At 48.4% G+C, this 71,233-nt stretch overlaps 1 protein-coding gene across 1 annotated transcript; it reads left to right on the top strand.

The window, feature by feature from the left end:
• Positions 1-39,848: 39,848 nt before the first annotated feature.
• Positions 39,849-69,615, top strand: CCND2 (cyclin D2). Its single transcript, XM_046011535.1, has 5 exons — positions 39,849-40,328; positions 42,133-42,348; positions 45,175-45,334; positions 54,567-54,715; positions 64,181-69,615. The coding sequence occupies exons 1-5, from the start codon at positions 40,134-40,136 to the stop codon at positions 64,328-64,330; spliced, it is 870 nt and encodes a 289-aa protein (XP_045867491.1). The 5' UTR covers positions 39,849-40,133; the 3' UTR covers positions 64,331-69,615.
• Positions 69,616-71,233: the final 1,618 nt, after the last annotated feature.

The following is a 71,233-nucleotide window of genomic DNA, read 5'->3' as shown; positions in this document are numbered from 1 at the left end:
TCCTTAGGAGGTACGGGAAGCTGACAAAGACCCTGCACTGCTGAGGCTCATTTTCTAGGGCCCTGCCTCTTAAGGTGTTGTCCATGGACCCCCAGCATCAGCATTTCCCGGGAACTGTATTAGAGATGCAGAATCTCAGACCCTACCCTGGATGCACTCCATCAGAACCTGCATTTTTTTTTAAAGATTTATTTATTTATTTATTTATTTGACAGAGAGGGGGAGAGAGAGAGATCACAAGTAGACAGAGAGGCAGGCAGAGAGAGAGGAAGAAGCAGGCTCCCCGCGGAGCAGAGAGCCCAATGTGCGGCTCGATCCCAGGACCCTGAGATCATGACCTGAACCAAAGGCAGAGGCTTAACCCACTGAGCCACTCAGGTGCCCCAGAACCTGCATTTTAATAAGAGCCATACTGGATGGCTCAGTACATTAAGTGTCTGACTCTTGATTTTAGCTCAGGCATGATCTCAGCGTTGTGTTACGGAGCCCTCCTGAAGATTCTCTCTCCTCTCTCTCCCTCCTCCAAAAAAACAGATGAATGGTAAGAGCCATAGCTAGTTTGTGCACACATTTCAGGTTTGGGAGGAATGCCCTAGTGTCGGGGATGAAGGTGCTGATCCACTACCCTGGTTACTTAGTTAACAAGGGCCATGGGGTCTGATGAGCCTATAGCTGAGCCCTGTGTCTTCCACTTGTTAGTGACATAATCTTGGGCAAGTTACTTAATCAAAGTTTAGTTCCTCCTATGGTAGTAATAATGGTACTTACCTTCCAGGTTTGTTGGGATTAGCGAATGAGACAATCATTGTCAAGTCCTCACCACAGTGCCTGCTGTATTGTTTGTGCTCAACAGATGTTAACTCATATTAATCTTACTATTTGCTGTGACTTTTCCCAGAGTCGATCCCTTTAACTTCCCTAAACCAACCCCAGTGGAGGGATACCAAATACAAGGTGTGCATCTCATGACTTTATTCTCCAGTGTCCAAAGCACTCTTTCTCCCAGAGCCCAGACTTGCCTGTGAGTCTGTTTTACACAAGGTTCTGTGTAGCTCTTACTATTTAATTGAAGTAGGTATGCAAGATAAAAACTATCTGCCATCTCTCATTGACTTGGGCATTTGCCTTGACCAAACCTCCATTTTATTCTCAACTGTACTGGTATTCTTATTAGTGACTGGTATGGAGACAAGGAAAAGGGGGACAAGACAAGAAAGTGTCCAGCCTGGAAGACTATGAGAATGATGGGGTCATTGCAGAGGGGTCAGGAGAAGGAGTAGCTCTGAGGAAGGTGCTCAACTAGAGGCACGTCAAATTGGAGGTCTTTAAAACATCTAAATGGAAATATCAGAAGATATGAAGTTGCAGGACTGGATTTAGGAGAAACTTCTGGGTGGGACACAAAGGTCTCGTCACACCTGTGGCAGATACTGTTGATTACCTAACAGTCATTTCCCCCTTCTTCTTAGGTAACTGTGCCCCCCATATATTCACGTGTAGAGTGGTCAATGTTCCAGAGGAGATTAGACCCTAGCCCAGCCTCAGACCCCAGCACTATGGGGGAATCTTGATTAACCCCATAGTCACAGATAATTCCATCCCCTACCAGTACTTAAATTTGGGGATGTAATACAGTTCTGGACAATAACATATGTCTGCAAAGAGCATTCTACACATTTTTAAGATTCATCTCTTTAAAAAAAAATGAAAAGAGAATCTTCCTTTTGTCTGCTTCTAGATATGGCTTGATGAGGTAGACTGCCTGAAACTGCTGCAGCCCCTCTGAGACCATGAGGGGACAAGGCCGAAGGCAAAACCCCACATGCTAGGGATGGCAGAGCAGAAAGATGGAAAGAAATGGTCTGTGATGATATCATCAATCTACCAAATTATCCTACCCCAGAAATGACTTCAGGACTCCTTGCTACATGATAATAAATGTTCTCCTTATTAAAGCCCGTGGAGTCAAGGTCTCTGTTGCTTGCCAGCAAAAGAATTTCAGCCAATACACAACGTCCGCAGAGAAATACCTACATTACAGGAGTGACCATTAAAGTCATTAGAGTGTTCATAAAACTCAACAGAGTGTGCAGGGAGGAAGAAAGCAATGGGGGGGAGACCATGGGTACGGTGAGCGAAGGAAAGGCAAGAGCAAAGGAGACACAGAAAGAGAACTATCGGGGCAGGAGGATGATTAGAACACACTATGTCATGCAAGCGAACAGAATGAGAGGTTCTAGAAAAAATACAGGGAGTGGTGCAGAAGCCAGTGGGGAGGGAGAGAAGATAATTATTTGTTGGCCGACTGACTACCCGTAGGTTTGATGGCTTTTTCAATAGCTCTGCTCCCCCTCACCAGTTACTTCATGGTGGCAGGGATGACCCCAGTGGCCAGGACTTGGGAATCTTTGGCTCTTTGGGTGAGAAAGAAGCATCCCTCTGCAGATATGAAAGCCACATGCCCAGGGCTTCCAGGACAGTGGGGTTTACAGAATGCTGCCCATTGTCCGACCAGGAGTCCTGACACCTGGTCCTGACCCTATCTTCTGTAGACAGCACATGAAACACAGAGTTTTGTTTATCAATTGTAACTTGAGGGAAGTCACTTTGTTACATTTTGTTACCAGTATAGGGAACAGCTCCAGCTTCCTGGTACTCTCCTCCCTCCTTCTTCCTTCCTCATTGCTCCTTTAGTATACTCCGCGCTTCCTGCCTTTGATCAGCGGGTTCCCTCTGCCATGAACATCCTTCCTCCTCATCCCATCTCAACTTGTTAAAGTCTCTTCCTGTCCTTGAAGATTACACCTCCTCCATGAAGCCCTCCCCACTCCCCAGGCGGAAATCCTCCCTGACACTTAAGAGATCCCATTCCAATTGGCTTGAACCTGTTTCCCTAAGTACCAAGGGGAGAAGGAGTAGTACTGGGGGGTCATAAGTGGTTTCCTGGGGGACAAGGAAGACACAGAAAGAAATTCACCTATACAAATAATGCAAGGTCTGCACAAAATGTATCCCATGTGTGCAGAGGATGGGCACAGAGGATATAGAGAAGTGACCAGATCTTTTCCTCCCCCCTACGAAATAGCCCTTCCTCTCTTCCCTCCTCAGATGACCTCTGGGGCAGAATAACTTTGGCAAAGCTGTCTGGGTAAGTCCACAGTGATCGGCTGGGAGCAGCACTCCCAGGTCAGCCTGTGCACTGCTGGCCTTCCCCACCATTGGAGGGTAAGTGGTCTCATAGGCCCCCAGATAAAGGTCCACTTCCTTTTGGGCCAGCCTCGCTCTGTGGGCCTCCCCTCTGCTTGGCCCCACTCCACCTCTGCAGTCTTTTCTCCTGGGCTCCAAGCCCAATGTCAAGCCACTCTCTCTTTATCTCTCTCCTTCTTTATCTGGCATTGTTTCTTTCTCTGTCTGCCCATCTCTCGCAGACACTGTCCTTGTCCTTCCTCGCCCCTCTTCCTCACTCCCTAGTCCTCCTAATTGAAATAAAGATCCTCCAAAGAAAACAGATAGGCTTCTTGCGTACAGAGACATTGATCCAGGGACTACTAGGAAACAGATCCAAAGGTGGTGATGCTTGGTGTGTCTGGTACCTGATGGCAGAGAAACTTACACATGTTATTCAGACTCGATTGGACCTTGGAGTAAAATCATGGACTGTGGGGGTGCCGGGGTGGTTCAGTTAGTTAGACATCCAACTCTTGATGTTGGCTCAGGTCGTGATCTCAGGATCCCGGGACTGAGCTCAGCATCAGCTCCATGATCAGTGGGGAATCTGCTTGAGATTTTCTCTCTCCTTCTCCCTCTGTTCCTCCCCTGCTCATTCTCTCTCTCTCTCTCTCTCTCTCTCTCAACCTCTCAGATAAATAAGTCAATCTTTAAAAAAATCATGCATCAGGGTCCAGAAAGCCTAAATTAGAAATGCAGCCTGACCCCTTGCTACTGTTTCAATTGGCAAGCCTCAACTTGTTGGATTATATGCCCCTATCGGTTTTAAAACATATACATTTTTATTCCTCAATATATGCACATCTAATGATTTTGAAATTGTAAGTGAAATAAAATTATCAATTGTGGCCAAGACTGCCAGCTGCCTCCTATTATCCCTTTTCCTTTCTTCTACAGGATTAAACACACGGCCATCCGAAATGAAGACGACACTTCCCATTGCTGGAGCGGCTAGGGGTAGACATCTGGATCAAATTCTGGCCAATGGGATTTCAGGGGAAGCCATGTATAAATTCTGGAACCTGCCCCTTGCCCTCACCTCCCCCCATGCTGCCCTCTAGAGTGTGGGCTTGGTAGTAAGTCCTTCTTGGACTCCAAGGAGTAGGATAAGATGGAGCAATGGTGATGGGACAGGACAGAAGGAGCCTGGGTCTCTGGAAATCCTGATAGAGAAGAGACTTCACCCCAGAGGGGGGTCACTGGGCTCCAGATGCTTTTCTGTAGTTGAGTCCCACCATCCTGCAGCTGAACCCATGTTTTAACTATGTTGGACCTTCATGGAAACATTGTGTACATCATAAAACATATGGAAAATATGGACTATTTTACATTTTATTTTTAAAATAAATTTTGTATTTGAGAAAAAGTTTAGATTTATAGAAAACATGTAAAGATAGTTCAGAGAGTTCACATATACCCCCCTATTGCAATACCCCTAACCCTATCCAGTTTCCCCTATTATTGTCTTAATTTAGTATGGTAGATTTGTCCCAATTAACGAAACTATGCTGATATATTATTACTGAAAATCCCCGCCTTACAATGGGATTTTTTTAAAAATAAATAGGAGTTTCCCATCTTCTTCCCAAACCTATGTATCTCCCACACCCCCCATTTATGTGTACCCCAGGAGGACACCGTTGCCCTAGTTGATGGGGGTGTCCTTGCTAGTCACGTAGCACAAATGAGACATGGAGAGACAATGCCAGGGGAAGGGAGGCCTAAGAGGGTGAGTACTAAGGAGGTTTGGAGAAATGGAGTGATTGGCATCACCGAGGATTGGTCCAGAAGACTTCTTGGAAGTCGGGTTTTGCTGGGAGATATGGGGATGGACACAAGGGTCTGTGACCTTGGGACACCAAGGTGGTGACTAGCCCTTGTCCCAAGGGCTTCCCCAAGAAGGGGAAGGAGCAAAGGCGAGAAGGAAGTAGCAGGAAGGTAGAATCTGGTTTATATTAGGAATGTGGCCTGGGAAGCAGCGAACAGGGAGACTGAGGCAGGGAAGCTGGGTGGTACACTGCAGCCCTGCGTCTTGGGTACTTTCCTTATTACAGAGCCTGTCTGTAGTCTTTGAGCCCAAGGCACTGCCTGTTCTGCTGGGGTCTGTGTGTCCTGGCTCCTCATTAAAGCAGTGGGATTTTCCTTGACCCTTGGGAGTCCATGTATCTGGAAGGTGGCCATCATCTTCGAGAAAAATCACAGCAAGACTCCCCTTTCCAGGCCGAGCCAGGGGATAGGAGCTGTAGGGGGAATCCAGGCCTTTTCTGGCATGTGTGTGGAATGCTTCCACTGTACACTACACAGCCCTTTCTGACAGCTTCTGTTCAAATTCTGACTCCCAGCAAGGAACAAGAGCCAGGTGCTTGGCGGCTGTGTGGGAAAATAACAATTTTATTAATAAATTAATAAAATAAAAATTTTATTTTTAATCCAGGACTTTATTGGATTAAAGGAGTTCAGAAAGCTGGGTGCCTGGGGTCACCTGCATTTTCTCTCATACAGAGAGAAGAGAGCCCAGGGTGTGGTACCCGGTGGCCCAGCAACCTGACCGTCATCTAAGTCTGGTTTGTAGAAACCGATGTACAGAACAAGGGGTCACAGACAGCCATGGGAGGAAGGAACATCAGGACACTTATAACAGTATATTGAAACAATCTGTCTAAAACTGGGAGCATCCTGGCAGATGGGGACTAGGTCTTGCCCAGTGCCTGGCATGCAGTATGTGCTCAATACATGCGTGTTGAACGAATTCTCCATCTCAACATACTTACCTTCGTAGTGGTGAAGCCATAGGAAGCCTGGGTATCCTGACTAGGAGCGTTTGGTCCTGCTTTTCTTTTCACTACCCTGAACTGAGTTGTTCCTGAATCTCGGTCTTGACTTAGTTGAAATTCAGGGTACCTTTTGGTTCTGCCAGCCATCCTATTCTTCCACTCCCAGTATATCCATGCCTGCCCCCAGCTAGGCTCTTTAGGGCATGGGGTCAATGAAGACAGTTGTAGCCACAAGGTCATTGCTCTCCTGGGCTAGGTGGCTTTAACCAGGCTGAGCTCCTGGCTCTATACCATCTTCTTGTAGATCAGAAGGTGCAAACAAGTGCAGACAGTTTTGTTCAAACCCATGACACTCGTGGGTCCACAGAGCCCAGAGAATAAAATTCAAAATCTATTTGGTGAAACTAGGACCCTCCGTATTTTGGCTAGAGCCCCCTGCATCTCCAACAAAATTTTCACCCTTTCACTTGGACCCTACCTCTAATCACCCACTCCCCTAAACACCTGTGTCTGGGTCCAATGTAAGAGGTGCCATTCCTTACACACATTTCCTGTTCCCAAGCCTTTGCTCAGATACTTCTATGCCTGGGAGTGCCATTCCCCAACCCTCTTTACCAAAATCCTCCTGTCCTCTAAATTCCGAATCAAATTCTCTTCTGAGCTTTCCTGATTCCTCTGACCATCTGTTGGAAGGATGTGAAAATCCCCCATCCTCTATGTTCCAAGAGCCGCATTTACTCCCTTTAATACTATTAGTTTTACATCTGTGTCTGGTGAGAGACTATGAGCTATGGGGAACATGCATGCTTGCCCCTTAGTTTTCTGTCTCTCTCATCCTCATCTCTGGCACTGAACCCAGAAAAGACTCCTGGAACATCCTTCACTGAGGGGTAGGGGAGTGGTCAGTAGCGTTTTCTCTGTGTTAGAAAAGTGGAGCTTTCTTCTTTGTCTACAGTCTGCATCAGAACACCCCAAATGGACTGTCCTTCCCGTAAGCTAGGTGAAGCCAGTACTGGGCGAGGAGGTGGTATTGGGTCTTGGGAGCCATGAAATTAAGCAGGGATCACGTGAGTTAGCCTGTCCAATGGCAGGAGCATCTAGCCTCAGGAGGAGTCTGGGCTGGGAGAAACTGGCTGGCCCAGTCCTTGGGAAAGGTCACCCAGCTCCCCCAAATGGGCAAGAAGACTGAGTTATGGAATCCCAGGAGGCTCGGTAGACCTAAAAGAGGAGAGGGAGCAAGTCCAGACATGGCCGTGAACCCACTCAGGCCCTCTTTCTGCTCCCCCCTCCTCCCATAACCCATGGCTCTGCCTTCCCTGGCCGGAGGGAGAAAAGACAGAGGCAGGAGTGAGAGCGGGAGAGACCATGGGCATGCACATGTTCCCTTCTCAGAAACTTCTTTGGCACCCTCGTAAAGATGGGCTCCAAATATACCACCCCAAATTTTATTTTTAATCCAGGACCACACATACAAAATTAGTACTCTTTGTAAACCATCTCCACTTGGTGCAAATGAGCAACTTGTTAAACTCACATTTAAAACTACTTCCTCTATGGAAGGATCGCCCGCAGCAGGCACGAGGATTCATGTTGCCTCAACCATCATATTAGGCGGTGTTCAGGGACGAAGTCCATGGTCACCCTCTCCCACCGGTCTACCTTTCCCCCCTCAGAAGGAGCTGTGCCCAGAGCCTCAGCAGGAATGGTTCCCCTTGGCAGCCTTTTTTCCAGCAACCCCCCCGGGGCCACCCCATCCCCCATTCCCCATGCGTCTTTTCCCTCCAAGTGCCGCTGGGATCCTTGGATGGAAGGCGCTTGGCAGCTCCATGGTTTTCCCAGGAAGCGGCTACTCCCCTAGACTCCGAGTACTGGTAACCTTCGCCCCGACGCAGCCATGGTTGGGCTTGGAACCAAAATCATTACATTCATCTCCTTCTTACTCTCCAAAGGGGGTGGGGTGGGCTGGCTTCTGGGAAGTGACCAGACTCCCCACCACCCTGTGCAAGAAAACAGCTTAGGACTGAGCTCTCCATGCATCCTTGAGAAGGGTCCACTCCCCTGCCCGGGGAACACACAGGAAACACACAGGCTTTTCCTCTCTCACTGTCGGATTACCCACCACTTCAGGATCAAAGTCATGGATTATCCACATTGTGGGCCAGATCATGCAAACGCAGAAAGAACCTCAAACCAGTTCCGTTTGGCTTTGGAGAACTTGATGATTTCTTTTTTTTTTTTCCCTTCCCTGCAGCTGACTTTCCTGACCCTACTGAATGATAAAATCCACGCAGTCCCTGGACAGGGATGGAGGGAAGCGGATTCCTGATGAGATCTGGCCACAGACAAGTCTCAAAACAGACAGTTACGTCTGAAAGGCTATCCTCTGAGAGGTTCTTAAAAAGTCACAGGAATTGCAGAGGGTCTAAGTGCTGCCTGTATCTTTTTAATATTTCCTTGGGTTTGAAAACAAAACCAGAATCCCAAGGTATCAATGGGGAAAGGGGGACGATGAGACCATTAAATCCAGCCCCCACTCTGCAGATGGAGAACCCAGAACCCACATGGTAGGTAGGCTCTCGCTTAACATGACACCCCACCTCTTCAGCACAATTCTGAGTCCTATTCCCTTTTACCCAGAAACCTCCCTGCCTTCCCAGCTCCCTTCACACAACAGCTCCTCAACACAGAGATTTCTGCCAATTGCTATTTTATGCACCTGCCGGGTGTGTCCTTTTTGCATGTGTCATTATGTACATTTTAATGACTTATTTCCCCTATGAACCTGTAAGCGAGAAACAAAATGAGTCCTATGGGTTTCTTGTTGTAAACTCCGTGCTAATGACTCATTACCTAACGACTTCTCACTAAGTGCCTCCTGGCAGCCATCTAGGTCTTGTCCGGCAACTACCCAGAGTTCAGGTGCCGCCTCTGCTACTTGCCACCTATGTGATCTTGGGCAAATGACTTCTCTGCCCTCTAGAAGTGGTACCAAAGGAGGGCTTTAGTCCATGAAAACTGTGATAGCCGCCCTCTCCCCAAACACACTATGTGTAAAGAAAAAATAATGCATAGTGCAACCCAGCTTCCAAACAAATCCCCTGGCACCCCACCCCCAGCCTAATCATAACCTCCCTCCTTCTCAATCTGCCCATCTGGAAAAGGGGGAAAATAAAAACTTAGCGAGTTATAGGAGTGTTAAGTCAGATAGTCGATGTAAAGGGCTGAGCATTTTGAAAAACTGTTCAGTTCCTGTTAGCCTCGGCATGGGGACTAGGGGTGAGGGGAACAAAGACAGATTAAACCTGGTCCCACCCTGAAGTGTCCACAGGTCCCGACAGGAGGCAGACTGGCCGTTCAGTGGCAACTGGGTGATAGGATAGACTGATAGTAGGATAAAAAGACAGGATGACAAGGATGAAAAACAGGATGAAAAGACGTTAAGCAGACCAAGGAATGACTTTTGGGGGTCTGGGAAGATTTCACAAAGGTTGAAATGTTTGAGCAAGAATCTGGAGCATGAGGAGGAGTTTCCTGGACAGACATGTGAGTACACACTAACCAGAGAGAACACCCGTAGAAAGAAACCCAGAAGCTTTACATGTCACTCCTCCAAGGTCCAGGAATAAGTAAGCAAGGAATTGAAAAGAGGTGGCAATGAGGCAGCAGAGAGAGAGAGAGAGAGAGAGAGCGAGCGCGAGCGCATGGCCGGGAGGAAAGGGCACCAGCTTGGGAGTCGGTAAGAGTGGATTCTGATCACCAATGGCATGGACAAGTTCCTTTATCTCTCCAAGCCTCAGTTTGCCCCTCTATAAACAAGGTGGGATTACAGAACGACTACTACCAATAATGAACACTTGTGACTTAGTGGACTGCATGTACGTGGGAGCCTGAGGCAGGTCTCACAGGTTCCACCAGCCTGGGCCTCATCTGCAAGGTGGTGGGGTGTCAGGCTGGGGGAATGTCGGTCTCAGAAGAACCAAGAGGATGGAGGTGGCAGCCGTGGAGAGAGGCACCCTTCAGGCCGCTGCAGTGTCCCAGAAAAGCAGGGGTCCTGAGGTTCGAGGGGTTGGGAGGCAGTCCTGGCAGTTTGGGAAAACCTTAATGAGGGGAAAGGCACAGAAGAGAAATTGGGAGTGAAGTCTTTACCAACTAAAATTGTACATTTTGGGGTATAGATTAAAAGAAAAAAAGTGAAAGATGCATGGTGTCCTATATATGATACCATATCCTATATCTTGTCATTTTACTAATATTAGCCTAATTATTCCTCCTATTTTTACTGAACTGTTCTTCGGGGGTGCGGGGAGAGGAACCTGGGCCATCATCCTTTCCAAGATGAAAAAGCTAAGGCCCCAGAGAGGCAAAGTCACTGTCCCAAGACCAGCATTGGGGATGGGGGTGAAAAAAATACGGGGGCTCCTTGGGTCAGTGACCCCAGTGACATCGTTTCACCTGCCATGTGTAGAAGTAACTGTATGTTTTCATGTTTTAAACAATTATGTGCTGTCGAAGTGGGTCTTAAAATGCCGCATCTTGCAGAAGGGAACGTGGAGTCTCTCCCGAGAGGCCAGCTCAGTCAGGGGTCAGGCCGTAAAAACGGATCCCGGGTGTCGTGAAGGACAACACTGTACCACAGTGCACCGAATGACAGCAGTTACATCTCGGACAAACTTCTCTGCCGATTCCATGTCCCTGGCCATGCCCCGTGAGCCATCCTGCTCAGCGAGGTGGCCAGGCCGGAGGGAGAATGGAGACAGAGCGAGCAGGCACATGTGCCCACGGGAGCAAACAAGAAAGTTGTCTCCATTTGGGTGTCCTCCTGAGTGTGGAACTGTGTGTGTATCTGTGTGTGTGTGTGTGTGTGTGTGTGTGAAGTGGGGGATGGAATGTGTGTTGGCAAAGGGGAGTCGGAGTCAGGGGGGTAGGAGAGAGGGGTCTTCATACACCAAGAGCAGCAGGTGAGCCCATGGTCCTTCACATGATTCTAGCCAAGAGAGATGCCTCCTTCAGTGGAGGAAAAGCCAGACAGGGACTGCCAGGCTGGACCCAATCCTCCTTCTGGTTTCTATGGGCAGTGTGCTCCGTATGCCCTGCCTGCTGGCCCCAGACCCCTCCAGCTTCCCACACACAGGCTCTCTGAGCCTCACCCTGCCCCCACTCCAAGCCCCAGCGCCTTGCCTACGCTGTGAGCAGGCAGTGGTAGGCCTAGCACGGGCTGGCAGGAGAAGGGCTCCCCACTCCCTCCAGCTGTCACGCCACTCTTGCCCACCATTTGGCAGAGTACAGCCTCCACCCCCGTCCCAGTCTGGTCCAGCAGGCGCAGCTTAAGTTTCCAAAGAAACTCTGACTTTCCTGGGGTTTGGAGCAGGCTGGGCAAGGAGGGAGGGAGGAGGGTGGTTCGGTCAGCCTCAGTTCCAACTCTTGCTGGCTTCTGGAGCTGTCTCCTCCCGCGGCTCCCAGCAGGGCACGGCCACTACAGAGGCTTGGCAAATTCTGGAAGAAGGGGTGGAGTGGCCCATCGTGGGTTCCTATGTCTCTGCTCCCTGACATGCAAAATAACAACCATCACTTATATGTCACTTTGAACCTTTCGAAGAACATCCCAAATTTTATTTTGCTTGAGCTTCAAGGTTTCCCAACTAGGATAATTCAGATTAACCCCTTTTGGCCAAAGAAGAAACAGAGACCGGAGAGAGTAAAATGACCAGTTCAAGGTTCCATTGCTCGTTAGCTTTCTTGGAACCTGTGGAACCTTCCCCATGCCCCACTACCCTCTTCCCCACCCTCGCCCCGCACACCTTCTCTAGGTGGCACAGCGCACTCCCTGGGGTGGTTGTAAAAATGACTTTGCTCATTTCATAACTTCCTCCTGCATGAAAGAGCCTGGAGGGTCCCATTTAAGGGGCACGTGGGGAAGTGGAGGGAAAGCAGTTCACTCCTGGGCATCCTCACCACATCTAGGCTCTGGGAACTCGCCCCCCAACTCACGTCTCCCTACAAAAATGAGGCTCCTCCCAAGCTTGCTGGAGACACGTGATTTGTGATGAACTTTGTGTCCCAGGCAAGTCTTTTTTCTTTATCAACATGAACATTTCAGAAGGAACTATGCTTTGCCTGGGTTTTTCCATAAGGGTACTGGGAAGCTTCAAAGTATACAGGAAATTAGAAAAGACTGGGAGGCATGAGGGCAGAAAAGGAAAAGATATGTACCAAGTATGGCTAGAGCTGGAGGTTTCTGGGCTTTGCCCCATCAGTGCCCTCCTCCTGGCAGCTTCTTGTGTGGACTTATTGATTTGACCCTACTCTAGCTTGGGAAGAGAATGCCTCTAAAAGCAACCCATGACTACTCATTCCTGAATCCACAAGACCAAAACCGTGGAGTCTATGCCCCTGCCTCTGTGCCGGCCCATCCCTAAACCCCCCCAACTGATGAGTCTGAACATAGTCTTAGAGACTGCCAGAGAAGGACTGCCTTGATGATCTATGCCTGGGTGTAGGCTCAGGTGGCTTTGATGTTCTTCTTTGGTCTAGCCTAAATCCTTCTGGCTGCATTTTGAAAAGACCTCTTCGGATCTCTGTGGAGAAGAGCAGGCACCGGGCCAACAGGCAGGAAATGAAATCATGATGCTGGTCATTTCCCTCTTTTCTTTCCTCTCTTCTCCCCCCTCCTCCTCCCCATCACCCTGCTGCCCCCACCCTTGGGACTGCTTGTCAGATATTTTCACGGTGATGAGCAATGGCTGTATATATAGTGCCTTTATGTGCTGTCGATTTTTGCCATGAGCCTTCAGGCTTCTCCTTGCAGCCCTGACAAGGGAAATCCCATAATGAAGGATTTCACGGAGCTCCGCGGGCTGGGAGAGGCTTTTCTTTCCATCTGTCATTTTACTTCAAGCCTTGACCTTTCTGTTCCCATGTAAAGCAGTACCAGGAAGAAACTGGAATTGGGTAGTGAATGTCTGAGCCGGGACCCTGGAATGAACTGTGGGTAAACTGAAGCAAGTGTCCTCCAGTCTGAAGGGCACTAAAAATGGGGGGTCGAGGAAGACACTTCAGAGGGTGTGGGTGGGAGATAGGATGGGGGCGAGGAGAAGAATTTAAAGATGGGAGAACCCCTCAGTTTGGAATAAAGTCCTGAACACAAGGAGGGCAGCAGAACAGTCTGGGAGACTCCCGTCCAGTCAGCCCTAGCCAGACACTCAGGGATGCCATTTTTCTCAAAGGAGGCAGAGGCTTTGGAGTCCCCCAAATCTGGGTTCAAATATTGACTCTCCGACTCGCTTGCAGTGAACTTGGGCCAAGCACTTTACTTCCTCAAGCCTCGGAATCCTCATTTGAAAGTTGTGCGTGAAACACACAGACTTCCTAGGATTGCTTTGCAGATGAAAGAAGATAATGTCCAGTGCTCAGCTCAGCGCCTGCAGAGCAGCTACCGGCACGGTTCTTCCTCAGCTTACCATGGGGCTACATCCCAGCGACTCCACTGTAAGCTGAAAACATAAGTCGAAATGCATTTAATACACTTCACCTCCCAAACATCATAGCTTAACCTAGCCTGCCTTAAACGTCCCCAGAACGCTGACATTAGCCTACAGTTGGGCAAGATCATCTAACACAAAGCCTTTTTAAAATAAGGTGTTGAATATCTCATGTAATTGATTGACAACTGTACTGAAAGTGAAGTTCAGAATAGCTGTCTGGGTCCAGAATTGATTTTAAGAGTATCGGTTGTCGATCCTGGGATCACATGGCTGACTGGGAGCTGCTGCCCAGCGTTGTTAAGAAAGCATCATTCTGTGTGTCTCGAGCCCGGGAAAAGATCACAATTCAAAATCGGAAGTACAGTTTCTACTGAGTGGGGATGGTTTTCACACCAACGTAAAGCTGAAAAATCGTGACTCTGAACCATAGTAAATCGGGCACGGTCTGTGCCTTCAGATGAGGCTAGAACCACAGCAGCACCTGGAGGGTCACAGAAACCGGAAAGCCCTGCCATGCTCTCCTCACCAACTGAACTCCTCCAAAGGGGCCTCACTCTGAGACACACAGCCGATGGGAAAGCAAGCGTGGGGCTTTGATGCCGGTGAAGGGCCATCTTCTCACCGACTTTCCCATGTCAGGTCGATGGGGAGACTAAAAAAAAAAAAAAAAAAGTCCCAGTCTCCAAGACTCCACGACCAAATACCCGGCCGGCACTGCTTTGAAAGGGCAAAGCCTTCGAGATGCACAAGGATTGTGATTGTTAGAAATGTTGGTAACATTTCATCTTCCCAGAGACCTTGTTCATTTATCAGGGTTCTTAAAACCCTTTTGTTCATAAGCTTGTGGTGAGCACAGGAAACATTCTATCTAATATCAGAGCACAGCTGTTCCCCGACAGAGAGACTTAGGGAGAAAGCCCTTAAAAAAAGGAAGGGTGGGGGGGGAAATCCCACCAGGGATACAAACATGGGAAAAGCAATCGGGGGGCAGAGAGACGGCCCCGCGAGCCACAGCTGCCTAACAAGAATATGCTGTCTGGGGAAGTGTGAGAAAAAAGAATTTCCACACTGACAGCAGGCCTTTGGAGCTCTCGGTAAACACTGTGACCAAGGCAAGGCCCAAAGCTGGGCTCCTCCTCTCTGTAGGGTTCCTGGCAGTCCTGCACAAGGCCCCAGCCAGGGCCCCTAAAAATGTTTGAAGTAGGTGTGGAGCCTTGAGTAACATCTTCTTAAGGGCCAGTGTGGCTGGGGGAAAAAAAAAAAAGTCTAGTGGAAAACTCTGTCCACCCGAGGCCACAGAAGCCCAGGATATATTTTCTAAAAAGGGCTTTGATTGCTCCTGAAAGCACAAGACAGAGTGAGCAGGGCCAGGCCAAGGCGGGGACTGTGTGTCACTAGCCATTGGCTGTGTGAGGTTGGGGCAGACAGGTCCGGAGCCTAGGATTTACTTTCAGTTCTTAATTATTTAGCTGGGAGTTGTGTAGAACTTCAGATAAAGGAAAATCACCTCCACGTTTAGGCCATGTCTGAAAAGTAGAAATTGTTTTGAATGTAATTTTCATCATCAAAGCCAAACTGGGAAAGGGAAGAAAGATAAAGTCAATAGGCCAGTTTTCAACACTGAAATGTAGAGTTGCCTTGCAGTGCAACACTGGTATGTTAACAGAAATTACCAGCTTGAGCTCCGGAATCAGAAAGGCCTGGGTGTAAATGCTGGTGCTGGGTGACCTTGAGAAAAATGTTTCAGCCCCTCTGTGCCTGGGATTCTTCAACTGTAGAATGAGAATAAAGGCACCGATTTCCTAGGGTTGCTGTGAAGGTTAATGAGCGTCTATGGTTATAATGTTACTTTGTTGCAGTCAGAAAAGCCTAGTCAGACAACTTGGGTAGTCTTGGCTTGACCATTAATTGGATCCTGTGCAAACCCTTGGCCTCAGTTTCCTCTGTCTGAGGCAAACGATACCTGTCTTCCCTATCCGACACCAATGCCATATGTCAAAGCAGCTTATGATGTGCAAAGGCATATATAAATGTGATCCATGATGATTACAAAGTATTCTTAGCATGTAATTTATTTCTCCTACTTTGCAAACATTCCATGGCAAGAACTTTGAATGATCAGCTGATCATTCCACCTGATACCTGAAACTTGATTTCCAGCTTTGTTTAGATCCTGATTCTAACAAATCAATTGCAAAAGACAAAGACTCACACACACACGTACACACACACAGAAACGTGAACAGAAAACTGCAGGATTTTGATGATATCAAGGACTTATCGTTAATTTTGGTTAGTTGCAATCACTGTTATAGATGTTGCAGTCATTGTTATAGATGTTGTTATAGTGTGTTGCAATCACAGATATAGATATGAGAGGGTTCGTATACACTTACACATGGGGGATTTATAGATTATATTACACGATGTTCGGATTAGCCTTAAATTCATCTGGGCAGGAGGGAGAGCTGAGGATAGGTACAGATAAAAGAAGATTGGTCATATGTTAATAATTGTAGAAGCTGAGTGAGGGGCACATGGGAGTTATTTATATTATATTCTCTACTTTATGTTTGAAATTTTTCAATAATAAAAGGGAAAAAATACAAAAGGGGAATCAACGAATGAGTAAGCATTCATGACAGCAGCTGAGGACCAAATAGTCCAACCAGGGACTGCCAGATCTTTTGGATACAAAGAAGATGCATGGGAATGGGAAAAAACTTGAAATTGGACAGCCTGCCACAGACAAAGCCTTTCGATGTGACCGAGTCACTTAATTTTTTCCAGGCTGCTCTCTCCTCATCTTTAAAGTGAGGAAAAGAGACACAAATGCCCCTTTCGGCTTTAACACGATGCAGTTTTTAAGGATTTCAAAACCGAGTACAAGCCACCAGATTTTTTTTTTTTTTTTTACCCTTGCAAAGACAGATTTTAATAGCCAGCTTCTTTACATTTCTATGGTGACCAGAAACTTTTTTTTTCTTTTTTTGCACCTGTTGCATCTTACCATATAGGAAATAAGTGAATGCATTCAAGCAGGTATCACTTTTCTCATCTTACATCAAGGAAAGTGATTTATGAAATGTCCACTCCTCAGAATGTGAGTTATTTCACCAGATTTTCTGAATGGCATATATAAAGCTCTCTCGCAAGTGAATGAACCCATTGAAAATGTACCAGAAGTGCCCGCAATTTAAGGAAGTACCAAGATGAAGTGTCTAGATAAGCAACGAATCTTTTGGTGAAGTGTATACCCTTTTCCCCAATTTATTTATGGCTTCCGATTTGCTTGTTACAGTAAAAGGTCAAATGACCAAGGCATGTAGCATTTGCAGGAGTTCTTCCAAACATCGTTTTTACGAGCTAGACATTAACTTGAAAAAAACTCTTTGTTTCAATGCTTCATACAAAAAAATCTCTCAAAACCAAGAGACGACTTTCCTCTCTTGGCAAGCACAGAGAAATGAATGCAACCTTCTTGATGATCTCAGTCAGGGAATTCTCCCGACTTGAGGTCACCATGGGGCACTGGTCTTACTATCCAGGACTAGAGATGTAGACAGATAGGCAGAGATCAAGCCAAGTGGATACTGGTGCATTGGCATCTTCTGGCACTTTCAACATCAATCCTGGTATGAGCCAGTTTTACTGTATAGTCACCTACAAGAGGAAGACAGAGAGAAGAGCAGTTAATGGAGTGGTTTTGATTTGCCGAAATGGGGTCATCTTCCTGCACCCCTCATTCCCAACTGTTTTTCTCTTTTCTGTTTGCTACTAGGAACTGTGTTTACTCACACAAAATGTGCGGGCTTTTCTCCCCAACCAACCAATTCTCCCACTAACTGGGTCCCCTAAAATTCAATTCCAGATGCTCTGGGTTATGGGCTCGGCCCTGCCAGACTGCCCTACGTCTGATGCCAGACACAAGCTTGAGGCGGCCAACTGTACTCCTGAGTGACCAGCTGTAAATTCAGGGGTTCCCATAAGACCCTTCTCAGGTTTCATTGTTTGCTAGAATGTCTCACAGAACTCAACAACAGTTTACTCCCTATTACCAGTTCATTATAAAGGGTCCAAATAAACAGCCAGATGAAGAGGTCCATAGGGTGAGGTCTGGAAGAATCCCGAACGCAGACGTTTCGGTCCCCATGGAGTTGGGGTGTCCCCCCCCCCTAGGCATGACTGCTTAAATCATGGGCTATTGGCAACTGACTGACCCTCCATCCCCTCTCCCCTCGAAGGAGGCTGGGGGAAGGGACTCAAAGTTTCAACCCTCTAATCGTGCCTGGGTCTTTCTGGAGATGGTTCCCCACCCTCAAGTTATTTGGGACCATGGAGAGTAGTCTTATTCTAGTAAAGAATGCTCATGTCTCTCCTCACAAGGAGCTGTGTCAGGGACAAAGACCAAATAGCTATTTTTCTTTATCATATCACAGCTACCCTAATGACTTTGAATAAAATTTTCTAAGACACTGTCTGCAAATCTCTCACTTCTTTAAGAAAGAAGTACCTGAGTTTGTCTATCAAGGATTTGACACTGTTTCATCCTCTCAGAAGTACTTCCACTCACCGATCATGGAAAAAGCAGAATATAAAGGGCTTTGTACAGTCAATAAACCAACATTTATTGAACAACTACTGTGTACAGGCACTTGCAAGGACCTCTAAGAGACAGATACACAAAGGTGTAGATAGGAAATTTCCTAACTTTGTTTTGTTGAGGACAAGCCAGAAACAAATCCCAGACTTTGATGCCCAAGGTTTTGACATCATCTTTGAGTCCCGGCGTGCTCCTTAGCCACGGAGGACCTGTCTTCCTGTCTCTTTCTCTGCAATGCTCTGTCATAGTAACACGGACTTACAGGGTTAGTGGGGGTATTAAATGAGATTCGCCCCAGAAAGCTGTATCAGTCATGCTCAGCACATGGAAAGTTCTCAGTAAGTAAGCTGTGAGCACCTGAGAAACACGTGTATGTAAGGAGCGGTAATGCCAGGAGACACCCCACCAGAGAGCTGACAGGCGTCCAGCGCCCAAGGACGAATGAGCAGCAGAGAGGGCATATTTGCTCTAAGAATGGGGTTACAGGGAAGGAAAGCTCCCAGGACTGACTGGGCTGGATTCCAGAGGGTCTGAGGTACCGATCACCTGAATGAACAATCTCAGCCCACAGGGGACCCCTGCCCTGAATGAATGTGCACTGGCCTAGACATTCAAATACCCTGGCTTTCTGGTCACTGAATGAAACAGAGTTCTATAGGTATGTGGGGAACGGTCAATCAGGGAAGCCTTCATGGAGGAGGTGGCAGAGGAGTCAAAGCCCCAAAGATGGATAGGGTTTCAGAAGGTTAGGGGGAGAGATAATGCAGATGTCAGCTTAAGGGTGGCCCGTCATAACGCTCTACACGCCCCTCCTCTGGGCACAGGCTCTGTGGCTTGTCGGGGATGTATCCCTCTTTCTTTCTCCCTGAAACCTCCCTGCTGCCGCCGAAACAGAATGCTACTTCATCTCGCCTGGTTCTTGGGAGAGCTGCTACCTACACCCCCACCCCTACAGAGCAGCCCTTCTCAGATGTGAATGCTGAGGTCATGCCAGCCCTACCCTCAGGTTTGCACCTCTCCCAAAGACCATGTTCTCCTGGTCTTCTAGAAGCCACGACTCGTCTCTGTGCTCTGCCCAGCATGGGGGTTCCAGCCCACGAGTGGGCCCTGCGGCCTTCCCTGGCAGGGCTGCCAGCCTGTGGCTGCCGTCTCCACCGCCCCCATCCCAGAGTTGCAGGGACTCAGCAGTCACTGGCACCCCCTCCCAGCCCAGCTCAGAGACTCTATTCTCAGCACCCTGGCATCCCGGTCCAAGTTATCACAGGCCAGTTCAAGTGGGAAGCGAAACAAAAACTGAGGCATGTCTTCCTATTTTATCACAAACTGTAAGTGGTGCAATGTAATCCTAGCTCTGCCTCTTATCAGCTGGGTGAGCTTGGGCAAATGACACAACAGTTCTGTGCCTCAGTTTACCCATTTATTAATAGTATTCCTTATCATAGTGTTGTGAGGACCGAATGAGTTACTATAAACGAAATACTTGAAACAGTGCCCTGTACAGTGCGAGACACTATTTTTTTTAAGGATTTTATTTATTTATTTATTTATTTATTTGAGAGAGAGAGAGAGCAAGAGCAGGGAGAGAGACAGAGGGAAGCAGACTCCCCAGTGGGCAGGGAGTCCAATGTGGGGCTTGATCCCAGGGCGAGGGGATCATGACCTAAGCCAAAGGCAGATGCTTAACTCACTGAGCCACCCAGGTGCCCCAGGAGGCACTATTAGCATCATTGTGTTATCATGGTTAAGAGAGCAGAATACCAAATCAGGCTGACATCAGAGACATCACTTAATGTCTCTAAAGGTCAGTTTCTTCATCTTCTGAAAATGGAAATAATAACAGTATCCAGTTCATTGTACAGCCATGGGACCATATGAATGACTTTATGTGAATGATTTAGCACCATTCTTGGCACACATGCTGGGAAAAGGTTTACACCATAAAGAAGAAAAAATCTTTGAAGAAAGAGACAAACACAGACAGACCTCGGCTAGGAAAGTGACAGCCACGGGGCACCTGAGTGGTTCAGTTGTTAAGCATCTGCCTTTGTCTCAGGTCATGATCCCAGGGTCCTGGGATCAAGCCCCGCATTGGGCTCTCTGCTCAGCAGGGAGCCTGCTTCCCCCTCTCCCACTCCCGATGCTTGTGTTCCCTCTCTCACTGTGTCTCTCTGTGTCAGATAAATAAATAAATAAGGTCTTTAAGAAAAAGAAAAGTGATGACCAAACTCAATGCCTGCCACGTTGCCTGCAGTCTCCGCCCCTCCCGAGAGCTCCCTCATCTGGAATTTGGGACACCCTTCCCCTCCCTCACCATGCCTGGCCCCGGGGTCTCCTGGCACAGTTCAGTCACAGAAGCGACATAATGCAGAATGAACAGCATATTTAAACTCATCTACTCAACCCCCAGGAAACCTGGGGAGTAAAAAGAATCCCTTTAGAATTTTTCTTGCTTGCCCCACACTCAGAGATCTGCCATCTGGGAGGGTAGCTGCTGTGTGTGGCAAAGATCCCTTGGACCAGCCACGTGGCTTTGAATGGTGTGGTCAGAAGCCCAGGCCTTGGCTTTTGAAAGACTCATTCAAGTTCTGAGCCCGCCAGTTACTGACTGTGGGATTCGGGTAAATTTTTAATGCTCCCTAACCTGGGTTTCCTCTTTCATAAAATGGGAAGGGTGAAAGTTATTTCACCGTGGAACTGTGAGAATTAAATGTGCCCTGTGTAGGATGCCTTAGCACAGTCACTGGTAGGTGTGGGTGCTTCGTGCATTTTGGTGATGCTTATCAGCTCTGGATTTCTAAAACCCAGAAGACAGCAGGGCATTCTGTTCAGGAAGTCGTTTTAGAGAAAATCTGTATCCTCTTCATTTTTCCAGTTGGGGGCGGGAGGAGAGTTCAGGGGGAAAGGGTATGACCATGGCCTGAGCCTCTGGAACCCATCTGCCTAGTGGGGCAAACTTACCAACCTGTGCCCATCCTGCTTCAGGGCCATCGTTCTCCCCGGGCTGCAGTCATCATTCCCGACACCATCAACACCCTTCCCTTCCTTCTGCAGAGATGGGAACACTCTGGCATTGTTTCTTCCAGCCAATGGCGTCTCTCTGGCCTGCGATTGGTACCTCTGAGATTCCATCGCAATCCAGGCATCCCAGCTATGTCAGCGTGACTCACGTTGTGTGTGTCTGACATCCACATGGCCCCGGAGAAGGCTGGCTCCAGCGAAAGGTTATTTGGAATGCTGCTGAATGTGTGAGGGCTGTCAAGTTATCTTTTTGGGGTTAGGCCATTAAAGTCGCATCTGATGTTTTATGGAACAAATGAGATAAAGTGCATTTTGAAATCCATGAAGCAGAGAGAGCATTTTTGTGGATGTGGACACAGGGGCAGCTGAAAGTAGGCAGGGTTGTTGCTGTTTTTTTTTTTTTTTCCTGAAACTTTGCAGTCCTTCTTCCACATAGCTGTTTCGCTTCAATGTAAAACAGAAACAATCCCCAAACGTGAAGCATGAAGACTGCCATACTGAATAGATTCAGTGCAACCCTGAGTTGCTGCACTACCTGGAACAGTGTGGATCTGTCTATCTGCCTCCTATCATCCCAATCAGAGGGCTGTCTGCTCTGTCCTTAAATTCTCTACCCAACCTTCATCACACCCCTGAAGAAAAGTTTCTTCCAGGCAAACCTAAATCACTCTTGAGTGCTTTTTCGTCCACACCTTTGATATCTCTCCATCCCCTCATTCCCCCGAAGTGATCAGTTCGCGAGATGTTCTAGCCACACCAGCCTGCCCTTAGCCCTCTGAGCACACCCTGCATCTTCCCACTTTTGTTTCTGAACTTTGTCTCCTTTCTCCAGAGCATCCTTCCCTTCCATCTCAGCCACCATTCATCCAACCAAATGGTCTAACAAAGAGTCCAGACAAATAACAGGCACACTGTCAGGCAACTATAAGAAGATCAGCAGACCACATGTTAGAACCTTCTCATCCTCCAAGCCTAGACTCAAGCACCACACCCTCCATCCAACCTTGTCATTCATCCGCTCAACCAAACCCCTTATTCTCTCTCTTCCTGTACTCCTGTAACACTGGGGTGACTCCCTCTCCCTTATGCTAATGTGTGCGCGTGTCTGATCCCCTGCAGACTGTAAGGTGGCTGAAGAGAGGAACTTCAAGATGCTCACTTTCTATCTCAGACCACTTAATGTATAGAATTAAGACTCCAAGATTTTCCTCTTCCCATGGACACCTGACTGTTCAAAGAAGCCAGGTACAGCGACACTGGATGGAACTTTCTTTATAAAGGCAAAATTGGTGAGAGAGGGTGCCTGAACCCCTACTGTTTGGAAGTACTTACATTATGGTACATTCTTACAGTTGAAAACCATTCTACGTTTACAACGAATGCAGTTAGGGCCTATGGGTGGCTCAGATGGTTAAGCGTCTGCTTTTGGCTCAGGTCATGATCTCCAGGGCTTGGGTGGAGCCCCACATTGGACTCCCTACTCAGCAGGGAGTTTCCTTCTTCTTCTCCTTCTGCAGCACCCCCTTACTTGTGCTCTCTCTGTTTCTGTCTCTCTCTTGCAAATGGATAATAATAAAAAGATCTTTATAATGAATGAAGTAGATCTACATGGACTGGCACAGAAAGACTCCAAGAGATTACTGTTAACTTCAAAAAATCAATTTACTGAACAGTATGTTTGGCATGATCCTATTTAGGTTTTAAACTTTTACTCAAAAGAAAAAAAAAACACCCAAAAAGTAAAGATCTCTGTGATGTGATTGAGCAGGTAATGGGTTCTCTGAAAATGTTGGGAGAAATCATTAAAAAGTGAATCATATGCCCCCTAAATATTTCTTTGAATTTAATGTGCATTTATTTACCAATCTCTTGATATCAGTCCCATGTTTTTTGTTTTTTGGTTTTTTTTGGAAGTAGGCTCCTCACCCAACACGGGGCTTTAACTCCCGACCCTGAGATCAGCTGCAATCTATACTGACTGATCCAGCCAGGTACCCCAGTCCTAAGCCTCTTTTTTTAGCATGGGTCTGATACAGAGCTCTACATCATCTTTTATATGTAAGCCACATGCATAACACATCATCTGTGATTTCTAGTTTTGTTTTCTGTAAGTTGGAATTAGAACTTAAAGACACGGATACAATTATTTGAGTGCAGGATCCTAACTTACAATATGTACAAGACTTCCATGACTTAAACCTCTCAAGCATCATATCTGTAACACAGGACATAATAATAGTAGCCATAGGTGACCAAGAGGAAAAAAGATCACTCTGTGGGTACCATACCTAGATCTTAGCAAGCTTTAGCTAATCTATGAAGTATTTTATTTTCTTCTTATTATGGTGCAGTAAGAAGATGAAGAAGCAACAGGGAATCACTCTACCTGGGACTCTGGCCACCTTCTCTTTCTGCCTTATAGATGCTCAAAGTGCATAAATACCAAGGGGAACAAATACCAAGGCATAGCTGTAGGTGAATGAGAACTTGCTATGTGACAGTACCGTGCTAAGTGGCATGACAATTCAGTGCTTAGGAAGTTAGTTTCTGTTGCAAAGGATATTACAATCTAATGAGAAAGGGTTGAATACATACGGGAAAGTAATAATAATAATATGGAGTACCAGTTAGGGTATTTTTAGTTGAAATGATGAAATGAAAACTAATAAAGTAGCCTAAATACTAAATTTCTTAAATGGCTTGGAACAAAGGAAAGTTCCAGAGCTTGAGGCACTTCAGGAGATACTTGACCAGGGCTGTGGATCCAGTTCTCTTTGACTTTCTTAGTGTTGCTGTACTATGTGTGTCAGCTTTATTCTCAGGAGGGCTTCCTGCTAGTAGAAAAAAATGGCCCCAGCAATTCCACTCTCAAATCTGAGACCACATCATCAAAGTACACAGTCGTGAAAGTTCCTCCAGACTTGTCAAGTTCACATACCCATCCCTAACTCAATCACTCTGGCAAGACAGACAGGATTATGTTCATGGGCTTAAGCCAGTGATCTGGTGATGGAATCAATTTATTGAGTACTTCTTCCCTGCCTTAGGCACCTGTTCTACATATCTTCACGCATTTTTCTGCCCAAGAATACTATGAGGTAAGTGTTACCAGCATATCCAGTTTGTGGTTGAGGAAACTGAAGTCCAGAGAAGTTAAATAATTTTCCCTGGGTTGTACAACCAATAAGTAGTAAGGCCAAGATTCATACTTCAGCCCACTGATTCCAGAACCCACCTTCATAACCACTAAAACATAGAGTCTCTCAAGGTGTAAGTCCCAAGTTGACCCTTGCTGTGTGGTATAGATAACACATGCCAGGTAAATCGAGAGGGAAGAACATTTGGCCAGCTTGTGAAGTAATAATGAAAAAGAAGGGCTTGATTTAGGTCTTAAGCAAGTGCAAAAAAATGAGATCCAGTGAAGTTTTATTTTATTTATTTGGGGGTGGGATGGGCAAGGGGAGAGGGAGAGAGAGAATCTTAAGCAGGCTCCATGTTGGGAATGACATGGGGCTCGATCTCACAACACTGAGACCCTGACCTGAATTGAAATCATAAGTTGGACACTTAACTGACTGAGCCACCCAGGTGCCCCTAGATCAAGGAACTTTTAGAGACAGGAATTGTAGCAGAGATAACAAAGGCAATGATATCATACAGCTGTCAAGTTTGCTCCTTATATAGAAGCTGAGTGTTGTCCTTTTCTAAGTTGACTTCTCTGAGCCCAGAGGTAAAATAAGAAGCCATCAGAGTGAATCAAAGACCTTTGAGGGGAATCTAAAAAGAGAAGGGGGCAGAGACTACAATCCTAGAAACCCTGAAAGAGACCAGTGAGAGTAAAGCCAATTCCTGTGGAAAATAGAAAGTCTTTTGGAAAAGCAGAGAGTGAGAACCCACAACCCAAGGAGTCACCATAGCAACAAGTCTAGAGCAATTATTCAATGGTGACCTGCCAGCGAGGTAATAGGAAAGAGGGGGGATAAAGGTGGAGCCTTGGGAACTGGAAGACTATCCTAATATATAATATAATATATAATTATATATTTATATATAATTATATTTTTCAGCTTTTTACTTTAAACTTATTTTTGTCTTTGTAGCTGAAGTTTGTTTCTTGTAGAGAGCATATATTTGGATCATGTTTCTTTATCTATTCTGCCAATCATTTCCTTTTGATTGGAGTATTTAGTACATTTACATTTAATGTAATTACTGATAAGGTAGGATTTACATCTTCCATTTTGCTATTTGTTCTTTATATATATCTTGTCTTTTCTGTTCTGTTTTTCCATTGATGTATTCTTTTGTGTAAAATAGTATTATCTAGTGTATTATTTAAATTCTTTTGTTTCATTTCCTTTTTTAAAAATTCTTTTCTTAGTGAGTGTCTTAGGGATTACAACAAACATTTTAATTTAAAATAATGTGGTTTGGATTAATATCAATTTCATTTCAATAGTACACAAAAGTTTTACTCCAATATAGTACTGTTCCCTTTTCTCCTTTGTGCTATTATTGTCATACAAATCACATCTTTATACATGATAAGCCTATCAGCACATTTTTACAATTATTACTTTATGCACTTGGCTTTTAAATTAGGTTAGAAGAAAGTTGTTACCCAAAAAACCCCACTATATCCATATTCTTCTTATATTTATCTACGTGGTTACATTTACCAGTGCTTTTTATTTATTTGTGTGGATTTAAGTTACTATCTAGCATCTTTTCATTTAAACCACAAGAACTCCCTTTATTATTTCTTGTACAGAAGGCCTACTAGCAAGAAACTCTCTCAGTTCTTGTTTATCTAAAAATGTCTTGACTGTTCCTTTATTTTGAAAGATAGTTTTGCAGGTAGAGAATTCTTGGTTAACAGTCTTTCTTTTAGCACCCTGAACATGTTAACATAATATGATAAAAATAATCATATTATTCTTGGATGTGTAGATTACTGTTTTCTTAAAATATTTTATTTATTTGTCAGAGAGAGAGAGAAAGCAGAAGCAAGGGGAGTGGCAGGCAGAGGAAGAAGCAGGCTCGCTGCTAAGCAAGAACCCTGATGCAGGACTTGATCCTAGGACCCTGGGATCATGACCTGAGCCAAAGGCAGACACTTAACCAACTGAGCCACTTGGGAGTCTCTAGACTAATGTTTTAAAATAAATTGGGAAGTGCTCAGCCACTATATCTTCAAATATTTTTTCTGTCCCGTTCTCTCCTATCCTTCTGGGACTCCCATTATGTGTATGTTGGTGTACTGAGTGGAACCCCACAGGTCTTTGAGACTGCTCATTTTTCTTCATTTCCTTTTCTTTCTGTTTCTCTGACTGGATAATCTCAATTGACTTACCTTCAAGGTCACTAGTCCATTCTTCTGTTAGTTCAAATCTGTAGTTGAATCCACCTACTGAATTTTTCAATTTAGTTATTATACTTTTTAACTCCAGAATTTATATTTGGTTCTTTTTAATAATTTTTCTCTTTATTGATATTTTCTATTTTTATACTTTAACTCTTTAGAAATGGTTTCCTTTAGTGGTTTGAACATATTCACATTTTAAATAACTGATTTAATATCTTTGTCTAATAAATGTAATATCTGGGCTGCCTCAGGAATAGTTTCTACTGATTGTTTTTTACCCTGTGTATTGGCCATATTTTCCTGTGTGTCTCATAATTTTTTTTTACTGAAAGCCAGACATTTCAAGCAATATAAGCAAATCAGATCCCCACCACCACCACTCACACACGCACTACCAGGTTTATTGTTTTTGTTCCTGTTTGTTTACTTAGTGACTTTCCTGGACTAATTCTATAAAATCTGTATTCTTGGTCATGCCCAACCACGGAAGTCTCTGTTTAGCTTGCTTCATGGTCAAATAATGATTAGACAGAGATTTCCTTAAATGCCTTGAACCAATATGTCTCTGAGCCTTTAACAAGGGACTCTAGTGTATGTGCGGACACACCTTCAACAATCTGGCAGGCAGTTTAAAACTCTACTCTTGCACAGAGGCTTAAGATCAGCTGGCGGCAAGTAATTAGGGCTTTCTCAGGTCTTTCCTGGGCACACGCAACGCCATACACATGAATATGGCCTTCTAGAGTCCCAAGGACATGTCAGAGCTTTTCAAAGTCCCTATGGACAGCACAAGTTCCAGTACTTCCTTTTAATTTTTTTAGCCAACCTCTTATTAACCCCAATGGTATTGCAACCTCAGGTGGTCGGAATGTTAAGCAACTGCCACAGATTGTTTTGGACAAACATGCAGGGAATAAGCCTGTTCATGGAAAGTGAGCTTTGAGTCAGGTCAAATAGTGACAAACCCTGAGACGGGAGCTTTCCCAGAGAACAGCTAAATAAGTCAAATAATGACATTTTTCTGCCTTGAAAAAGGCAGAGGAGATTGAAAAGGTGACAGGATAAAAGAAAAACCTACTTGGAGAGGCAAAAGTCACAGGTAGTTATGGTCTGGTAAAAAGCAAGGCACCCAGTCCAAAAGTTCAAAGTAGGAAAAATCTTAAAAATTAAAATGAACAATAAGTATCTAAGGCCAGTTAGAGAACAGAATAACTTTGGAAACACAGTAAAATGCTGACAGAAGAAATAAGAAGATTAGGGAGAGTGTAATGATACAAATTGATACAGTTTGACAATAATAACCAACCTCACTTAACTTACTGTATGCCAGAGCAATGGGCTAAGCCCACTGCCTTTACTCTTTACAATGACTCTGCTAGGTAGATATTATCATCTCCATCTTACAGATGAGGAAACCTAGGCTCAGAGCAAATAAGTGATTCATCAATCCTCTCGTAACAGCCCTAACGAGGTCCTTTATTTGATCATTGGAGGTAACCCTTGCCATGTTGGAATGGATTGCAGAGAAAGCTCACTATGTGAGCAGAAATCTTCCTCCTGTTATTGTTTTATGAGAGATACTAGTTTTGTTCCCTGGGGCTGCAAAACACAAGATAAGATCATCTGGAGTTTAATACACCCAAATTATAGCTGAGAAAATGGAGTGCAATTTTGGATTTCATTAATAAGATCAGCCTCCAGAAGATGGGGTGACAATTTTCTCTTTCCTGTCTAGCCTAGTCTGCCTCAATAGCACTGGGGATGCCAGAAGTGTGGTAACAGAGAAGTGGGTGAGAGCAGGTGGATGGCAGTCCCTGACCCTAGTGTGTTTTGTTGTAACCATTTTAACGGTCTGCAGGGTTCTAAATTTGCTCCAGGTTGCTCTTTCTCATTAACCACACATTAAGAAAGATATCACACTTAAAGATGGATATCAGCAAAGTATTCAGACCCAGAGGAGGACAGCCTGCTAATGAGGGGCTAGCATCCAATGAGTAGTTGAAGAGAAAGGGTAGTCTAGCCCGGGGGAGAATGGGTGAGATGACATCCTCAAACATTTGACCAGCTGTCAGCCTAAATGACAGAGACCGTCAACCTTTCTTGTGTCAGTAGCCATAGATGACATTTGTGGGCAGAAATTGCCAGGAAACAGAAAGTTCTGGGCCCCTAACTAGCTGTGAGACCTTCAATAAGTCATTTAACCTATCATCCTTCAGGATCCTTATGGTACATGGGAAGATCCTATATGGTTCCTTATATGGATCCTTATATGGATGCTATACGGATCCTTATGGTTCTTGGGAAGATCCTATATGGCAAAGGACTTAGTTCAAAGCCCACCAATAGCAAGTAGACACCAATGCTGCTAAGTTTAGATGCTGAGGAAGTATTTTGTTCAACCTAAGAAAGCAATGTATATCCATATAACAGACAACGAGGATACCTTATAGGACATGTGTTTCTCATCAGCAGAAATGTCTGATCAAAGACATCATCTTTATTGGGCGGGGACACTAAAGAGGCTCCTCTGTGATAGAAGGGGTGTAGACTGGGAGACTCATGGAGTTCCCTTCCAACCCTAAAATGCTGTCATCCCATGTAAATCTTGTCCCAAATTACACAGTTCGTGGCACAATGGGGACTAGAATCCACCTCTTCCATTCCTAAGTCCAGGGCTTTCTTCATGACATCATACATCATACATCATACATCAAACCAACCAACCAACAAAAAACGTAGGACACTGTCTAGAAACTATTCCAAGTATAATTGTTTATTCATTACGAGTTTCTCTTTCTCAGTAGCCACATTTTTTTTTAAATTTATTTGACAGAGAGAGAGATCACAAATAGGCAGAGAGAGAGGAGGAAGCAGGCTCCCTGCGGAGCAGAGAGCCCGAGGCTGGGCTCGATCCCAGGACCCTGAGATCATGACCTGAGCCGAAGGCAGCGGCTTAATCCACTGAGCCACCCAGGCGCCCCAGTAGCCACATTTTAGAAAGGAAACATGTCTATAAACACTTCATGTTATAAAGCAAATAATTTAAATCTAAGTAGATTTCATTGGAGTACAAAGGATCCCAGTGAATGACGTTTCTCACATGTTCAAAGCAATGAAAAGTGACGAAGAAAAGTGGAACACAGAAGAAAGTTTTATTTGCTTATTCCTAGTTTATTAGGACATGCCGGAAAGCAAGGAGGGATGTCCTGTGTAAAGATGGCAACTCTGGAAATTTGCTGTACTCCCTTTTCACCAAAGTAGCCACCTGTTACACATAAGCTCCATGTAGCTCAGTATATGCTTCATTTAAAGTGCCCATAAGGCTCTGAGCTGTCACCTAGTCACCTAAAGAAGGATATGGAAGTTAGGGTCCATTCAAAACTATATGTTTAAATGTGCTCAAATGAGGGCTGTGTTCGGGTTGCAGGAATAAAACATTTGGTTAGTTTGCTCCAGGTGCTGGGATTTCCTTATGCACCCTGGAACAGGTATACAGTCCATATATTTTAACATTCCCCATATATTTTTACATTATGCATACACACACACACACATTTAAAGTTAGCTCCACACCCAGCACGCAGTCCAATGCAGGGCTAAAAATCACTACCCCGAGATCAAGCCCTGAGCTGAGATCAAGAGTCAGCTGCTTAACCGACAGAGCCACCCATGCACCCCTACATTCCATATACTTGTTAAAGACTGCCATCCTATTCAATCAATTTAGGATTATGAAGACACCATTCTCTATCAGCTGACGACATGCTTCAAAGTACTCACCCATACAGGGAACTGAATTTAAAAGGTTCAGACCTGGGAGAATTTAAAATTTCCCAAGATAATTAGGGGGTGAGACTGTGCTTCAATTCACAATTTAAGAATTGTTATGTAAGGGGCGCCTGGGTGGCTCAGTGGGTTAAAGCCTCTGCCTTTCGCTCAGGTCATGATCCCAGAGTCCTGGTATCGAGCCCCGCATCGAGCCCCACATCGGGCTCTCTGCTCTGCAGGGAGCCTGCTTCCTCCTCTCTCTCTACCTGCCTCTCTGCCTAGTTGTGATTTCTCTCTGTCAAATTAATAAAATATTTAAAAAAAGGAATTGCTATGTAAAACACAATATATGTAAAAGATGCTCTAAGATAAAATTCCTATGGATGATGGTGATGATAATGATGATGAGAGAGCCATGGGGACATAACAAACATTTACAGCTGAAAGGGAACGTATGATCATTTACTGCAGCTAGCAAAGTTTGTGGATGAGGAACTTCAGAACTAGAAACATTTAAGGCATGTGCAGGTCACAGTGCTGCTTGGCGATCAAGTAGGACCCAGAGTGCAAATATTCTAAATTCTAGCCCAGGGCCATTTCACCAACATGATGCTGTAGGAAGGACAATATTTCCTGCATCAATTTAGAAGACATCCAGGCTACAAATTAGAGTCTATCTTCTGCTCTGTCAACTTCTAGGGGACTTGGGATAAGTAAATGATCTACTCTGACCTCCATTTCCTAACCAAAGGAGTCAAACACTAATCGATACCCTGTTGGATTCAGGGAGGATTCATTCAGACGAGAAACAGATGCTCTGGGAAATACAGCTACTCAAAGAAAGGAATGTCTCAGATGGACCAAGAAAGCAGCTTCATCTCTGGCAACTTAAAAATGACTAACCAAACCCCAAACATGTAATCCAGACATCCAACCAACTAGTCCCAATAGAGTATAAACAAATTAAGAACATAATTTGAGAATAATTTAAGAACATTGTAAAAAACACTGTGCAATTCAAATAACAACTACTTGACTGGACCGAGTTTTAAAGGGAAGATAAATTTCCATTTCTCTGGCTCAGGTAGGTTGTGTAAGATGGGCAAAACATGGCATCTCCTTCTGTGCCTTTTGTTCTATAGTTTTACTATGTTTAAAGCACTCGTTTCTCATGCTTACTCACTATAGAATGTGCTTTTCAGAGTTAGGGACTGTATTCTTCAACTCTTTTTCCCTCCTGCCTGCCTTCCAAAACATCCATTGAGTGTCTAACGCTTATGCCCATGGCATTCCCAATGCCTGGCACACTGTTTGGCACATGGTAAGGACTCAGCTTTTACTTTTCAAAAATGAAGGAATACATCACAAAAGTTTGCATTCTCCAAAGCACAGAAATCTCCGCATATTTGACTCCTCATTTAAACCATTAAAATTCTACCTTACAGATCTGAAGTATGCCCCCGACCTGCTTTGATGTATCTGCACAGATGGGTGATGTTATCAGTTTAACACATATGTGATCGTTCAGCATGGATGCTATATAGAATTTCAATCGCAGACTCTTAAACACAGAGGCATATTCTGTGTCTTGACAAAATATCATGAGGTCCTATAGTCCATTCCCCTGTTTCCAAGCAAGACTGCATCTAATCTATTATATTGAACAAGGCTTTCCTAAAGCTGAAAGATTTCCGCTCAGTGAAACATACAGGCAGCCTCCGTAAAGTCTTAAGTATTTAAATGGAAGGTAAGACTTGGATTTCTTGAGCTAAGTATGATTTTCATCCCCAGTGTAGCCAATTTCACTGCAGTGCCATTACTGATTTACTTAAATCATCTGCTAGATGACCAAAAATTGCTGGTAATTACAGAATATTTATATGAACTTCTCTTGTAAAAAGGCAAGTAAATTTGAGCCTTATTCAGTATTTTGTTAGGGGAATTTTAAATTAGATATACCATCTTATTGAAAAAAGAGAAGAGTTAGAAGAATATATATTTAGAAGTGGGGGGTAGAAGAACTATTCACCCAGTTTATTGGAATTACACAGTAGAGCTCTGATGCACTGGTCCTTGATACAATTAAATTTCCTGAGTTTAAATGATTTCAGGAAGACCCCCACACAAAATGGCCTGTACAGATCTAGACTCCCTTCTCTCAAAAAAAAAAAATATATGTGTGTGTGTGTGTGTGTGTGTGTGTGTGTGTGTGTGTGTGTGTGTATTTGTAAATAATGTTTCAAGATCCTAAAATAATTAGTGGCCAGATGTAAGACATTTCATCTGAAACTTTATGTAAACTAACCCAAACCATTTGCTTCAGGATATCTTCCTTGACACCAGGAAAGAGTTTTTTGGTCCGGGTCTCTGCATTTGCCTGATGCACTGCCTGACTGGTCTCAGAAATGGAAACATAAGTGGGCATGATGAAGGAAAGCATTTAGAAGTTAGGCGAAAGAATTTTCTTGTTCCTTTTTCATTGTGTGTGTTTTACTCTCCCCCTAAGCAATAGGTAGAGTAAATTTTGGTGACTTTTTATTTTCCAAAGTGCAAAATTGAATACTTTTGGTGTTACTTCCCAGGACAAAAACTTAACGTAGTCTTCCTAATTTTTTTCTAACATTTTGATGACAATTTTTAAAGAAAAAGAATATGAAGCTTCACACACACGCATTGAAAGGAGACGGAAGAATCACCAGCATCATTATCATCAATAAATAGGGCTTGAAGGAACTCACCTCTGTACATCACAAAGAAAGAACTATTTAATTTCTAGTTAATGGGACGTACAATGACAGTGTGATCTGAGATGACTAACAGCAGAGAGAAATTAGGATTTTCTGCTCTAATTTCACCTTCCACATAAACCCCTCTGCTCTGGATTTGTGCTTTTCTCAGTTGTTTACATAATGCATAGGCGCAGACTTTGTTTCAAGTTCATGTAAAAGCAGATGCCCTTACTTAAGGCTGAGCAAAGAGGAAATGCATTCCTCCTGAGTCTAAATCCAATCTAGCTTGGATTGTCTAACACACTTATACAAACTGCTTGCTTTTAGGTCAACCCTAAAATAGAAAGAATATATCGCTCCAGAGGTACACATTTTGAAGATTACAAAATTTTAAAAACAACCTGCTTCACATTTTAAAACTCATTCCTTTTTATGCCAACAAAAGGACCACCCAGAAAATAATTTTAGAAAAATTTTCAACCTGCCTCCTGAAATTTGCCACCAGCAAAAAAATTTCCAAGAAGCCCCAACAAGAAAACTATTTCTCCGGTTTTTATTAATTAGTTCATAAAAGTTTGGAGAATATGAACTCAGCATGTTGTAGAATTATGTTACAAACTGTACTAACAGATGCTGGCAATCCTTGTGTTTAAAGATTGCAAAATAAAATACAAAATAAGAAATACTTATTAGAAATACTTTATATCACTTTAATTTGGTTGTAACCGATACAGAGTTGAATAAAACAATGAAATCAAAAGAATATTCAATCACGCCCCGAAAGTAGACATTTTAAAGGGGAATGAATGAACCTGGACAAAATTGAAGTGTTTAAAAAACAAATAAAAATGACTATTGCATAAAAAAAAATTTCTGGAGGGGGTAGTCTTGACAATTTACCAAGAATTTAGATCTACAAAGTGCTTAATTTGACCTCCCACAACTTAGGTGTCTGAAATGAAGCAGGAGCAAAATTTAAAGGACGTTGATCTTTTACGTTTTTAAAATACTTCCTTTGACTCTTTCCTTGTTTTTTCTCAATAATTTTTTCTTTTTTTTTTAAACCTTTGTATACACAAACCAAGTGTCCATCAAATCAGGCACTAAAAACCAAGCCCTCTTAAATACAGTTCCCTCAGAGTGAGCTTCAACAGCAAGTATTGACATTATCACCAATTTTAACTCTTCTTCTTCAAAAGAAACAAAACAGAATGTCTTGGGTCAGATCAGCAACCATTAAACGAAAAAGAAATAAATAATAAGATAAAAATAGAGGGAATGTACTAAAACGAATGAAGAAAGTAATATTCAAAATCAAACTCTGTCATCTTAAAAAAGAAACACTTCCACACCTCATATCTGATTGGAACAGAAAGCTTTTCCTTTACATTTGAAACAAATAATTCCACCTCAAACCCACATTTTCAAGAAGCCCCCAGCTTTCTGCCTCTGACTCTTGCCACAGTCCACCTCCTGGAGGGAAAAGCCAGTTCCCTTTTACTCCTTTTCTCCCAAACATTCTCACTACTGCTCCTTGTGAAGTTCAGCCTGTAATCAGAATTGTCACCGTGGGTTCAGAAAATGACATATTTTAGGTATCACCCCCCCAAGACCGGAAGATTAGAAAGACTTTGCCCAAATTTAGGGGAAATTGAAGGTGCATGGGCTCTCTCTGCAGTTTCAGTCTCCAGCCCCTGAAGTCTAGAAGGTTCTCCGCGAGTCCCGACACCACATGGGTGCCCAGCGAGTGGGAGGGGAGTCGCCCGTCTGTTTGTGGAGCTCTTTGGACAAGCAGGTTTCTAGACGGCATTTGTCCTCGCCCGGTAAAATCCACGCAGTATCGCTCCTCGCCATCTTCGGGAGATGGAGCTTACACGTAATTATTCGAGCACCAACCCACTCCGCCGGTGTTTAAATGGTGAATGGGGCGGGGGGCGGGGGGCGGGGACGAATGTGTCGCGCGTGAAAAAACACGCCCGGTGTCAGAGCAAACGCAGAACTCATGACCGGAACCGGCAACCACGTTCCCGTCTCCTTCACCGGAGGCCGGGTAGGAAGCTGAGCGGCCGAGCGTCGCGACCGGCAATCGCGATATTCAGTCCCATGTCGGCCGGCAGCCGAGCTGGCCCGCGACCCCCCGGAACGAGCCCTTTCGGCGGCCGCGAGCTGCTGCGGGTTTCCGAGTGAAAACTGAATCCGAGGGGGCTGCCGGCGGCGGGGGCGGCGGGCGGCGGGGAGGAGGGGCGCGGAGGGAGGGTCGCCGCCCCGGCCCGCCCGCAGCCCCGCACCGCCGCGCCCCAGCCCCGCGCGCCCGCCGCGGCCCGCGGCCCTGCCCCGCGGCTCGCGCGCCCACCGAGGTGCCGGACGCGCCGCCGCCGCCCCGCGCCGCTCCCCCGCCCGCGGCCCCCTCCCCCGCCGCTTCCTCTCGCTCTCCCAGCCCCTTCCCCCCACGTGTGGGTGACGTCAAAATTCCGCGAAAAAGCCGCGTGGTGGCTCCCCGAGCGGAGGCGCGATTCCGCCGCCCAGCGGCCCCCTCCCGGGCGCGCCGGGGGGAGGGCGCAGCCCCGAGACGGCCGGTTCCTTTGCCTCCAGGGAGGCCGGGGCCCGCCGACGCCGCGGGCCAGGCGCCCCCCGCCCCAAATCTTATTGGAAAATTCACTTTTATAAACCTAATGCCTTTCCAGAGCTATTTTCGGCCTCGTGAGGCGTGTCCTGCAGCTGAATCAGACAGGAAGAGGGGGAAGTTCGGGTCTTTTTATTTTTTTTTTCCAAGGGAGGGGAGTGAGAGGCTAGGTGGGTGAACAGACGGCAGGCGCGAGCCTTCCGGACCCACGCCTATCGCATCTGCCGCCTCAGGCACACAGCCGCGGTCCGCGCTGAGACGCACCGACGGGGCAGTGTTAACGCACAGGCCGGGCCCGACGCTGCCCCCCGCTGGATCCCGAGCGCCCCAGACGGGCGGCGACTGAGTCCCGGAAACGTATTCACACCTGGAGTCCCAGGGCTCCGGCGTTGGGAAGCCTTCCATAGGCTCGTCCCTACGCACCTTCTTCCTTGCCCTTGTGCCCTCCGTCCCGACCTGTCCTTTTCCTTTCGCGCGTTCTTCCAGTTCGCTTTCACTCCCTTCCTGTGACTCCCCCCATTTCTCTTTCGGTACTTTCTCTAGTTCTTTTTGGTGTCCCGGGAGCCAGGAGCTGAGACTAGGGCATTTACCACTTACTTTTAACTAACCGTCGGGTTTTTGGGTTTCATTGTCAGATCATCCCTCAGTGGAGAACCACAGACATAGCCCAACTTTTTGGAGGACTTGGGGGAGGGCGATGGTCCCCATTCCCCAGGTTGAACACCCTCCCCCCACCCGGCCGGAGCGCCCCTGCACGGAGGCAGCGGGGCTCGAGCTCGCGTGCCTCTATAGCTTTGAGCCGACAACGTGATCACCTGGCCCGCCGGCAGCTGCCAGGTGAGCTTGGGAGCATGTGTGCTTAGCGTTTGCAGGTTCCTGCAGAAATGTGCCTATAGACACCCAACACCCGGCTGCACCCTACACCTACAGGGTTTTGTACACTTTCCAACCGAAACTCCAAAACGCGGGGAGTAGGGGGTGGGGAGCCGGCACAGAAGGGAATAAAAGTCCAATAAAACTTATGTTCACCAAAGTTTATCACTGATTCTATAAAGGACAGGATTTTTTTTCCCCCTGAGGGTGAAAAGGGGATAAGGAAGAACCAACATAATTTTTTCCCTTTTCCCCCACAGTGACCAGTTTTGACTTAAAAGTCAGAGCACAGGGGATTGGGTTTTTCTCTAAACCTGAGTATATACGCAAAGAAAATGCGCACGTTTGCCCAGAAGGCAACGTGCCTGTTCCCGCGTGCTAGGCGCAGTGCTTTTTAACAAGCAAAATTAAGGTCTTAACACATGGTCGGAGTGGCAACCCAACGGGAAAACTCAGTTTCCAGCCCAAGCCTCCCGGAGACATTCCTGCCAACCTCCGCACCCTCTCACGCCCCACCCCGTGCGTTGGAGACTGAAACCCGACTGGGGGACTGATTCGATGCGAGGTTAATGTTCGGGAACAGTCCGTAATAGGAAGGGGAAGTGAATGGGGGAACTTGAAGAGGCGAGCCTGCCACGCGGGAAGCGTCCGCACTCGTGGGTCTAGGTGAATGAAGAGGCCACGCGGAGAGGGAGCATCCGCCCGCGCCCCTCTGTGCCCCTCCCCTTCGCGACTACCGCTCCCCTAGTCCCGCGCCCCGCCGGAATTTCTCAGGGAAACCAGACAGGAGTAGGGGTGGGGGTACAGGGGAGGGAAGGGGCGAGAGGGCCCTCGGCTCGCTTCTGAGATTTGAGACGTCGCCACCCAGGCTCTCTCCCCAGGGTGGGCCAGGCCGGGAGGACGACCACCCGCCTCTTCCCCTCCCCCCTCTTCCCCACTTCAGGAGCCCAGGACTGGAGATGCTTTCCCCGCAGGGAGGTGGAGAGAAGACCGTGCTGGGTTAGTTATCAAGTGATGTCAAGAGGCTGGAAGCCTTCGCCGACTTCTGTCCTTGCCTGTCAGGCTAGATTTATACTTTAAAAATACCTCTCTCACCCCCTACCCGCCCCCCCGCACCCCCCCCCCAGCAGCTTTCTTTGAACCGCTGATAGGTGGCTGGGGTGAAGTCTGAGTAATTCCTTTATGGGGTCGGGTCTTAAAATGTAAGTTAATATATTTATCCGGAGTGACTCAAGCTTGAGTCGGGAAGTCCAAGTTGACTAAAATCAATAGGTAATTGTTAGGGACCGACTCTATTCCGAGGAACACTGTACTCAGCCAGAGTGTCATCCACTACGTAGGACTGTTTCATTTTGAGTTGCAAGTTGGGTTTCTCAGTGAGCTTTTTGCTTCCCGAAAGCTAATGGCTTCCACAGCAATTAGACATTTTCCTCGCCCTCCCCCTTCCCTCCCCTTTCTTTACCTACGGTAGATTGGATACTAATTCCCTGGGCTATTGATAAGGTCGCAGGCGCCCCGGCCTCTCCGCAGCCCGCGCCCGCCCCAGTCCCGGCTCTCCCTCCGCCCTCCCTTGGCTTCCTTTTGATGTAGCGGGGAACGCGTTCTACTAAAAAAAAAAAAAGAAAGAAAAAAAAGAAAAAAAAAAAAAAAGAAAAAAGTAATCTGCCCGGTAACAATCAGCGCGCAGTAGCAGGAGCCCCAGAGCTATTGGCTATGCAAATAGAGGGAGGGGAGACGGCGCCCCAAACTCTTACTCACCCTTTTAAAGCGATATTTCCCCCCTTCACTCCCCCCACCCCTTCCGCCCCACCCTCGTTTAAAGGGGCTGGCCTCGGGGCCTGAGTTAATCGCTAGCACCTCTGGTTTATTCACTCCCCGCCTTCTCTGTTCCACTCTACCCCCCTTTCAGGGAACCGAGTGTACAACTCACCCAGCCCCCCCTCCCCGCTCTCCACGCCCCGGTTCGGGCCCCCTTTCTCGGTGAAGGAGGTGCTCTGTCGATCACGGTGTGTCTCGAGCCCTGACCCACGCCATGCTCCCTGCACGTGCCAGCTCGGCCAACTTGCTGGGGTCTCTGGGGTCTGTCCCCTTCCACCCAAAGTGAAATTACACTGAAAGTTGGGGGGTGGGGTGGAGGGAGGAAGGAGGTAAGGAAACGCCACCATATCCCCTGTAAAAGCAGCCTTGACCCCCGGATGCATTTGAGCACATGTCAGAGCCGACTGCTCGGGCAGCATCTCCATCGCAATCCCGCTCCCCGGGAGAAAGCCCCGGCTGGTGGGTGAGGCGTGAACCCGGAGGGGTCGGCGAGGATGCAAGCGAAGGACACAGGGTGGAAGTCTTGGGCCTCCGGGGAAAGGAAGGGGTGGTGGTGTTTGCGCAGGGGGAGAGGGGGGGAGCCAAACCTAATCCCTCCCTCGCCCCCCTCCCATCCCCTCCCCCTCCCGGGCTATTTCCTAGAAAGCTGTATCAGTGTGGCCACGCTCGGCGCAGACACATCGGGCGGCTTGTCAGCAGATGCAGGGGCGAGGAAGCGGGTTTTCCTGCGTGGCCGCGGGCCGCGGAGGAACCGATGGTAGCCCTGCCCCCCACCCCCCGGCCTGCTGCAACCCTGGGCGCCTCTCCACTGCTCCCCGCGGCGCCCGTAGCGCCCCCAAGAAGGGGAGGGTTTCTGCTCTAGGGTCACATTCTATCACGGCGGAGAAGCCGCCCCCTCCCTCCTAACACCCACCCCTTCCTCTTCTTGCTCTCCACACACACGCGCGGGTGGGGGGGGGGGGACGCGGTTCTGGCCCCTTTAATCGAGCTTTTGAAACAGCCTTGAAGTGATCAGGAACTCAAACGTCCGGACATAGCCTTTATCTCTGGATAGCCAAGGTTGCTATTTTCTAAAATCGCTTTCCTTAGTCTTCACTTAAGGGGTCTGTTTCTAAATTGCCTGAGCCTACCCCATCTTCAAGCGATCTACCCGTCATTCTCGGATCTTACATACATGGGCAGGAGTGGAAAGATCAATTTGAGAAAGCCAAGTTGGAGGGTGGTATTTTGGCACGATAGACCCACAGAATGTGCGAAATAGAGGGAATAAATAGAAATCGGTGTGGTTTTTTTGTGGGTTCCCCTATCGGGGCCCCTGGCATGCAGGGCTGGATAGAGGGAGAGGGCCTCGGAGAGCTAAGGAGACGGGTGGGGGGGCGGGGGACCGCGTTTGAAGTTAGGTCGGGCCAGCTGCTGTTCTCCTTAATAACAAGAGGGGAAAGGAGGGAGGGAGGGAGAGATTGAAAGGAGGAGGGGAGGGACGGGAGGGGAGGGAAGGGGAGGAGGAACCGGAGAGGGGAGCGAGGCGAGAGGGAGGAGAACTAACTGCCCAGCCAGTTTGCGTCACTGCCTCGCAGAGCAGAGAAGAGCGAGCAGGGGAGAGCGAGACAAGTTTGAAGGGGAGGGCAGGCAGAGTTAGCAGCCCCCGAGGCTCTCCTCTCCCACCGCCCAACCCTTTACTCTCTTCTCCCCCAGCCTCTCTCTCTCTCTCTGCCCCATAACTTTTCTCTCGAAAAGCCCCTATTTAGCCAAAGGAAGGAGGTAAGGGGAACCCTCTCCCTTCCCCCCTCCCAAAACCCCCCAACTTTTCCAGTCCGGAGAAAGCAGGGGAGCGAGCGGGCACCCGGCTGGCCATGGAGCTGCTGTGCTGCGAGGTGGACCCGGTCCGCAGGGCTGTGCCAGACGCCAACCTGCTCTACGATGACCGCGTTTTGCAGAACTTGCTCACCATCGAGGAGCGCTACCTTCCCCAGTGCTCCTACTTCAAGTGCGTGCAGAAGGACATCCAGCCCTATATGCGCAGGATGGTGGCCACCTGGATGCTGGAGGTAAGTCTGCAGACAGACTCCGTCTGTCCCCATCCGGATACTCGGACCCCCCCCCCCCCACCCCGCGCAGGGACCCTAAAACTGGGAGAGGGCAGGCTCCGCGCGCTCGCCTCTCTACTCCCGTGCGCGAGTTTACCCCGCGCCCTTTGGCGAGACGCGTGGCTTCGTTTCTGTTCCCTGCAGGATGCAGGACTAACTGGGGGAGGGGAGGAAAAAAGGGAGGGGGGAGGAAAATCTGGGAGAAATGAGGCTGTCCTGGGGCGGGGGTGGGGGAGCATCCCGCGCGTGTGCCTGCATGTGGCTGCCTCTTCTTCCCACCCCCATCCCGACCTGTCTTTGGCGAAGCCGTGGCTGCTTTCGGTGCAGTGAAGAATGGAGCAAGAGTGTGAAATCGGGGGCCCCAACGTAAAAAAAGCAGCCCCCCAAAGGCCAGAGCAAATTCGTCCTAGCTTCAGGTCCCCGCATGTGGTCGCGACTCCGCGTTGGCACTTGGGGGGGGGAGGGAGGGGGAGGAGGGAGGAGGAGAGAAACGGAGAATTCAGGAGCCCCGGAAGTCGCAATGAAGAAACGTGTGTTTTAGGGGAACCCAAAAGAACCACTTCTTTACCCTTGCTCCAAATCTTTGCCGAGCAAGCCGTGTGCCCACGTATGCACAGCTCTGGACCTGCCGTGGTTTCGCCATGTTGCTTTGCAAACTCCGGTTGGAAAGGCTGGAAAACGTCGCCCGCCCCCCCTCGCACCCCGTTATCCCGGCCACCCCACTTGTAATAGTGTCCTCTCCCCCAACCCCCACCTCACGAAGGTTACTTACAGTTTGGCTTTCCAGGTTCCTCGGTGCGGAGATTTGGGTGGGGTAGGAAGGGGGGGGAGGAGGTGTGTGTAGGGGGAGATGTCGGGGCACCCCTAAAGGAGAGGTCAGAGTCCCCCGTGCCTCTCTCCGGCGGCTCCCCGTTCCTCGGCTTTCCCCCAGCTCGGCACCACGGTCCCCAGTTTCTGCCCTTGTGGGCCGCAGCCGGACACTCCCGCCGCGGCGCTCACCCCTCCAAGTTTCCCCTCGGGATCCAAAGCCCTAGGGGTCGAGATACAGACCTTTCCGGCACCCGAAACCTCCGTTTCGGGAAGCCTGGATCCTCTTTGGGGTTTTCACGCCAAAACGGCTTTTCTAGGATATTTCCTCGATTTTTAATTATTTTTTGAAACCGTCTCCCCATGCTCCGAGTCCAGCCGCGAGGCTGCGGCTCTTCCTCCTCTCCTCCCTCCCCCTCTCTTCCCCACCTCTCCCCACCCACCCCCCCAATAGCGGCGCCTGGGCCGCAGGGACCACCCCGGACATTTTTTCCAATTGTCGGGAATGATAGAGCAGGGTCTGGGGGTCCGAATGAGACCAAGAAGACCACCCCCGGAGCTTCCAGAATATTTTTATTGATTTTTTGAAAAGATGACGAAATCCAAAAAAGAGAGTGTGAGTGAGTTAGAGTGAGCGAAGAAGTCGGTAGCCAAAGGGAGCGTCGCCGAGCCGGGCGGCTACTGCGCATTTGTTTGCCTCCCGGGTTCGGATCTTCAATTCACCTCCTTTTTTACGTTCCTGGGGAACACCCCAGCGCGGATAGACTCTTTAGATTTACTCCGTTTTCCTCGTCTTTATTCTTATCACATATTCTACTCCCCTCCCCCTCCCCACTCAGAAATTAAATATTTTTGCTTGTTTCCATAGGTTATGCCTTTTCATTTTTTTTTTTTTTCTTTTCCTGGTACTATTCCCTCCACCACCCCCCCCACAACCCTTTCCCCGCTCCCATTGTAGGTCTGCGAGGAACAGAAGTGTGAAGAGGAGGTCTTCCCTTTGGCCATGAATTACCTGGACCGCTTCTTGGCTGGGGTCCCAACTCCTAAGACCCATCTGCAGCTCCTGGGGGCTGTGTGCATGTTCCTGGCCTCCAAGCTCAAAGAGACTATCCCTCTGACGGCAGAGAAGTTGTGCATTTATACTGACAACTCCATCAAGCCTCAGGAGCTGCTGGTAATGACCCTCTCCTTTCTTCCCCTCTTTCTCTTCGTGCGTCCATCTTTGCTCTCTCCAGGCCCCATAAGCTTCGACCCACTGCTCCCTAAACAAATCCTTTGGATCCCAGATTACCACACCACTGGAATTTTCACATTTTTAGGAGACAACGCTTTTAATATGAATTTTTTTTGTTGTTCCTACTGTGTCCCAGGCACTGTGCTAAGCACTAAGGTTACATCCATGAATAAGATCCCCCGAGACATTTGTGTTGGTGAAATTCATTTGCAGTTGTGTGTCCATGCGTGTGTATGTTGTGTGTGTGTGTGTGTGTAGGGGAGACTTGGGACACAGTGATAATATTTTAATTAAATTCCAAATTTTCAACCACAGAATTCTGAGAAAATAGTTCGACTTCTCACATGGTAGGAATGTCTTCACATGATAGTGTTTTGTGATGTGTCTCCTAAGAATCCAGAGTTCAAAGGTCCTCTAAAGTCTCAAGATACCTAAAGATACCTGTACATAGTAGCTGTTCACTAAATATCATCAAATAGACTTTGGAGCCAAGTCCAAATTTGGTGTTTTATTGGAGGAATCTGAGGCCTGGGTTCCTAGCTCCAGTGGGGAGGTGACCTCTGTCCCAGACAGGGGTCTTCTCTTGACTCTGGTTTTCTGCCAGCAAACCCCCCCTCTCCCACCCCAATCTTTTTCCCTGCGGCTTCACACTTCAGGCATCCATGTTGCAGCAGTGTGGAATGGTAGGGTGGCTCCCAGGCCCACCTTCCGTGGTCTGCACACCTTTCTCTGCACTGTTCGCAAAAGGGGGCCCCCCTCTGACCGCCCCTCTCCCTCTTCACTGGAGAGGCCTGCACAAAGTCCACAGGGCTGGACTGGCTGGTAGAACTGAGCTCTTTGTGAGAGGCCTCCCTTTCTGGGGCTGTGCTGCCATCTAGTGTCAGACATGTGCAAGGACGGGGGAGGAATTGCGGAGAATGTCGAGAGAGGGGGCATGAATGACTTCACCTTTGAACCGCTGCCAGATTTCAGCTGCTTCTGGTTTGGTCTGGGAGGCCCAGAAAGGTGCTTTCTTCTGGGAGATCTGCTTCCTTTAATAATAGTACAAGAAGAGTGTTTTAGATTCACATTCCCCTGTGAGAAGAAAGGGCTGGAATTTCAAGCCATCTTAGAAGACACAGGCTGTTTAGTAATTTTGTCTCTGCACCCCGCCCCCCCAACACCAACCCTCTGTAAAAAGCCAAGGCGGACTTTAAAGCATGTAAAGAAATTGTTAGAATTCGTTACTAGTTTGTTTTTCTCATGGGAAACCAGGGAAATGAATCTTCCATTTGGGGTGTTTATTTCAACATGATGGTGGACAATGGTGTTCTTCAGGACACCCCAATTTTTTCCAGGACCAGCCAAGCTAATGAATATTGCTTCACAAAACCCTGCCTGTGTTTTCCATTCCTTATTTCTTTATCCCAGAAGCTGGGATCCGGAGAAGTCCTAGTTTACACTAGAGAAAGCTGGGGCCCAGCAAGGGGCAGGGAGTCGCCCCAGACCACACAGCCTCTTGGTGCTTCAGGAGGGGGCTGGGGCTCTGGTTCCTGGCTTAGCAAATGGAAGAGAGCCTGGGGGGTTTTAGGGCAAATGTGGGAGCAGGGTGGTCTCTGCCTCTCTTTCTTCTGAAGACAATTAATTGGATAGGCCCGTTTTCCCTCTGACTGCACATACTTTTAGGGTTTCTTTTTGGCTTGTTTTACTTTCAGCACAAGTCCCCAGATGTATCCCGATAAGGGAGAGAAGAAGTTTTTCACGAGGTGGGCTGTTGGTGACAAGCCGGTGAGAGTCAGGGTTGCATTGTCCCCCCTTGACATTGAACGGAGGGATTCCATGGACCGTGCACAAGCACTTTCACTTTGCCCCAGTCACCTCCTGCTGCAACGTGGGGTTGCTAATGACCATCAGTGGGTCCTTAAGTCACGATGACAAAGCCTTATGAAACATTTTTTTTTAAAGATTTTATTTATTTATTTGACAGATATGAGTAGGCAGAGAGGCAGGCAGAGGGAGAGGAAGGGAAGCAGGCTCCCTGCTGAGCAGAGGGACGGATGCAGGGCTCGATCCCAGGACCCTGGGATCATGACCTGAGCCGAAAGCAGAGGCTTTAACCCACTGAGCCACCCAGGCGCCCGCCCTATGAAACATTTTAGGTGAAAGGGCACTCTGTGGCTGGGTGTCTTTTCCCCAAGACTTCTGCATTATGCGTGGAGGGGAAAGTTTTGAAGCAGAGAAGAATGGCACTTTTGGGCACCAGCTACAAGTCAGCTGATTGGTTGCCCAGGAGTTGGGCCCAGGAACCTTAGTCTGAGCTTTATCTGTGTACATCATTTTCCTGTGAGGATTTAAAAAACTATTAGTCCAGCGATAGAGACATAGACAACAAATTACTATCTAAGGGCCACAATGACCTTGGCAGTATCTTTCCGCAGGTTCAGCTTTCTGGGTGGGCAGGCATCAGCACTGCCTGCAAGTCAAGGTTGGCTGGGGGAGGGGAAGCCAAGAGGAAAAGAAATAGGCGAAAACAGAGTCTTAGCAATAGATACCTGGGTTCTCCCTATTGCCGGTCCTGCCTCCCATTGGAAGCCTAAGAAGAGAGGTCAACAACTACCAAGCTTTGGGGGGCACTTGACAAATGGGCCCACCTCCCCATCCAGCAGTGTCCTCATGAGCAGCCTTAAAACCGATCTGGATCCTCACCCACCCCCACCCCTGTCCCAGACAGGACACCAGGTCCACCTGTGGGTTTTATACTCTTCTCTTCCTCCCTCCCTTCCTCAGGAGTGGGAGCTGGTGGTGCTGGGCAAATTGAAGTGGAACCTGGCCGCCGTCACCCCTCACGACTTCATCGAACACATCCTTCGTAAGCTGCCCCAGCCGAGTGAGAAGTTGTCTCTGATCCGCAAGCACGCGCAGACCTTCATTGCTCTGTGTGCCACTGGTAGGAGCAGGCTGGAGCTGGAGGGGGCCTTGGGAGGGGCAGACATGCTGAAGAGCCCCTTGTGGGGGGTGGTCAAGGGGGTAGGGAGGTAGGGAAGATGGGGATACTCCCTGGTATGGGCCTGAGGGGCTTAGGAGACGGCCGTGTTTTCCCGACTATCTGAGCTGATACATTCTTTTTTTCTCTGCTGAACTCATAAATGGTTTATGACGACAGGTGTGTTAAGGGGAAAAAAAATATGGCCTGTAAAAATAATTCTTTATGATGTCTAAAGTGCTCTTTGAAGATTATACATACTGCTCTTTGGTTGTGTTTAAATCTTTAATCTTTTGAGGAAAAGGATGGCTTGGAGATAAGCCCAAGAGGAAATTTGGGGGCTGGGGGCAAATATAGGTTAAAGGAACACTGTCAAGATAAATACGGGGCTTGCCCTGATAAGGGAGGCCAAAGGAGTTCTTTTTTCTGTAGGGCACATATGTGTAGCTGTTCCCTCTGTTGGCCGAGGAGTAAACCCGGCTGGCTCTCAGCAGGGACTCAGGTTCGCAGCACTAGGGTCTGATGCCCTCACTTCAAGTGCTGGTGTTTTGATTTTGGTTGCAAGCTCTAACGTAGCAATCACGACTGGCTTTTTCATATTAAAAGCTTTCCACCCACCCTGTTGATCCCACAGTTGATACATAGTTCTTACTGGCCCGATTGCTTTGCACTTCCCCTAATAAACTAAAGGCAGTGGTTTGACACTGTTTTATGAAACTGAACCTTGGCCAGTTTCTACCATTGTTTTCTTGGTAGTGGCCATGAGAGAGATCGTGGAACCTTAATCTTCCAGGGGAGAGACACTGTAGGTGAAGAACTGACCGCCTGGGCAGATCTTTGGTTTGGGGGTGGGGGGTTGGTGGGTGAGTGGGGAGGGCTGGGGTGCAGAGAGATCAGCCCCAGTTTGCCAAGAGCTGTTGAATTTTATAGCTGGGACTCGCGGGGGAGTTAGGGAGTTAACTTCTTTCAATATCTTGTTACATGGTATTCATGAGTTAGTACAGACGGATCACACAGTAGGCCAAAGTGTGCGTGCTGTGTTCTCAGTCAAAAGGTCAGGCTTTGCTACTTCTCGCTGGATGACCTTGGACAGGCTGCTTCACCTCTCTGAACCTCAGCCTCCATCTGCAAAACACATCTGTGGGTACGTGATCTTACAGGCTTTTCAGGGTATTTAAGAGAAGGAAAATCAGAAGGAGACGCGGTGCAAGGAGGTGCTTCGTGAGCCTGGGGATGTGTAGACAATGTGTGGCGGCAGCACTTGCGAAAATACCCCCATCTCCTACTCGGAACTTCCTCCGAATCCAGCAGGATCCCTTGCTCTGCCTTCGAGGGCGGGAGTGTCCCCAGGGACCCCCACCGGAAGCCCAGGCACGGGTTTTTTCCACAGTCTTGCCCATCCTGATCCAGACCCGTTCATGGGTTCCATGGCGTGTGCATGTGCCCTGTGCCCCTTTGTGGGAGAGTGAGCTGCCCTTCCCGCAGCCCTGACGGGCCATTCTTTGGAGCACAGTAGCCATTCTTCTGCTTCCTCTCTTCTCCTGCTGTCTGGCCCGGGGCCCTAGAGGTCAGTCCCTCATTGACTTGTCATTTTGTCTCCCAGGCCCTTCCTCTCCATTGTCATGATTCACTGTGGGGGAGGAGTCAACCCTGTCCTTTTTTCTCTGGCCCTAGGGCAGCTGACCCCTTGGCCCTAAGCTCCCCCATTGCCCAGCTGTTAGCCAGAGTTCTGCTTTGACCTTGTCTCTTGACTGACGGATCTTTTGGGGTCTGCCCACCCATCCCTCCATTCTCATCTCTGATCGGGGTGAGACGGTGGGTAGAATTATCCAGGCATGGGTAGATCTCCAGATTCTGTAAAGGCTCATTCTCTAAAATGGGGGATCCTGCCCCCCGCTTCTGACCTTCTTGCCTAGATCCTTGGGGTGGCTGCCAACTCTGTTGCCAGAGTAAGGAGCCTGGAACTCGGGTCCTGAGGACAGAGGTCTGCAGGGTGGCAGGGGAAGTCACAACGACGCCTTTTGGGAGACTTGAGCTAACCTTGGACAGGAAGTGAGGAAGGATAGAAGGAGTAACTCCAACCGAACAAAAGCCACAAGCCTTAGGTACTAAGGTACTAAGCTTTAGGTGTGGACTGGTCAGAGCAGAGGGGCGTTCTCAGAAGTTTCCTGAGTCTGGGAAGGATGGGTCTATCTCACAAGGCTTTTCTTCCTTGGCCTGTGCTTGTGTCTGTATGAAGGACTGGGTAACATAGCAACCTCACAGTGTGGAGTTTTATAGCAGTTGGCCGACAGTATAAAAGCCAAGGGCTGCTTTTCTTGGAGGAAACATCTCCCACTTAGAGGAGATACTGCATTTGGGGGCCGGGGGGTGACAAATGGTTGACTGCCTAAGACCGTCTGGCAAGTAGCGGGCGCAAATAACCGAGAACCAAAGGTAGGTGTGACACTGAGACGGTCCTGTCTGCTCCATGTGCCTCACAGCTCCCGCCTGGCCCCTCAGCCCAAAGCCGAAGAGGCACCTGGAGCCGGGGTTTGCAGGCCTCCAAGGCCTACATTGGGTTCTGAGGAGATGATGGCCAGCCCTGAGGCTGTGTGGCTAGTCGATGGGAAAGCTGGTTGTGAAAGAGCTGGCAGTTCCCTAGTCTGTGTGGGGAGTGCATGTGTGTATGTGAAAGGGGAAGAGAGACAGGGCAGGAGAGCAGAGAGGGGCCATGAGAAGGGGAGTGAAGCTGCCGTTTTCCTCAGAGGCTGGAGGGTAAGATGGCAGCCAGGCCGAGAGACACCCTCCTGCCCCCTCCCTCCTCAGCTCAAAATGGTTTCTGGTGGGAGAGACTGCCTCCAACTGCCCGGTGTCCCTGTCAGGGCCAGTCGTGGTCCACGGGGGCACTGGGGTGAGAAACAGACCTTCCTAACTGCCAGCCTCTGGCATCCATCCCCTTTCCTGAAGCTTTTGGTCCTGGGGAGGCAGAACTGAGCCTTAGTGTCCCCCTGGTTGTCGCTCTGGTGGTAGAGTCCCCCAGGTCTGCAGACGAGGAAAGGACCAGGGAAGATGACTCAGGACTGCACTCTGGCACTGGAAGATTCTTGATGCGTGATATCATGCTCAACAGATGATTCCGGTTAGTCTAGAAAGCCGATGACCTTGAGTTTGAACTTGGTGTGGAGGTGGGGTGGAGGTGCTTAACCTCCCCACCCGGGCACCCCACATGTCCCTCTTTTTGCCTTGGGCTGCACCTCAAGGTGCTGGGCTAAGCTCTTCGTTCCATGCATGGGAGTAGTCCCGCCCAAGACTCCTGACACCAAGGCCCAAGCCCTAGTGATGATGATACCCCTTGGGTTCCCAGTCTTCCTGGCTTTCCCTAAAGATGATTCATGACCGTCCATCCTGAGGTATAATCAAAGCCAGGACCCAGAGAGGGTAGATGATGCAGCCCCTTATCCAAAAAGGGAGGTGTGCCCTAGTGGTGGCCAAGTGGGGAGAATTTAGACCACCTTCCCATCTCAGAGCCCCTGCACCCTCTCTGCTGCTGACAGGGCATGGAAACGAGAGGAAGTGCACCCCATGGGGCAAGCGGTGGGACAGGGTACTCTCACTTCCCATCTGGCCGGAAAATGAATGAGGAGCAGGCTGCTTGCTATTCTCCAGCCGTTTCCCTCCTCCCACCGTCTCCCACCAAGGCGCCACATCGGCATCAGCCTGGCGAGGCATCCCGGGGGTGGTAGGTGCAGTGTGTGCCACCCACATCATCGCTGGGCCAATGAGCACCCGGGATCCTGGACTTTTTTAACTTTCACCTTGCTGCAGGTCAGAGGTGGGGGAGAGATGGGGGAGATGGGAGACTAGGTCTTCCCTGGTTCTCTTCAGCCTCAGAGCAGATCTCTCTCGCCCCCTAGTGGTGATCCAAAGCACAGAGGTCACTCTTGGACTTCAAGGTCTCCATTCCCATAGCCAAAACCAAGGTCTCCATTCCCATAGCCAAAACAATCGGCGATGAATTTACAGGCAGGGCCATCTAATCTGTGGTTTCAACCCAGTTTAGCTCAGAGTTCTTTCTTCAGTGAAATCTTACCAGGGCGTGCAGATACCAAGTCTGACTACGAAGCCCTCACTACTCTGTTCCAGATTACGGAGCCCAAGGGGGCCCCGGGAGTGCCTATGGTGGTCTTGGGAAGTTAAGTGGGCTGTGCAGGTCACACAGCTTTTCTGGTACTGCTGGTAGGAAAACCGCCCAGTTTTCCTTCATGGGATGGGGGAGGTGGCCTTAAGGAGCTATTCACATTCTGTTAAGGTATAAAGAGCACTGGGTTCACAGTCCAGAAGTCTCACCTTAACCCCCAGGCCCAGGATCAGGCATTAGATGGGTCAAGAATTCATAGATTCAGGGCGCCCAGGTGGCTCGTTTGGTGAAGCACCTGACTCTTGATCGTGGCTTTGGTCATGATCTCAAGGTTGTGAGATCGGAGCCCTGTGTCAGGCTCCGTGCTGGGCCCGGAGCCTGCTTAACATTCTCCCTCTCCCTTTGTCTCTGCCCCCTCCTGTCACCCCCCCCCCCCCACCGCCAGGCACTTGTACTCACACACTCTCTCTCCCTCTTCCCCCCCAAAAAGAAAAAGAATTCATTGATTTCACCTGTAAAATGAAGTGTTTCGAAACTGATGAGTTTTACGTTGGTTTTTATTAATACTTCACCACTACTACTTGGATGAGTAAGCAACCAACAGAGCTGGGATTCCCCTAGGGTGTGCCCCTTGCCTCCCCCAGCTCCCCAGGAGGGAGGAGGTCGTGTCAGGGGCTTCTAGTATGTGGGCATTGTTCCTTGGCTCTGGGCAAACCACACCTGAGGGAATATGGGGACACTGGGAAGGGAGTGGCCGACTTCTGTCTTCCATTTATTGTATGGGGGCCATCGGTTTCTCCCACTTCTGACAAACCAGCACGAGGCTTCGGGCACTCGATGAGGTCACTTCTGGGACGGAACACAAGTGATAGTGAAAGAGTCTCTAGGCAGCACAGAGCCCTCATTCTTCCCAGCGGTCTCGGCATGGTGGGGCTGTTGTCAGCATCCGCTGGGAGCCCCGGGATACAAGGCCCTTCCTCCTCAGGCCTGCCGATGCTGAACCGCATCTCCCAGCAGTTGGGATTACCCCTCACAGTTCCATAGAAGGTTCCCATGGTCAGAATAGTGGTGGTAGGACACTGCTTGCTTACCAGGAGCCCGGCACTGTGTTTTTGCATGGATTATTTTAGTCCCATCCTCGGAACAACCCTACGAGGTAGGTCCGATTATTCTCCTAATATGCTGGTGAGAAAATGGAGGCTCAGAGAGGTCAAGTATCTTGCCCATCTTTACACAGCTGGCTGATGGCAGGACATCGGCCTCCCCATACTCCATCTTCCAGCTCTTGGAGCTGCTTGGCCCAAATTCTTCCCATGTCCTTGTAGTCTTTGTGAGTATCTTCATGCTTCTGTCCCCCTAAGCACCCCCTTCCTTTTGAGAAGTTTCTTTACTAGCTACCCATGCGGTATGCACCTAGCCGTCTAGAATGTCCCGTGTGCCGTGTTCTGTTACTTCGTTTTTACATCTGGGGTGGTGGGGGTGGTGGGTGGGGATTAATCCTTGCTTCCAGGAATGGGAAGAAACACTTGTGATGACTCTGTTGGAATGGATCACTGGTCAATTAATGGCCTCTCACTCAGCTGCGGAGGAAGGAGGGTCTCTTACCGTTCCGGGTGGGCAACGGAGGGTAGAAGTAGACCCTCGCCCCTGGATATGCTTTTTGCACCAAGATGTAGCTTGTTGGTATTTTTGACCAAGAGAGGTAAGAGATTTCTGAGAGATTATTAGTTGGTATTTTATTTTTGCTGAAATAAAATAGTATTAGGAGGAAGTTTTACACAATTACTTCTGTTTCTTCCACACGTTTACATATATTTTCCGTGACTCCGACTTCTCACCTGCTCGTGCACGTGTATATTTTTATTCCTGTATTTCTGGAAGGTTGTCATCTTGGTCATAGCGTACGTGCATGATGTTTGATCCTTTTGCCCGCTCCCCCTGGCCAAGTGGATAAGTTTGAATCCTCTTCAGTCCAGTTACATAGCCAAAGTTTAAAGTTTCCAGGACTGGCTGAGTGGGTTGGGTGAAACTTTCCACGGGTGAGTACAGAAGTTAGGTAACTAGAGCTAGTACAAGGACAGGAACCTTCAGATATTTTATTCGGGTGTTTTCCTCTCTGCTGTTTCCCCTGCCGACAGAGGGGGGTGTCCCTGAGCAGGGTCCTGGGGCAGCCCCTGAGGCCATGTGGAACTGGCAGTGCTCTCTGGAGAGAAATGCCTTGTGACTTCCCCGGCCAGTGGAAGCCATGCTCCGTTCTATTGATGCTTGCTGTGTTTCTTGGGAGGGTTCTCATTCTAGATCCTTAAGGACAAGCAACATAGAGCTGGAAGGCACCTGGGGGGCTAGCCAGCTCACAGCCTTCTGACTTATTGGCCTAAACCATGAAGAAAGAAAGGCATTTTATAACACAACTCAGGATATACATAAATGGACACCAAACTGCTACAAAAGTTTCTCAAGACAGTATTTACTCTTACTACATGATTACTTCCTGATACTTTCTATCCTGTTCTGTTCGGTTAAACAGCAACAAAAACAGCCCACAAATGGGTTTCGTGACCCAACGGTGAGTTGCAGCTGGAAGTTAGAAAAACACAGATCCATCCCCACCCTCTATTTGACAAATGGAATGCCAGGAGCTGGAGCAGGCAATGACTCACCCAAGGTCCCGCAGTCTGGACCCGGATTGTAGTGCTAACGTCACCGCCTTCGGACCTACCCACAGGAGAACCTAGCAGCTGCTCACGAAGCTCGAGAAAGTCCCTGGTTTGCTCCCACAGTGTGGGGCAGAGGGGCAGTGCAGTGGCTGCCCGGCTCCTGTAGCTCTTCTCTGGCAGGGGGAGCACTACCCAGCCTGAGCTGCCCAGAGGCAGCTCGCTTCTCGTACGCAGTGCTCCCCATTTCTGGAAGGCAGAGGACAGTAACTCCAGGAGGAGGCCCCTCAGCATTTTTCTAAGCAAAACACCAAGCTGGGAGAGAAGGAGGGGGGAGACCCAGTCCTTCTGGCAACTTTAGCACCTGCCGCACCCCAGGACCACCCGGATATACCCCCTGGCTTCCAGAAGTTAATTAGTTTGCTAAAATTAGGAGTCAGTTTTGCGTGCAGTTGGACAACAAAAGATAGGCATGTGTGAGGTGTGCTTCCTGGTCAGAGGCCTGGGACAGAGGAAAGGGAGGGCCAGGGATATCCTCCTGTCGTTCCCTGCCAGATGCTCCCACCCAGGGCCTTCGTGGGCCCAAGGCCATGGGCTGGCTGCCTCGTCTGCATTGTGAATGTCACAGGGGGAAGCTAACGAGGTTATTGGGCAGAGAAACACTCCTGTGAGCCCATGTGGAGGAGACCTACAGCAGAGCAGGAGGCAGGGAGGCCGCCTTTGGCGCCAACCATGGGGATAGAGAAGGCACGGGGGGAGTCAGTGGACAGCAGGCGTGGGGCAGAATGCTGTGATACGCATCCCTCAAGAGGCAGAGATGGGGAGTGGGCTAAGGAAAGAAAGCCAAGGAGAAAGACAGACAGACGGCCGGGCTCGCTCTGTTCGTGGGATTCGGCCAAGACGGGAGGTGTGGGCACGGTTCAGTGGATCGGCAGAGTCGCTGAGAACACCACCAACTTGATGCTGGACAATGGGGTCACCATTAAAGCGCTTTAATGGAATATGTCGTTTAACGGGGCATGGCACAGTAAGAAGGGGAAATACTAGGGTCCACTCCTTTTATAGTTCAGCCTAGTGGTGATGCTGTAATTGGAAGTGTGACCCATGTGTCCCTTCTGTATCTCCCTCCCGCCTGCCCCCGTGCACAGCTAGAGGCAGTGAACTCTGGGGTAATGCTAGAAGCAGGGGTAGCACTGGAGAATTTGCTCCGCTCCAGGACTGACCAGACAGTGACAGGGTAGCGTCCTGCCCACGCGAGCGCAAGGCCCAGATAAGGGCCCTTCCAGCCCTCAGAAGTTTGCCCCTTCTCCTCCCCCATGTGAGGGTAATTGTGCGCAGCTTATGCGGTACATGCGTGGGTTACAGACGGGACTGTGCCCGTGGGTCTTGAGCAGCTCTTAGAAGCAATCACAGCTGTCAGGCGGGGTGTCCTTCTCTCCTCCTGGTAACTGGGAAGTAGGTGATCTTGGTCACCCGGCTTCTTTGCAGGAGCGCTCAGGAACGGGAGGTGTTTGGTCTCCCAAGCTGAGCCAAGCATGGGAATATCCCCTCTTTTTTGCTTTTGGAGAAATGAAAATGGATGAGGGTTTGAGCTCCTTAAATTTATCCTCATTTTGTACTTCTCTTTAGCAAGCTACTTTTTTTTTTTTTTTTCCAGCCAGAAAATGGGAAGTCTGGGCCCAAGAGCCATAAAATCTAAACCAAGTCAGCCATCTGATTAGGGTGCAGTGGTGCATACTGGGTACCTGCTTTCTCTCCTCACGTTCTAAGGGCCCTTGGCATTGGGGCTGGAAGTTGGGGATTGTGTGAAACTTGGCCGTCATCCCCTCCATTAGTGCCTTTCTCACTTCCTTTTTTTTTCATTTGTCTGTTTAAATAAAGTCATGTTTTGTTTTGGACAATATTAGTCTTTGCTGACTGTCCACAAAATAATAGGGCAAGGTAACATGAGAGTTATTGGTCTTCATAAAATTGTACTCACTTATATACTTTTCCCACCTTCCACCATCTAGATCCTTCAGTCTGTCTCACTTGTATGGCACCTGAGAGATTCATCTCCAACCTCCCTGCTCTGCTCCTGCCATGACCCTCAGGGGGGAATGCATCTCACTCACCTTCCTGCCCCTTGTCCCAGACAGGGTTGTGGGGACCTGAGTCCCCTCTGAGAATTTCCTGTGTGCACTCAGATAAGCTCTCCAGCTTCTCTGCCTGCATTTTCCCATTTGGCTTGGGACCCTCCAGAGTGATGGCAAATAAATAAAGGGTATCTTGGGAAGGAAGACTCAAGAGAGGACGTGTCTGTTAGTGAGGGATCCCCTGTGCAGCTGACCTCTCACCATCCTCTTTCTGAGTATCTTCAGGCTGGGGACCCCCAGATCTAAATTCTTCCTGGGCCTTGATCTTCTGCCTCTTGTTCTCACAGACTTTAAGTTCGCCATGTACCCGCCATCGATGATCGCAACTGGAAGTGTGGGAGCCGCCATCTGCGGGCTCCAGCAGGATGAGGACGTGAGCTCGCTCACTGGCGATGCCCTGGTCGATCTCCTGGCCAAGATCACCAACACGGATGTGGTAGGTGGATGCCATCTTCTTGGTTAAAACCAGATGTCTCTTTTCTCAGTGCAGGGGAAGAGACACTTGGCTTGATGACGGTGTGTTGGAGGGACTTTAAATTTTTTTATTTTTGATGGTGGTTTCTGTTTTCCAAGATCCAGCCTCCCAGTACAAAATCCCATAGATGAGACATCCTTCTAAGATTTTTGAAAGCCAGTGTGCCACAAAATAGAGCAAAGAACCTAGCAAACAGCTACGACGTGGGAGGAGGGCTGTTTACTAATTTTCCCCCGTGGGCTTCCCCCGTGGGTCTGAAGTGTTGCTTCATTTCCATTTATGTCCATGTCCTCAGGCTGCCTCTCCTCCACAGTGTCAGGCTCGGGCTCTGCTTACACCCACTCAGGCGGAGACCCAGTGGAGAGAGGGCTGGAGCCCGGCTCTGTTTCACTGGGGGGTGGGTGGTGTAGGGATCCAAGAGGTGCCCCACCTCCAGCAGGGTGTCTGGCCTTGACACACCTCTCAACCCCACCCGCCTCTCACTTCCCTTTTGTTTAATGTGGTAATGGATTAAGAAGTACTTCTAAGAGAATAAAGGGCCATAGTAATTCATGGAACTATTATTAGCTATAGATTTTTCCATTCTTGTGCCGGTGGACTGCCCAGAGTCTCTAACTCTGCTTGCCAGAATTTGCAGCTCCTTAGAAGAAAGGTCTTGAGAGACCAAGGTCAAGCGAGGCTCTGATTCAGCTGGGAGGAAACGGCAGTCCTTAGAAGGTCCAAGCCAGAGTGGCTCTGAGAGGTCAGAGAGGCCGCTCCTGGGTCCTCCAGCCGAGGCTTTCCATGGAAGGTGCGGGTAGGCTGGGTAACTGGCTAGGGGAGGGAGAGGTCAGCCGTAGAGCCCACCAACCTGGGATCATTGCACAGTTGCACACCAGCCGTAGCTCCTGAATCTTGTTTGAGAAAGGCCTCAGCTTTGAAGGCAACTGGAGAAGCCTATCAGCCAGGAGGCCCTGGTGTGTCATCACGGAGAGGCTCAAGATGCAGGCGAGCTTCACAGCGCCCCCCCCCCCCCCCCCCCCCCCGATGCTCCAGGGAGATTCGGAATGCCTTGCTGTGGGACTAGATTGAGTTAAGAAATAACGTGGCTTACAGGCCTGTGGCTGATGCCCCGTGGGGATGCTGATGGGAAGGTTGACAACTCCGACGGCCTAGGGCTGCAGCTTGCTGGTTTTCTCTCCTTTCTATTTGTATTCTGCTTTGGGCTTTATTACCACCTCAAGGAGGTGGTACAGAGAGGTGATGAAGGGCCTCATGGAACAAACCCAGGGTCCGATTCTGAAGCAGGTCTTAGATAGGCTTTTAAAATTCTAGGTCCCAAACAGAAGCTTTCCACAGAAGTCTGTGCTACCGTGTACTACATGGTTCCCAAAACACAGCTCGAGAAGACCCCCTCCAGTGTGCTTTGCGTGAAGAGTGCTTTCCTGACCCTCCAGAGGCAAATCTGGGGCAGAATGTAACGTTTATAGAAATGATGAGCTTCTTTCCTTTCCTGACTATCTCCTATTAAGGTTGCCTAACAGAAAGGACTTCCAACAGCAACCAGCTTAAGATAGGCTCTTCCCTGACCCCCCAGAAACAAAAATGTCAGTGACAGCAGTTTGACCCCCCAGGCACTGTAACCTCTTTCTGATATTTATGGACTTTTCCCTGGTTGGCTGGTGGCCCCACAGGGCCCTGGCCTTCTCCCACATGTTCCTTTCTCACCCTCATTGGCTTCAAATGGACAGAGGTCACTCCAGAGGTGCCACTGAGTCTCTCCCGCCACTTTTCAAGACTTCAAACCAATTTCTCATCTTATACTGGAGAAACCACTCGCCCCTTTCAGATACTGTGTAGCTGGTGTATCCGTGTCAGTCAGCCGTCAGACTGGGTTAAATGAGTACAGAAGCCGCTAGAGGTCCCCTACATCCCAGCTGCGGAACTCCTCATTCTTACCCGTGGGCCTCTGGGTCAGCATTTTAGTATTAACAACCAAGCATGAACAGAGGAGAACATAAACTCCCTCGCACTTTTTTAGACAACAGTCTGAGACCTCTGTGAGTTCCAAGCTTACCTGTGGGCCCCAGAGGCTTGCTCACTCTCCCCCAGGAATGTTTTTAGTAAAAAGGCTCGAGTCATCTTGGGTGAGGCTGGCCACCTGTGCCTGACTTCCAAGAGCTGTAGGCCTCCTCCCATCCATCAGGCCGTGTTCTCTGAAGTGCTGAAGCTCAGAGTGAAGGAAAAGGAAAGGACTAGAATTCAGAAAGCATTAGTATCTGGGGGGGAGGCAAGTGTTGCTTCCTGAGCCCATTTACCATTTCATGAGTCAAGAAGTGCTGTGTTGCAAGTACTTCCTCTCCATTCATTTCTGGAGGGATTTATTAAAGGCTCACTTGTTGCAGACTTGCACGATGAGCAAGGCACGGAGGCAGAAATTCGGACAGGTGGGTCATGTATGGAAAATGGGCGGGGAACTCAGTGACTGTAAGACCAATTACAAGTAAAGCATGCAAAATCCTAGCAAATGAAACTCATCAGCAAATGAATGCAGAGGTGTTAAGAAGTATAAATGGAGGAGGAAAGCAAACCCAGAGGAAGGAGCTCACTAGGCCTAACGTGAAATGCAGGCCTCCTGGCAGAGGGCACTTGGCAATAGGAATGTCCTCGGAATGGAGAAACCGAAAACGTGGTATGTATGTGCAGTGGGATATGAGTCCGCCTTAAAGAGGAAGTGAAATCCGGACACACGCTGCAACATGGATGAGCCTTGGAAACATGTTACGTGAAAGAAGCCAGACCCAAAAGACACACATAGGGGCCACTTACTGGAGATACCTCACATAGTGGAATTCATGGAGACAGAAAGTAAAATCGGGGTTCCTAGGGTCCGGGAGTGGGAGGAAAAGGGAGTTCTTTAATGGGTATGGAGTTTCGCTTCAGGTGGATGAGAAAGTTCTGGAAATGGATGGTGGAGATGGTTACATGACAAAGGGAATATACTGAAGGCCACCGTACACCTGAGAATGGTTACAGTGGTAAATGTCATGTTTGGTTTATGTTGCCACAGTTGGAACATGCACACACGCACACTGCTGTCAGACCCACACTCTGAAATGCCCACAGGCTGGTGTCGAGCTCTCCCGTGGAGAAGTCAGGTGCACAGGGCCACATTCTGCCACACTGGCTGCGGCGGAACAGGACAGATGCGAATCAGGACCTGGAGTCCTGACGGTTCTGTGCCTGCCCCGTGCACCTTGTAATCTGTGATCTCCTCGAGCGGACGGTGTTCTCTGTCCACGCATTGTCAGGGACGGACTGGGGAAAGAGGGTCCCCTTGATTTCCTTTGAGATGGGCAGACAAGTGTCTCTGGCTCACTGGCCAGCGGCAGATAGCTTTGATAGGAGGGACCCATGCGGCTCTGAGAAAGTCCGTCTTTGTTGCTCCCTCTGGTTGCCAAAATAAACCGGAACGCTTCATTCCAAAGAGAAAGCTGAGTGAGAAGCCTGACAGTTTTACGGGGAATAAAAGTCTCAGAGGGTGGTATATTTTAAGTACTTTTTCCTTCCAGTCATAAGTGTTGCTAAAAACAGACGCCAGCCAGCGAGAGGCGGTGCTGGCTTTGGGGAAACTTCTACCGGGGCTTCCGTTGCCAAGGGTGAGTTTGAGAGGAGGGATCGAGCGTCCTGGTTCCCCGGTGAACCTTTCCCGGCTTTGCCGGGCAGAGTCGGGGTTCCTCTTCCGTCCCTCGGCACTCGGCTCATGCTTTGTGCCAGCGTTTATCTCACTGTTCCCTTGTCTATAGAGCCTCTGGAACAGGACCCAACTTTTACTGCGCTCTTTATCCAGAGCCCCTGGCAGGGTCTTGGGAATGATGCTGAAGAGAGGGAGGGAAGCAGGAAGGAAGGAACGGAGGACACAAAGGCCAGGCAGATGGGCTTAGAGTGTGTTTCTAAGTCTCTGGTCTCTCCAGACCTTTGGAAAGCCCTGTATTTCTTAGCCTTCATTACATGCCGGGGTCCTGAGCAAAACCCATCACCTTCACGTGACACAGTTTTACAAACTGTCTAATAAAAACGCAGAAGTCACGCTCCTGGGCCGTGACAATGCTGTGAAGCTATTGGGAGATAATTGAACGGAAGCAGACGCTAGTCCCCTGGTCACCATATTCATCCTTTTCTGTCCTGTTCTTAAATATCACCCACAGAAGATTCCAGGATGCCCCTCCCTTGGGCTCATCCTGGCACGTTAGGATCTTGGTTGTCAGTGAGCTGTTAAAAACCTGTTCACGGTGCAGGGGAAGAAGTCTCGATTTGGACTGCGTGCTCTGGGCTGGGGCCCCCAGCCCCTGTCTTTGTCCTCCTTAGAGAGAAGCACCGACCCCTTCCTGACACATTTTCCCTTACTATGGGCCCCTGTATGGCTGGGGCTGACGGGGCCTGTGGTCAAGAACCTTGGGAAGAGTGGCCGGAGGGAAGGCTGGAGGCGGGGGAGGGGGACGGAATAGAACTGGAGGCTCAGGCTTCCCTCTCCTGCCTTATTTCTTCTGTGGGCTTCATTTGGTATGCAAGGAAATAAGCCAAACAGCCTGTGAAGAAAGGAAGAATGAGATAGTTTCCTAAGTTGTCTCTGCCTGAGCTGGCCGCGGGTCTGGGGCTCATTCAGCCCTTTGTCCCCCCGTTGAGTGCACTGCGTGTGTGGTGACAATGGCGTGGTGCAGTTACACTGAGGGCTAATGGTCGGAGTTCCGTCAGCCCATTCATGGAGGCCGAGGAGGGTGCAGGGCGCGGAGCCCGAGCCAGCGCGCAGAGGAAGTCGGAGGCCCGTGTAACGAGCTGGAGATCACAAACAGGGCTGTCAGGGCTCCGGGGCTGGGGGGCAGGGGCCAGGGAGGGAGCCTATCATCCTCAGAGTTGGAGGTCTGCCCGACCTCCAGCGCTGTGGAGTGCCACCTGTCCAGGCTGACAGACGAGCATTATGGCTTTCCTTTTAATCAGCTTAATTTGGGGCATCTTAACACAATGACGGGTGCTTTCGGAGGCTGCCGGAAAGCAGAGGTCCCAGAGCCACTGCACTTTGCATGCACGTAGCATCTTTTCACAGGAGGAGCTGTGGTCCTCCCCCCCCCTCCACCCCGGACTTCCCCCGCCTCCCAGCCCCTTGGGCTACGTCTCCCTTTCTTGGAGATTCTCTGGCCTGTAGGTCTTTCCTTAGAGCTGGGAAGAAGCAGAGGGTCTCAGGGCAAAGCGTTCTGAAGCTGGAGGCTTGCCCGTTTACAGCCAGGCTTAGCCTGTAACTCAGCGTAACCGAGGGACGAGTTCCGTAACCGGGCTTCAGTTCCGTTCTTTAGCTGCACAATGCGGGCGTGTGGCTGTGTGAGCTCCCAAAGCCCTTCGGACCCCAAGTCCCCTGATCCTGTAATTGCCTCCGCGTGGCGTCTTGTGATTCCGCCCTTCGGAAATAACTACGATTCTGCTCTACTCCAGCTTTGCCTCCTTTTCTTTTCGGGCCTCTGAACTTGTCTCCCTTTTTTAATTTCCTTCTCTCAGCTTGACCTTCCAGCACGAGCAGCCCCGCTCGGTTTGAGGCAGGGTACCTCCTCTCTTCAGGTCATCACTACCTGCCCCCCTCCCCCGCCAGTCCCCTGCATGGTCCTGCCCTGCTGCTCGGGACAGTGGGAGCTCCTTGGGCGGGAATGGGGGCCTGTGTGGGGGTGGGCATGTCTGACAGCAGGTAATAAAACCACCAACACATTTCCCCTCTCCCTTCGCTTTCTGTCAGCTCATAGAAAATGCTCATGCTCTTTGCAAGTCCAAGAATGGTTCATAATGGAGGGTGTTAAAATACCAGGAGTGAGTTCTGTCTCCAGGAAGGTGGGGTGCTGATTTCTGTCTCCACCATCACAGAGTAGACTGACATTGTTCTTACAAGACAAAACCCGTGAAAGTTTTTTTATCCAGTTAGGAATGTGCGATCTGCCCTTAAAACTCAGGCTGATGAAGGAGGGTTAGGCAGAGGCCCCAGAGAACCTTCCAGGAGTGAGGGACATGACTGGCCCCAGAGAGGCTTAGCTTCCTGCTCTGTCCCAGATGAATCTAGAAGAGAGCAGGGGCTGGGGTTCAGGGTCCCTCATTTCTGGGGTGACTGCTGTAGTCCTTTATCTCTTCAAGTGGGAGGTGTCAGATCAAGAGCTGTCCATGATCAGTCACGATTTAGATTGGGTTGAGAACAGGGCTGAGGAAAGTGTTTTATATGAAAGCTTCCTTCATTTTATTCAGGAAAGCCCGTACCACGTGTTCTTGGCTGGAACTTACATGAATGTGACCCTTGAGGCGTCTGATCTTCAGTCCCATGGTTCTGGAAGTCCCGTAGAGGTGACTGTCCAGTGTCCCAGTCTTCCTTATTCCACTATTAGAGGTTTCAGGCTGCTGGAAGGGAAGGCTGAATGCCAGAAACAGAATCCTTGGCGACCCCAGAGCGAAGACTCTTAACACGTTCCCAGATCAGGTTCTTTTGCTTTCTTGAGCTCTGACTCATGTGAAGGAACGCCTTTCTCAGGGATGCTGATGTGGCTAATGCAGTGATAACCATGGAGTCCTGAGTTGGTTGTATTTCTGGGGTGGACGGTGGGCTGACCCTGATAACCTCCCCACAGCACCGAAACACTGCCTCTGAGGAAGGAAAGCTGGACAGGATCCGTGGGAGGCACCAGGGTTCTCGTTGCGGGGGAGGGTCTTCTACATGACATTCACCTTCACTTCAGGGACTCCTCACCAATGGCTGTGCCATGGGAAATGCTCTTGTTAAAGAGGCCTTGTGGCTGACACTTGACTGGCATTTCTTTCAGAATTTCATTGTTCAGAGCTATTGTCTCCCCCCCCCCCCCCCACCTACACACACACAGTCCCTCAATCAGGTGAGAATCCTGCCACCCTCTGTAAAACCCTTTATGCCACACCCAAAACTAATAGAACACGCATATTAATTATACATAGGGGGAAAAAATAAACTCTTTTTGCCATATGCTTGGGATAGGATTTGTCATCCCTGGAGGCAAGCATGCAGTTACCATCCCTATGGTATGGAGGGGTTCTGACCCAATCCCCCGTCCTCCTAGAAAAAAAAAAATCTTATAAACTTAACCTTCACCAGCTCCTGAAGGACCTCTGGAGCAGACGGACATCCCGTCACAACTGGCCGGGTTCAACTCATTCTCTGTGAGAAAAAAGAAAGAGGAAACTAATATTCATTTAAATTCTGTAGCCCCTCATTTCTCAGTGAGGAGTTCAGGGGAATGAGAGAGGGTGGCAAGCACCTGAGACCTGGGACGGGGCGTTTGAGGACAGTGTTAGACCCCCTAGCATGGCCTCTCAGAACACCTGTGATGCAGGACCTTCCCAGGGCAAGTGGAGAGTCCTTTGCCTCAAGCTGTTGTTTGTTTTGTTGGCCCACACCAGCTTTATCTTTATTTAAGATCCATTTTCTTTAGATCGTAAGGCTTTCGGGTTTTCCACTATCCTCTACTGAAATAGACATGCCCTTAGAAACGTGCTGCCTTTTGCCTTCACGGCGAGCTCGTGGGGCGAGTGGGGAGTGACCTGGGAGCCCAGCCCCTGGATGTGTGGGCTTTGGAGGAGGCCCACAGGCAAGGTTTCCAGTCAGTACTTAGGGGGTCGGACAGAGTAGAGGATGAGACCAGGACATGCCACAGAAGTCTGAGAGATGTTGCCAGCCCCTGACTGCTCACTTGTTTGGGGTGGCCCAGAGATCTCTGTGGCTGGGCTCTGTCTCTCTCGTTCCACACGCCACCCCCAGTGCCAGACCCACCGTGCTTCCTTCAGCAATCCGGAGCAAATTCTCATCCATACCTCATCTCTAAGAAATTGAAATAATTCTTTCCGGCTCCAGGATGGGTTTGTTGCTTGTTACCACAAGAAATGGGATTCATTTATTGACTTTAGCACATTATCTATAGGTCAAGAGGTTACCTTTACCCTATGAGTGTGTTTCGTCCTTATTCTACAAGTTGGGGAACAGATCTGAGAAGTGAAATGACCCCACTGCTGTGTGGTGGGTGGGTTGCAAATACGACTCTCCCTTTCTTCATTTGTCTCACATTCTGGGTGATACCCTGTCTCCGCCCTTCACAATCGGGCAGCTGTTGTTCCTAATCTTTTTTTTTTTTTTTTTTAAGATTTTATTTATTTGTTTGACAGACAGAGATCACAAGTAGACAGGGAGGCAGGCAGAGAAAGAAGGGGAAGCAGGCTCCCCGCTGAGCAGAGAGCCCGATGCGGGGCTTGATCCCAGGACCCTGAGATCATGACCCGAGCCGAAGGCAGAGGCTTTAACCAACTGAGCCACCCAGGCGCCCTGTTGTTCCTAATCTTAAATTTCGTAAAAGCTGTAGTTTGAAACGTGGGCTCACTATTCCAAATGGAATATTTGGAGGCATGAAAACTGTGTCCCTTTATTTTAGATCTTCGGAAAATAAAGATAATGCTTTTGTGCTTGGCAAACAGTAGCCTCCAGGCTACAGTGAAAATTGCACAGAGAAACGAACAAAGGGGAAGCCTAGATTAAGCTGTGGGAAGACCCAGACAGAGTTGATTTAACTTCTTTTCCATGTAGATGCCCCGTGAGTACAGAAGGGGAGACTGGGGAGGGGGGCACGTATCTGCTAAGAGTGATTTTCTCTGCCTCGAGCTGCTAAGTGCCAGGCCTCCCCAGTGACACCCGAGTGTGGTACATGCCATGGCACCCCACTAACGGAAGCTTCTGCCCAGGGCAAATTTATTCTGAATGTCCCTACCAAATACAGACTGATGCCAAACAATGCTGCAAATTCTTACTTATTCCCCCATTGGACAGCCCCAATGTCCATAGTTCTGTCAACATTCCGTGTTGCGGTTCCGTGAGAATTGAGGGCGGTAAGGAAGCAGGGAAAAGGAGGTTTTCATTTTAAGAGCTTAGGCGGTTTCTGTGAGCACAGTTCAGTCCATTCCCTTCTTACCCATCCTCAGGGGCACCACCAGCCTACCTCTGCGGCTCTGTCTGTGGTGCTGGCCTTCGCCTTGTCTCTGTCACCTCCCAGGGTCCAAAGCAGAAAGCCCCCAGCTGGTGCTGTGATGATGGGGTGCAGGGTGTCTGTAAAAGGCTCAGAATCTTGGGCAGACTCTCACGTGCATTGGTCTCAACTGGACTTCTGCCAAAATCCCAAATCCGTTTCGATGGATCTGGAATGGGCCGGGATAAGGGGGTGCCGATGTTGCTGGCCGTGCACCCCACTTGGAGCAGTGTGGTCCCACGGCTCTGCCGGGACACATCTTTCTATCGGGAAACCCGCATGTAGCGCGCAAGGCTTCCGCTGTGTGTATTTTCTTTGTAAGTGCGCTGCCCACCGTTGGTCTTGCTCACAGCTCTGATCTGACCCTTTCTCCTTCCAGGACTGCCTCAAAGCCTGCCAGGAGCAGATTGAGGTGGTGCTGCTCAACAGCCTGCAGCAGTTCCGTCAGGACCAGGGAGATGGGTCCAAGTCGGAGGATGAGCTGGACCAGGCCAGCACCCCTACGGACGTGCGGGAGATTGACCTGTGAGGATGCGGTCGGGCCGAATGGGAGAGACGCGTTCACATCAGCTCTCTCCTTCTCTCTGGTTGTGTTTTGTTCTTTACGTTTTAGGATAAAACTTTAAAAACAAAAACAAAAAAAAAAAAATTCTGCCCCCACCTAGATCGTTATTGAAAGATCTTTTTAGAAGTGAGAGAAAAAGGTCCTATACAAACGGAATAACTAAAAGCATTTGGTGCCTATTTGAAGTACAACAGAAGGGAATCCCTTTGTATATGCGAACAGTTATTGTTTGATTATGTTAAAGGTAATAGTAAAATGCTTACAAGAAAACCTGCAGAGTAGCTAGAGAAAATGTACGCCTGCAAATATGGGAACAAATTAGACGAGGCTTTTTTTTTTTTTTTTGTGTTATGAACTAGCATTTACACACCCCTTGTAGTTATGATAATTTCAAGGAACTTGGCGTATGCCGTTTATGGCATGATTAGATTGCAAAGCAATGAACTCAAGAAAGAATTAGAAACAAGGGACACGATGGGGAGGGAGTACAAAACAATCTCTCAACCTGATTGAACCATTTTGGATGTAGAAGCCCCTTTGCTCTCGACCACCGTTTGTTACGAAGTCTGGAGCATCGCTGACTCTAGTTACAAACTCTTGCTGTCTACAGTAGCTGCTACCTAAAAGAGATATTTGATTTTGCCGGTTGGACACAGGTGATTGGATGCTGGGTTTCATGTGTTTTTGTTATCTTGCTTCTTCTTCCAAACATGGTTCATTGCAGACACCACCATATTTTTAGCAAAAGGGGCAATCTAGCTTTGGGCCAGAACCAAAACGCCTATGAGATGGAGGCAGATGGAGACCAAGGGTGGGATCTGGAATGGAATCTTTTCTCATAATGTATTCAAGAGGGCAATGTGACCTTGGCATCCTTTATTAAAAAACTGATTTTTTGGTGCTGATTGGCATGTCTGGTCCACAGTTTAGCATCGTTATAAACCATTCCATTCGAAAAGCACTTTGAAACATTGTTCCCGAGGGATAGATGGGATGGTTTATGCAAGTCATGCTGAATAGACTCCTCCCTTCTTCTCCTGTGCTCCTCCTCTCCTGCCCCAAGTTGGGTGACTGTTCACTTCTGGTATCTGACATTCTCTGGTACACAGTTCTGGTATCCCTACCGGGACTCAAGAGACACCCCTTTCCACCGACATTCCCATCACAACATTCCTCCAAAAAGCCTACAGACAAAGATCTGTTACCATTTCGATGGCAAAGAAGGATCTTAATTCCCACCTATATACTTCTCCTTTGGACATGGAAAGAAAAGTTATCACTGGTGCAGACAGACAGCTGAATATCAGAGTGTGGCATTTTGTTCCCTTTTCCGTTTTTCGTTAATTTCATTGCAAAGTTGTATTCAGCGTACTTGAATTTTTTTTCCTCTCCACTTCTTAGAGGCATTCAGTTAGCAAAGAGGTTGGAGCAACAACTTTTTTTTTTTTTTGCACAATTATAATTGACAGGTAATGAAGCTATTAAAATATTTGCCTTTTTAAGTTAGAAAAATCAGAACAGGGCTGCTTTGAAGAATTATTTTATACACAGATTCTGCCTTGTTTCGTAGTATGAGGGTTGAAGATGGAGAAAAATCTAAGGGTCTCTTATTTTTCATTTTATTGTGTTCAGTTTTTTATGACTATTTTTTTTTGCGCTGCTAAGAAGCTAAGATCATTCATCCTTATTCACATTAACAGTACCTAGCTGTAATGTTTCACGGAGTGTGCTGCTATTTTATAAACATTTTTATAATATATTATTTTACTGCTTAAATTCCAAGTCCTGAAGTAGATGGTTGAGATAGGAGTTCTTCGTACTGGAAAAGCCCTTCCATAGTTTTTTCTTCTGGTAGCGTATTATGGTTTTTTTTTTTTTCCGTTTTGTTTTGTTTTTTTGTTTTTCCTTTTGTTTTTGGGTTTTGTTTTTTTTTTTTTCTCTCTCTCTCTCATCACATTCTTCAAAGACGGAGCATTCTTTACCTCAGGTTTACTGGACAAACTCAATAGCTACAAAAGAAAATGATTCACATTTTTGTTTTCATAATACCTCACAACCGCATAGTTTCTGCTTGGGAGCCGTTAGTGCGGGGAAAGGAGAGGTCAGCGAGGAGGCCACAAGCCCCTCTAAGGTGGAGGGTGGGATGGATTTGGCCCTTGGGTCTGACACCTGGGGACCTTTTCAGTCATGAAGGTCATTAGGCTTCCATTTTGACTCCGGTATCCTCATCATGATGGAAAAAATACAATTGAACCAAGGGATTTCCCCTCTCCCCGCCCCCCCAGGCCAGACGTTCAGCACAAACATTTATGCAGTGAACTAGGAAGTCATAATTTGCACTAGGTACGAGGTATCAGGAGACAGACTGAGAAGAACTCCAGCAGGCTATTTGGAGATCCTCATCTTGTGGCCCTTTCTTAGAGCTTTCTTCCGCTTATCTCTCTTTCCCCTTCCCCGACATGGCCTTCCCCAGTTTAGGATCATCTCAGAGGCTTTTCTAGGTCCGAATCTGTGGGCATATGAATCTGCCGCGCGCGGGATCACAAGGGCGCCGCCTCCCACCTGTCTCAGACCGCAGCCGGCCAGGCCCTCTGCTAAGTGGCACTCAGTGGTCTTCAGGTTCGGAATTGCATTGAACTGGCGTGATGGGGAAAATAGGTCAGATGAGTATGGGAGTGGGAGCTGGAGGGAGGTGGAGAGGCTGCGTCTCTACAGAGATGCCATTCCGGCTGAGTCAGTCTCTCGAAGTATGTTTGGAAGGGTTCAGGATTTGATGAGTTAGCACAACCCTAAAATTCTAGGGAGTTTCAGGTAGGACAGTGGGTGGTGAATTCTGAAGTTTGGGAGAGGAAAGCTGAGCAGCCAGTGTTTTGTCAAGAGCTCACTTTGCATAGGATGCTCTTTCAGGCCCCTGAGGAGTAACACGGAATGGAAGGAGGTATGGTCCCTAAGTCCTTGGGAGTCTTGGAGCCTAAAGAAAGCAAGGTACAAAGTCACTCTACAGTGACATCTCTAACTAAGCTCAAACAGAACCTGATGAATAAGGAAGGGAAGAGGCTTACAGGCTCTCCCTGCAGTCTGTAACTTCCCAGTTTTCCTGGAGCTCTGGGTGCCACTGGGGCCTTCTGATCTTTTTCTCCTTTTTGTCCTCGGGGCCTGGTGTGACGGGAGGTGTGGTGTTACTGGTGGGGAAGGTGCTAGGTTGTTTGGCTTTTCTGCTTACTCCCTCAAACAAAAGAAGGAAGCTTGGATTTCTTAGGTAGCCGATGCCCCCTCCTTAGATCTTGGTTTCCTTGGTAGGAATTTTTGTGTGAGAGGGAGTTCAGCTCTCTCCCACGGACTTTTTTCTCTTTCTCACCTCCCACAAATAGCGTTCCAGATATATTCTGGTCTTTCTTACTTTGTTGTCTTTCTCTCTGTTCTTCCTCCTCTCTGTTTTTGGTTTTTGGTTTTTTGGGTCATTGTTGTTAACTGTTTTTCTCCATAAGTGGGAGCTAAATTGTTCCCCTAAGCCTGACAAATTTTATTCCTTCCCCTATTTTGGCCAGATCCCAGGGGGAAAGTCCTAGTATGCCAAAAATGTATGCTAAGCATTATTCAATTCCATGCAGGTTCCTACCAGCCAAGAAGCCTGCAGGTGGGAGCAGGGGACAGGTCCCTCCTTAGAATGTCTCCCCGTGTTGAGAGGAGGGCACCTCAGAGGAAGGGGCTTGTCTCAGAGGAGGCTTTATTCTGGAACTGCCCCCAGGATCCCACTGAAGAGCTCACCATGTCTCAACAGCCAGACCCCTTTGGTCTATGCGCTCTGTACGGGAGACTCTTGGTCTGCTGCTTTTCCCAGGCAGCCGGAGGCTGGAAGCAGCCCTCTGCCAGCAGGATGGGCTTCTCTTCAGAGGGAGGTGTGGCTTTCCCGTGGTCTGGCCTTTCCACACTGCCCCGGGGACCTCCAGGACAGAGGTTAAGAGTGTGAGGCGGGATTGAATGACTTGCTCACGAGAGGGCGGGGGAAGTTTCTCTCCATGGGCCACAGGGGACAGGGCTGGGAGAAGAAAGAGACTTGCACCTTATATCATGTAAATAATGATTTTCTAGTTCAAGAAGATAATATTGGTAGTGTGGGAATGGGAGGTAGGAACGGGGAGGAAGTCTGAGTAAGCCAGTTGGCTTCTAAGCCAAAAGGATTCCTCTTTGTTTATCTTTGAGACAGTCCAACCCTGAGAATAGCTTTAAAAGGGAAATTAGTGCTGAGACAGTAAAGTCCCCTTAAGCCGACAAATTGTAGCTACATAGAATGAGCGCAGGCTTCTATCGGTGGGGGCTCGGAGCAGTTTCGAAGAGCCACTCATGCTGTCGTCCGTTTGTACAAAATAGGGCAGGAAGATTCAGGAGGACGTTTATGACTTTCTCTTACCACGTGGCTTTTCATGACTCTGGATTCTGAACAACCCAGAACAGTCCTTTCGGCCAGAGCTATTCTCCTACATGTGTGTGTCTCTGCTTTTAGACTTAGCTGGACTATCAGACCCGATTCTTGGCTCAGGTTTCAAGAAGCCATCAGCAAATGTACACATGCACGCTGTCGCTGCAACATTTCTTCCTTTGCCTGCAGCCTACTTTGGGGGAAAAAGTGCCTTACTGACTGTAGCCATTACAGTATCCAATGTATTTTGACAGGTGCCTATCCTTTAAAAAAAAAAAAAAAAGTTTTGTTTCATTTTGTTTTTTTAAATTGGTTTTTGTTTCTGACTGTTGGCCAACTCTTAAGTCCCCAGCAAATCACTGGGCCATTGGATTTTTTCCATTATGTTCATTACCCTTGTACCATGTACCTCAGATCTCTTTCTCTCTCAGTTACAGTTTCTCGTCTTGGACTTCTTTTATTATTATTATAATTTTTTTTTTTTTTTTGCTTTAAAATGAGTGTGATGCCATATCGAGTCAATGTTATTCTCTCACAATGTACTCTATAAGAGGTGTGGGTGTTTATTTGGTCGGGATGCTAGCAAGTGCTAAAGTAGCATGATCAGGATAAGCAAGAGGTTTTTAGGAAGTATGGAAAATGTTTTATTGGTTATGATGGTGACATGGTATAGTCAGCTGCCTTTGAAGAGGTCCTGCCTGTTCAGTGTTAAGTGATTTTAAAAAAATAATGGCCTGTTATTCTGACCAGCTTAAAGATGGATTTGCAAATGGTTTTGGATGCAATTAGGTTATGCTATTTGGACAATAAACTCACCTTGACCTAAAAATCCTCTGGCCACTTTGACTTATTTATAGACTGGCAGCCCTCAGACGAGAATGCGTCTTTCTCCTGTCGGAACTCTGTTGGCAACAAGTGGTAGTGGCATAAAACATAAATCCTAACCTGAAAGGTGCCCCACATGTGTATCCATGTTACCAGGATACACGTAATTCATGGCTTTTTTTCTCCCTTTTGGGTCCCCCTGGGGAGCTATCTCATAAACTAGAAGCTTCAGCCCACCTTCCTGAGATGGGCAAGTCCCTGCTATGGCGACTGGGCTCGGTTCCTGATGATTGCCGGCTCTTCACTCTTGCCATGAGTGAGTACCTCCTCCCTTGGGAGGGGCCAGACGTCCTGGGCGCCATCTCCAGACTCTGAGGGGGCCTCTGGAGAACTCCACCTCTGAAGGTGTCTTGACTCATTCTGCAGCTCCTCGCGGCTCTCACCTGATTCCAACCTGGTCTATAACTCTCCAGTGAGGACCGGGTCATAATTACCTTTGGGGGAGGGGTGGTGAGGCAGAGCCTAGGAGGGGGTTGGGGGTGGGAGAGTGCACATATAAATGAATTGCCAGGCCCTGGTCCTGGCTGCCCCTGGATCTCAGCTCCTCAGACCAGCCTCTTTCACAAAAGCGATGGGTAATGCAAAGGGCAATGACTTCATAGCCATTTTGATGTTGCTGTTAACACTCGCTTGTGCCCTCTATAGTTTCCTGCCTCTCTCAAAGCCACTGGACGCTGTGTCCCAGTTTAATTCTGACCTAAGCTGCAACGGTAAGATTAATACTGGTCACTGGGGAAAATCCGGATTAAGACGTCACCTGTTATTCTAAACTAACTCCACTTAACAGAATTTCTAATCTTCGAAGGAGCCTAGAAATTTCCCTTTGTCTCCATCCCCCACTGACTGTCACCATGCTTGAAGACAAGCAGGGATAGCTTCTTTCCCTTGGGTTTCTGCATAGTAGAGTCTGCGAGGCCCCCTCAAGGGCCCAGGTTGCCACTCTTAACCATCCTTGGAATTTTCTTCTGCACAACCTGTTGTACGGCTGGGTCCCTCCACCAGCCCCATTCCCCCAACTGTTTGCCCTGCATACAGTATCGGTGCCTATCTGTAACTAACACCACAATGCCACTCTTCCCTCCAAATGCCATCCAGGAGCACCACGGGCTTCTTCCATTCAGCACTGTGGATGGTTAAGGGTGGGAAGGGAGGAGACAAAATGGGCGCTTCATCCCACACAGCTGGCTAGTGATAAATTGTTTTTTAATACTTTTTTTTAAAAAATATTTTCTTTATTTGACAGAGAGAAACCACAAGTAGGCAGAGAGGCAGGCAGAGAGAGAGGGGGAAGCAGGCTCCCTGTGGAGCAGAGAGCCCGATGTGGGGCTCGATCCCAGGACCCTGGGATCATGACCGGAGCCAAAGGCAGAGGCTTTAACCCACTGAGCCACCCAAGCGCCCGGCTAGTGATAAATTTAAGGGCCCTTTCACATGCTCAGTCAGAGCCATCTCATCCTACACTTGGAAAATCTCAAACCTGAGACAAAAGTGCCCTTTCTGAAAGTGGAAGTTAGTGGTGGAGGGAAGAACTAGAGATCCCAGGTATTCTGTGCTCTAGTGAC

This window comes from Meles meles, chromosome 7, assembly GCF_922984935.1.
Source record: "Meles meles chromosome 7, mMelMel3.1 paternal haplotype, whole genome shotgun sequence".
In the NCBI taxonomy this organism is placed as follows: Eukaryota; Metazoa; Chordata; class Mammalia; order Carnivora; family Mustelidae; genus Meles; species Meles meles.
The sequence above is the reverse complement of the archived record's forward strand: the minus strand, read 5'-3'. Positions and strand labels throughout refer to the sequence as shown.

Bases quoted from the DNA above. Each gene is read 5' to 3' on its own strand.
- CCND2 (XM_046011535.1), top strand. From the start codon at position 40,134: ATGGAGCTGCTGTGCTGCGAGGTGGACCCGGTCCGCAGGGCTGTGCCA. The intron at 40,329-42,132 runs GTAAGTCTGCAG...CTCCCATTGTAG, and splicing joins TGGCCACCTGGATGCTGGAG to GTCTGCGAGGAACAGAAGTG. The intron at 42,349-45,174 runs GTAATGACCCTC...TCCCTTCCTCAG, and splicing joins TCAAGCCTCAGGAGCTGCTG to GAGTGGGAGCTGGTGGTGCT.